Genomic DNA, 72,089 nt, shown 5'->3' with positions numbered 1-72,089 from the left:
CTTGATTGCATGTACATATATACATTTGATAAGGTGATTGGTACAACACCTAACTTCACAAAGAGATATCCTCCAAACCCTTTTTGTGTTAGATGATATATATAATTTTTTTTCTCACTATTTTGCACAGTATATAACCTGTTTTGACCATAGTATGTGTAAAGGCCAAAAACGCCTATGACCATACCTGCTGTTTGAGTTAAATTGACAAACATAAAACTATTCAATCTTATTTTTTTCTATTGAATGTTTATCCTAACAAGGTGAATAAATATTACCATGCTTCAAAACAGTTGGTCGAGCATGTTTGGTTGTCAATGGGACATCAACATTACAAATTTTGAAAAAAGATTTTGGGATTTTTTTGTCTTTTTGGGTCCAAAATGTGGATTATAATTGGTCAGTGAAGAAAACAAGAGTTTAGACATAAAGTTCAAGGTGTCATGAAAAAAGGGACCCAACTTGGCCATTGTAAACAATGTTTTCTTTGAAATATAAAGGCAACATCAAATGCATGCAAATTCGGCCAAAATAGGCTTAGGTGTTAAAGGGTTAAAATGAGTTCATGATATGTTAAAAAAAAATTATAATAATGGAGGGCTAAAATGCGACATTGCAGGATTTACACAATACATAATAAGCCTGAAATTCTAAATAGTTGTATTAACAGCTTGTTACATGACTATTATGAGTCTAATATTGGGTCTGCAAAGCTAGAAAGTATGGTCACAGGTAGGCATGTGCCGATCACCGGTATCAAGGTCTACCGTGGGATGAAAACGTAACGGTTTCAAAATCGCAAAAATTTTCCTTCATTCAGTCCTTACAATATTAGCTATTTTTTATGTCCCACAAACGCAGGAAAAAACTCCCTTGCTTGCAGCTGCAAGGCTCAAACGTCCCCCATCGGTTGTTGCTCGTGTCAGTGAGTCAGCTGTGTTACATGATGGCTGGAGGAGGTGAAACTCTTGAAATTTTTCCCCTCATCGAAGAAAACAAAATCGCTGGTATTGGAATACTTCGGCTACAGAAAAGTTGACGGCCACTGCTTAGAGGAGGAGGGCCGACCAACATGTAAAACATGTTTGCGAAAGGTAGCTGCCAAGGAGGCAATACCTCCAATATGATATTGATATCGCATTTATACACAATTAAAGCTTTATAAACACTGTAATGAACATTTCCCACAAGCTACATGAATTAACTCCAGCATGTTTCGTGTATCTAGTGGTGTAAAACGTTTTTTTTTCTCCCTCTGGCAATTGTCGATGTTGAGGAAGAAAGTGTATGTATAATGTAAACATGATACGTGTCATACACACGTCCTTTTTATGGAAAACAATTCAGTTGTTTTGTTCTGATGGTTGTAATTTTGAGCTGTGGCTTTGAGTTTAGGCTGCCCTCTCAGACTGCATTTATTTTAATTTTATTTAGAAATCTTAAAAAAAAAAAAAAATATATATATATATATATATATATATATATATATAATATATATTAGGGGTGTCAAACAATTACAATTTTTAATCAAGTTAATTACAGCTTAAAAATTAATCGTAATTAATCGCAATTAATCGCAATTCAGACCATCTATAAAATATGCCCTATTTTTCTGTAAATTATTGTTGGAATGGAAAGATAAGACACAAGATGGATACATCCATTCAACATACGGTACATAAGTACTGTATTTCTTTATTATTACAATAAATCAACAAGATGGCATTACCATTATTAATATTCTGTTAAAGCGATCCATGGATAGAAAGACTTGTAGTTCTTAAAAGATAACAGTTAGTACAAGTTATAGAAATTTTATATTAAAACCCCTCTTCATGTTTTCGTTTTAATAAAATTTGTAAAATTTTCAATCAAAAAATAAACTAGTAGCCCGCCATTGTTGATGTCAATAATTACTTACACAATGCTCATGGTTGCTGTAGCCTAAAAAAAAAGTCACACCCAAGCGCCAGCAGAGGGAGCCAAAACTCCGAAAAACACAAGTACACGTTTCACTGTGCTGTCATTGTAATATGTTTGATCGGGGCATTTGTGCGTTAATTGCGTCAAATATTTTAACGTGATTAATTTAAAAAATTAATTAACGCCCGTTAACGCGATAATTTTGACAGCCCTAATATATATTATTTTAACTTAACATTATACTATATCAATTTGCTAATTTGTTTTGAAAAATAAAAATCCTGTTCAATGGAAAAAAAACATTTTTTTAAAACCCAGATATCTCAGTAACCCATTTTAGAGCTGTAATTGCAATACCGTGATACCGTGAAATTTTTGCTTGAGGTTATCATACTGTCAGAATCTCATACCGGCACATGCCTAGTTACAGGCTTGTTATGATGCTCATAAGCCTGTAATTGTAAATATAAGTGTCATAATCTTATTATGAGACATTTTGTCAGTCTCATAATAAGCCTGAAATACTGATTTTAAGCATTACTGGCTCGTTATAGGGCTTAAAATTAGCCGGGAGTACTATTTATAAGGCTTATTGTAAGCCAAAAGACTTCTTAAAACTCGAAACTTGAAATAACTAATTTCAAAATCTCGTTCATCCTGAATGGATGTCTCATTTTAAGAATTCATACCAAGATAAAAATTGTTTGTTCCATTAGCAGAATTTTCTTACTTGTTATAAGCAAATCTTAAGTATTTTTTTTACCCGTTTTAGAAGTGCCATTTTTCTATGCATCACATTAATAGGCGTACCGTATTATACATCATATTAATAAAATAAATTTAAAAATTGGATGGATGGATGGATGGATGGATGGATGGATGGACGGACGGATGGACGGACGGACGGACGGACGGACGGACGGATGGATAAATTCCCTCTGGTAACACCGATCATACCATAGTTGTTCTTACAAGTGACATTAATTTGCCACCGTCAAACTATGAAGACACAATTAGAAAATATAATACAATAATGACAAAGAGCATATGCATGCACGCATAGACGCCAAGTGGTGCTAAGGCACTGGCCCTTGCCCCTACCTGCAGCCCCTACGCAGAGGTAACACACAGTGTCTTGAGTTGGATCTCAAGTGTATGTGTGTCCCCGCTAAACCTGAAGTAGCCTTTGTCTCTGTGCAATTCTCTAAATTAGCCTGCTGCCCAGTCCCACCTATTACACAAGCTAGGCTAGCCGCTCGCCATAATTCAATTAATTGTGACATGGCGACCAGCACACAACCAGTGTCGGTTGAAAAAATAAATGAAATTATATATTATAGCTCAATATTTAGTAATGTGTTTGCATGTTTAATACTAGTACTGCTACTTCAGAAGAATGTTGCTGCTAAACAAAAACTAATCAGAATCAATTTAAACACACACAAAAAATATTTACAGGTATTTGGAACTCACCTGAAGAAAGTGAGACTCAGTGTGTGTTCCAAGAACTGTATAGTCTGCCTCGTTTGACTGTTATAAAAACAGGTTTAAAGTAGGCTATAACCATCATTGATATGCTAAATGCCAAACATAAAATCAGCTGTGGAGTGTTTGCCCTGTTCTAACGTCACCTAACAGGCGTATTCATTTTGTTGTTGGTTTTTGTTTTATACTTACCACTTGCAGCAGCAGTCATGCCTCTAAAGGAAATAGTAAGAAAATTAAAGTGTTTTGTTGACCCTTGCTAGTTTGAAATAGGTTTCTATTTAAATATAAATATGTAATTACGTAATACATCTACAATGTTTTTTCTTTGTATTATCAATTCACATTGGTCCAAGAGGCAGCCGGGCTGGCGGTTACATAGCTGTAAAAGGTGCCCTTTTTTTTCTCCCTCTGAGCGCCTTCCCCCCTAAATTGTCTGTTCTCGCCACTGACAAAGAGCGTACAATAATGCTATAAAGTAAATCAATAAAGACATATTTGCTTACAAAAACATACTTCATTGGCTGCACAATAATAACAACGGGTCAAAAAAGGTCCATATTCAACAAGGAAAACGGTAGCTTTTAGTGGCATCGCTCCAGCGGTGAAAATGAACGCTACTCAATAAGCTAGCTGGCTAATAGCGAGCTAACTGGAGGAGGGGGGGTGTGTCATCCCCGAGCCCGTGTCGTTTACCGTTTCTTTGTCTTCTTGAAATGTTAACTGGTGTTCACAGCCATTTCCCAACGTGAAAGCAATGCTCGAAACTAACAGAAAATAGCGCTGGCGTGACATCAAACATGTCCGGAAAGCGAACCGCACTTATACTGTAGTATAATAAAATACCAGATATGCATTGCAATTACTGCTGATATCAACCATTTAGATTAATTAGACCTAATAATAAATAACAAAATGTAATGACAAATAATATAGAGTGGTGCCTCTACATACGAAGTTAATTCATTCCAGGACCTTGTTTGTAAGTAGAAATAGTCGTATGTCGAGTAAGATTTTCCCATTACAATACATTATAATTCCATTAATTCGTTCCACAGCCTGAAAACCTACACTAAAACCTTAATAAATGCTGCTGGTAAGATTGCAAATAGTAATTACACAGAGCAAAACAAATAAATTATGAATAGAAATCATAACAATAATATAATAATAGTAATAATAATAATATTACCTGTAATAAGGTAACGAATCGGGTTCTAATATGGCGGATGTGTTTTGCGTGGTGTACTTGAACGCACCGTGTGGCTGAGTTGACAGAGTGAGAGAGGGATTTTGTTCAGCTGCGGTGGACAATAGCCATGTTGTGTTGCACAAGTTCTGAAATTATTAAATACCTGACAAAACTGGCCATTTTTGGGCGACGTTACCACAATAATAATTGTCACCTTAACTTATAAAGACTGGCGAACGCAGGTCAGAGGGGGACCGTCGAGATCGTAGACATTCTACGGCCGTATTATCGAGCCAGTTCAGGGACGCCAGCACAACGCTCATATTTTTCTATCATTTCCATCTCCATTTCAATGGTAAGCCTAATCTTTTTCCTTTTTTCACCATGTACACTTTCTCGGAACCCATGTTGATTTCTCTCACAAGAAAATCCGCTGCACGTCCATCTTGTGGGAAAACAAAGAAAACTGCGGCGCTGTCCTAAATCGTCGTATTTCAAGCACGTCATTGGATGTAGAAACAAATGGCGAGTCAAATTTTACGTCGGATGCCGAAAAGATTGTGTGTCAAAGCGATCGTATGTCAGGGTACCACTGTACTATACTTACCATCAATGCTGAGAGGCGGGGGACGAGACACTGTTAAACGACTAAAAAAAACGACTGGAGAAAAGAACAGTGGAGGAAGCACGCATCATAAAGTCAAAATCACTTAAGTGGTGTAAGTCGGGGACTACCTGTATTTTAATTTTACCCCTGCAAGTCCAATGCCACATAGCAGTTAATTTATGGATTTCAAATTAAATACGCATAAAAATAATTAATTGCGAAAATACACAGATGTTCTGAACATCTTATTTACTGTATTTTTCGGACTATAAGTCGCAGTTTTTTCATAGTTTGGCAGAGGGTGCAGCAACTTATGTGTGATTATTTACGGTCGGGTCGGGCCAACTTCTCTCTCGCTAACTTAAAAAAAATATATATATATATATATTCATATATTTATACTAAAACAATGTATTGTGTTAAATAAAATAAATAATTTGGATAAAACAGAGAAAGCGCTGTGCGTGTCTGTGCACGTGAAGGCAGTGGCTCTCTTTTCAATCTTCCCCTCCCGCGAGCATCCTGGTATTTCCTTTTCGATATGGAGCAGCTATAGGAGTGAAAAACAAACTAAAGACAGGGGAATTGAAAAGCACACAACTGCGGTAGGAGGGGGATACGGAAAAGATTCAAATTGATTGTCGAAGATGCTATACGGAAACCTGTGTCGGCTTCGCTGAATGTAAATGAATGTGACGCTTTGGTCTCGTGTGAGAAATATATTTAACAAAATTTTCCAGCGTTATTTCGTTGTGTAAATGCATTTATAATGATCATAAAATATGCTGACTATTTAAAGCGTTTTTTTTTCTGCCAAATCGAGGGGTTTAAAATGTCAAATACACTATGCGCCTGTTAGAACAGACACATAAATATAAAAGATAGAAATGTTTATTGAATATCCATCTTACAGTCTTGTTTAACTGGGAGAATTTGTTACAAGAGACAGGCTTTAATTTGTTATCATTATGCATATATGCACCGGCATCGTCACAAACGTGATCACACAAAACGCAACCACGCGTCGCATCCCCGCATTTTCTCCTTCGCCTGAGTCCCCTCAGATAAAACATAAAATTTATTTTTTTTCGGGCTCGTGCCTACAAATAAAACATAAAATTTGGGGGGGGTTTCGGGCTCGGGCAAGCAAATCAAGTTAATTGATTGGGCTCGGGCCACGTCGGGGATTTAATACCCGGATTTTTTAGGCCGGATCTAACTTATAGCGTCATGTGATGTTAGCAGACCGTACACCTATTCGGCTTGTTGTTCTCTATTGTATTTTAAATGACATGTCTGTTCTTAGTGCTGGATTCTATCAAATAATTTTCCCCCCAAAAATGCGACTTATACTCCGGTGTGACTTGTATATGTTTTTTTCCTTTTCATTGCACATTTTTTGGCTGGTGAGACTTGTACTCAGGTGCGACGTATAGTCCGAAAAATACAGTAACTTTGCGAATTGACTTTGGGTCAGTTTCTAGCCTTGCCGTCCACATATCATTATATCTGTGATTACTGAGTTTTCCTTTCATTTAAAGAGGGATAGCAAGTTCTGAGCATGTGTCCGTAGAAACAACGTTAAACATAATTGACACTAATGTATAAGTGTTTGCGTGACTGAGGCAAGGAGCGGAGAAATAGCCCTGAAGTGAAATTATACGCTCGTCTTGTGCTGCGTCTTTACACAACAAACCTTAGGACAATTGCCTCCAATCAATCTAGAGCTGCTCGTCGGCCTGATTACAAATTAATAACTTGACTCGGATATCAGGTATCAGAGTTCACCATCCCAAAAGGGTTAGGGTTATGTCAAATTAGTCTCCTACACATATTATGTTTGACATTGAACTCAAAATGTCCTTATAAATGATGTCGACCCAACATCCTGGTGCAGTCTTATGACGCTGTTATCCTGTGAGCTTGTGTATGCATGACAATCTTTGAGACATCGTGGTCGTAGTCACAGGGGGACCTCATTTTGAAATGCTTGCTTTCAGCCAAGAGAGGTAACCTATCATCCATTGATTGTTGTATGTAACCAGTTCTAAAAGCATTTTTGGGAAGAATTTACATTAGGAATAACTTAATCTTCGGGATAGATTTTGTCACTTCTGGCCTTAGCCTTTAAATAGTATTGGAAGAATGAAAATGAATGTTTCGGAGAGGAATACAACTTGGATATGCAAAGGGATTCCAAATTCTTGCTAAATTCTCAAGAAGTCTTTGTGATGTTACGAAAGATTACGATGGCAGTACTATGAGGTACTTGAAATGGGTTGAGTTTGTGGATAAGCATGCATGGTCTTAGTTACAGAATTGCAAATAAAAGTCAGAGGTGGAATGTAACAAAATAAAAGTACTTCATTATTAGGGTTGCGCATCGAACATCGATGGAATCCGGTTCTAAGGCTAGGTTCATACTACAGCTCTTAATGCACAAATCCAATTTTTTCGTCCCTTTCCAGCTCGAGTCAGGCATTAACTTGACGGTCTGAATGGGACATGTCGCGCAGAAGTGGACCATTTTAAAATCGGATCTGGGTCACTTTCGTATGTGGTTCAAATCCGACCTGGGCCACATTTTTTCAGAACGTGACTGGCGGTCTGAACTGTCAAGACTACGAAATCGGAATTCATGCAGCAATTACGTCAGCAAAGAAAAAGAAGCACGGAGGACGGCAGCCATGGAGGCATTAGCGCCTAGCTTGAACTCTGCTTTTAGGCACGAAGTGGGCTTGATCACAGTCATAAAAAAGTAAAATGAAGAATAAGCCTTACAATTTTCGATTTTCATTTTGTGCGCCGAATGAGCAATATTTCATTATTGCACGCATGGCCGAGTCGGGGCAAACTGACGCACCCACGTGATTTCACGCACACACGTCAAGGCTCGTGTGTGCGTGTATGCGTTCTATGAGTCCATATAAACTTTGAACACAAGACTAAATGGGGATTATTCATGTCTGTTATTTGTGTCCTCTTTTTGGAAATCCAAATATGATCACTCTGGAATGACATAAAGCTAGCATCTGTAATTTGTTTTGATGCTTCTGTGCATGCGGGTCTCTTTGCTCAGCCCATCTCGGACTGCAAATTAGTGCGCATGCGTGAGACTTGAACTGTCTCAATGGACAAAGGCAGTCTGAACGGGCACGCCAAAAAAACAGATATGGAAAAAAATCGTATTTGTGCATTAAGACCTGTAGTATGAATCTAGCCTAAGATTCCGATGCTCCCGGAACCGTTCGAATTTTAAAATTTCGATTCCATGTTTCGATGCCCTGACCGCCAAGCAGGAAGAAAATGCTGCTGAAAACCACGAAGAAGAAGCCACATGAAGCGTGTGTTTGTGCATTGTAACTTGATCACAACCATGGAGACGGTGCGGCACGGCGGTGCTCAAAAGTTTGGCTCAACTTTACCAAAAAAACAAAAAACAAACCTGTCAGCTCAGTGCAACATTTGCAACACAACTACATACCTGTCAAGTTTCACGGTTTCGGCGTAATTTCTACAAGTGAGCAATGAGTTTTAAATGTGTAAGCCGTACGTTCAAAAGCTGTACATTTTTCGTGCATTACTTTTATTTTTCTCCGTTCGGATTTTGTCACCGTTTCGGTAACAAGACAATGTGCGTTACTATGCGTTACTACGTTGGTATGTAATACCTGGCTGTAGCCGATAGCCTACTATCTATGCCCACATGATGCTACACTAGATTTCTCATGCATATAGAGCTACATGCGAAATGACAGACTCGGTGGCGTTAGTAAACAGCCGACATTTTAAAGCAGTAGACTTCTCAGAAAGGCTCTATGAACCTTCCTAGCGAACCTAAGTAACTTTTTATCTAAAATACTCCTAAATCAGCAAAATCTTGACTTGAGTCTATCTTTAAATGATGAAACAGTTTTAAAACTTTCACATGTCGAAAGTAGACAGAAGGGAACTAATGCAAAAACGGGAGCAATTTTAACCACTTTAACAGTTGATTCACAACATTAAATGACTGCCAAACATAGCAAAGGTTACTAGTAATTTATTATTTTTTTTAAATGAAAAAAACATGAAAGGTAACACCAGTTACTTTGCCAAGTAACTAATTACTCTTACATTGAGGTAACAGAGTTACTAACTCAATTACTTTTTGGGAGAAGTAATTTGTAACTGTAAGTAATTACTTTTTCAAAAGTAAGATTAACAACACTGGTCATTAAGATGAAGTCTGTAGAATGAAAAGTGACGAAAGCGGAGATTTTATTCTGCCAATTTGTTGCCGAACACAATTTGCCCGCAACTATTGCTGATTACTTCTCAGAATTAGCAAAAGAAATGCTCCCTGACTCAAAGATTGCTTCGGTAAGTTAATTTTATCAATTGACCTTTTTAATTTATAACCGGTCACACTAACAAACTACCTTCAAGTCAAACTGAATTGCGAGCTGAAGTGCCATGAAGTGCAGCCATCAAAAGACATGATAGAAATTGCCAAAAGTGCTACATACAATTATAACAAAAGTCACTGTTAAATTTTAGTAATCATGATGTAGCTGAAGATATTGATTGTTCTTTGATTGCACCAGGTTATATGTGACAATATTACTGGACCAATATTACCAATAAATTCATATTATTTGAAAAATTTAGTTTTATTTTTGTTTCATATTGCACGCTATATAAAACGTGAGATTAGTCATCAATTTTTAAGGGCATACGTAACTATTTGTAAGATTGCCTACGGCCTCGGGTTGACAGGTATGCAACTATATCATGCAAAGGTTGCGCGACCAATATGATTAAACACCTCCAGATTAAGCGGTGGGTGGGTGGGCGGATGAGTGGATGGATGGATGGATGGATTGGGTTGGATGGATGGATGGAATAGTACGAGAATACGTCGTATTAATATATCGGGCTAATGTAGCTATATTAGCATCTACAGTACGTACTTTACGTTGTGCGTTGCCGCCTTTGTGAAAATCAACAGTATTAAAAGCATCTTTTGTTTGAGAATCTGTTGTGTTGCTTGTTTAAAAAGAAGTAGCCATATGAAGGAGCATTCGATAACTTTTTCAATGAACTCGTAACAGTGAGCACATGCAGACATTACAAAGCTTGCCTGGCACGGCCAGACTGTTCTCCCTGTATTTTTCAAACACTGTGAGAATAGTCAAGGACCCAGCCCATTAACGGCCTCTCGAGCAAGAACAAAATCAACCGTCCAATCAGATTTGTTTATTTGCGTGACGTTTTCTTAACGAGCAACGTCACTCTTCCGCGTCGGAAGTCGTCTCCACAACAACAAAGATGGCGAACAGGAGAGCCGTGAATATGTTCCAATCCACGGTAAAATCCGTTTTAAATTACCAAAAACACATCGACACAAGTCATTGACAACAGTCTGTCTCACGCTAGCCATGTTGAATAAACTCCGCTCTCCTCGTATGTTTATTTCTGCGTGCAAGTTCCTCGTCGCTTTATTAACGTCACGTCCGCCTGTCGCTGATTGGTCCACTCCGCTGTCTGTTTGCTGTGGCTCGCTCCGCCCTGTAAATTTAATCCGCTGAATGGTGGCCAGACTCAATAGCTGGAACAGCGGTGAGTCTGGTGTAACAGGCTATCACATAGCATCATAGCCAGACTCTCTCATCTCTTTTTATACGCATTATACGTACACACTCATACGGCGCCACTCACTGGGCCTTACTGGTATTGTCACAGCATAAACATTGAACGTGTCCGTAAACACAATAGAATCGGTTTTACAAATTAGGAAACACTATTTTGCCTCATCGTGAACGTTAAAGACGCCACATGATTGAACAGGCTGGCATGATCATAGAACGGCAAGTTTGCATCTGATTAGTGTAATGGAGTCTTGTGATTATTGTTGTGACATTGTTGCATTGGTGAAATTAGTAGAGCTACTCTTGGCATTGCTAGCAAAAAAAAAAAAAATCTTATATGTAAAATAAAAAGGAATAATGTAACGACTCTTGTGTAGCCCAAAGTAGCGGAGTAAGAGTAGCATTTTATCTTCACAAATCTACTTAAGTAAAAATAAAAAGTATGGCTTAGTAAAACTACTCTTCGAAGTACATTTTTCTCAAAAAGTTACTCTAGGAAACGTAACAGAGTACATGTAATGCGTTAATACCCACCTCTGGCTAACGCTCCGAGCCATTTAGCATCGCGTTTGCAACGGCGTCACCACCTCTTTCCCTCCGCCTCCCTCCCAGGCAGCTGTGACAAAATCAAACAACTCGCGGTTCATTGAATCAAATAGTAACGCTGCTAACGCACCCCTTCACATCCTCAGTAACGGTTTTGCAAAGATGGGAAAAGTAATTAATTACATTACTCACGACTGGAAAAAAAAAAACGCCGTTAGTAACGCCGTTACACTCAAACCCCGTTATTAACAACACTGGTGATCGGATCCGGACATCCCAAGAAAACCAACAGTGAGAGCAGCGTGCCTTCTGATGGGTGCTGCACACTCTTGTCCAGTAGATGGGGGTATGCACCTGATAGTGGCTTGCAATCTGCCATTAAAGTGCCTGCAACAGCATAAAAACATCTTAAAAAGCCTTATTATGTGAATTAGAATCATATTTTGAGACGATTCGACTATATACAACAATTTGGCAAAGCGCAGATGTTGAGAAATTAGTCTTTTAATCCGCCATTTAGCCACGCCTTTCATTATAACGCTCTAGCGTCCCCAGCTGGGGGATGACGTTGGCAGGGTCACGATTTCAGCTGATTTAGAATTCAGCCCATTGAGAGGAAGGAATCAGAACGAGGAAAATACGACACAGAGCAGCAAAATGTCATCATTGTTTCAATCTGTCTACTCCAATATTTTTACAGGATATTCTTTTTATCTAAGCATTTTTCCCCAATTGCTAAATTAATGGTATGGTCATGACAACTAACAGTCTTATGCCAAATGGAATATGAAATATTTAAAAATGCATTTATTCAATATGACCGGGTGAAATTACTGCAGAATGGTCAAAACTGTTGACTTCTTTCACTTCCCGAATGGTATTTTATGCCACTGGAGTTAGTAGGCTTTTGTCATTTCCCTGCCCCGGCTTCGTAGACGGAGGAAAGAGCGTAAACAAAGCAGGAGGCATGACAGCTAGCCAACACGCTAACCCGAAACGAGCGGTTTTGGTTTCGGTTTCCAAGTCTTGTTCACACCTTTCAAAAACGAAAAGCACACAAAAGTACCCCGGCGCATATCACACGGCGGCAGGGTTGACTGTCTTCACCAACAACTTGCGGCGAGCAAGTTACAGCTCGCCGTTCCCCTGCTGCGTGCAGGAGTGCTCGTTTAGGGGGACGCAGCTGGAGAATGACCCATTCTTCCCCAATCCAGGAAGTCACTCATTTTCAGGGCGGCGGATTCAAATTTTTCAAAATTAAATACCGTATTTTTCGGACTATAAGTCACAGTTTTTTCATAGTTTGGCTGTGGGTGCAACGTATTCTCTGGAGCAACTTATGTGTGAAATTATTAACATATTATTATATCATTTTACATGTTATATTGGTGTTTTGGAGTGACACTGATGGTTTGGTAAACTTGTTAGCATGTTCTTTATGCTATAGCTATCTGAATAACTCTTAATAGCTATGTTACGTTAACATATCGGTCGTGTTCGCATTTCGTTGTTCATGCATCATGTAACATTATCATACTGAACACTTATTCAGCATGTTGTTCTCTATTGTATTTTTATTTTAAATTGCCTTTCATGATGACATATCTGTTCTATGTGTTGGATGTCATCAAGTAAATTTCCCCCAAAAATGCGACTTATATATGTTTTTTTCATCTTCGTTGGGCATTTTTTGGCTGGTGCGACTTATACTCAGATGTGACTTATAGTCCGAAAAATACGGTATATAAATCGATCGCTTCCACACACATCCAAGAGGTTGATTTCATTCAGGAGCATAAAATACAGCGTGAAATATGAAATAAACATGCTTTTTCCTGTCCAGTCAATTTTATTGCTTGTTGTTTTTCCATTCTAGAGTATTAAAAAAAAAATTGAGCAGTTGAATTTTCTGGGTCTTTCTTTGAATACTGGTTCAGATCTCAGTAAAAATAAAACTGCATTGGGAGAAAATACATTTTCTTTTTACTTGTAAAGTGAATTTTAAAGAAAGTACTTTTATAGTTTTACTTGTATTATATAATACAAGTAAGTATTTTTTTGCCCCTGTATTTGTACTTTTACTTTAGTTCAAAAATACTTTTTCATCCCCCACTGATAAATGGTCACACTTGTCATCCTGAGATTCCTGCAGCCTATCACTGGGAGTCACTCGTCTCGGCTAATTTGCGAACCTTTTAAAAACGCACCCTGCATGGGTGTTTATGCCCCTCCAAGACTCATCTACCATGAACGTCACTTCTCAGCTCCTTCCTTCAGCTCTGCTCCTCCTCTTCATCTTTCATCCCGTCAACTCAGGCAAATGGCCAGAATGCAGAGTTATCTGGTGACTTATACACTGTATATACAGTATATATGCACATCAGATTCTGATATTTACTTTTTGACGGTTGTGTTTTCTGTGTCTGCAGGCTCTTCAAGCTTTCCTGTGCCGAACCTTTGGCCGCTCTGAAGGACCAGGTAAAGGCCTGGAGCATCAAGACATGCAAGGACAGCCAGGAGGAATGCATGTATGAGGTAAAAATAGCCTTTTTTTTTTTTAAACTAGAAAGTGATAGTAAAATCTGCTAATGGATGATTTCATTACTTTTGGAGGGAGATTAGTCTGTTTTCCCCCTTTTTAAACAAATCACCTCAATTACGGATTTTGGAATTCAAGGTGAGTGCCTAAATTTACTTGAGTCACTTTTTAATGTATCTGTTTCTCTCTACAGGCTGCTTGTATGCTTAAAATATACTTTTAAGATTCTTTTCAACAGTGTTATTTTTGTCAGACCTTTTAATTTTCGTCTTTGTCTTGGTCTTTTGGACGATAATACTTATCCATCTTAGTCATGTTTTAGTCATCTCTGTCTTCGTCTAGTTTTCATAGACAAAAACTCAAGACTAATTTAAAAAAATACAACTTCTGAAAAAATAATAAAGCCTAGATCAGGTATTTGCGCCGGCGCCAAATCACGTTTTTAGCTCGTTATTGTCTCGTCATGTCATAAAAAAAGTGTTCATTGACGAAAGAATTTTGTTATTCTCATCGTTGACGAAAACAACACTGCTTTTCAAAGCTCTAAATCAGGGGTGTCAAACTAATTGTTATTGTTGGCCAAGTTAATTTGTTCTACCACTACCCAACAGTTCAGCTAACCAAATAGCCATACAGGGTGACCCAAAAAAAAGTTTACACTCAGTTGACTGCTTGTTTAAAAGCCATTGAAACATATCTAAATTGGTTGTCATGCTTAAGTGATTCATTATGGTCACTCAATGCAGCTGGTAATCTCTCGTCTCTACAATTCCTGTGCTTCTGCTGAAAATGAAGAAAACTTTAGCTGTACCTGAATTGCTGCATGCCGGTCTGACACCTACTGAGATTGCAGCAAATCTGAGAATATCCAGATGTGCAGTCTACAAAGTTAAAAAGAAGCTGAAAGATACTGGAACAGCCTCACGAAAACCTGGGTCTGGAAGTGCCGATCTGTGCGGACGAAAAAGTTGATTGACAAGGTGATATGTGGCCACCCCAGAGTCCAGATCTCAATCCCCTGGATTATAGCATTTGGGCAACTGTGGAGGACAGTGCCTGTAAGAAGCCACAAACTTCTGTGGCAGCCTTGAGAGGTCCATTGTTAGATCTTGGGAAAAGATGACAGCATCCTGCATAAAGAAGACCTGTCAAGCGTTCCGCAGGCGCCTGAAGGCTGTTGTGACACTTAAGGGAGGACACATTGAAAAATAGAGTGTACTGTACATGTTCTTTACAATAATGTATAATTTGTGATTAAATTCTAATTCTAAGATGAATAAACATGGCATTTAAGTTGTATTATGGCAGTGTAAACTTTTTTTTGGGTCACCCTGTATATTGAATTGTTTCACATTTGTTTCCTGAATAACATTCTGATTTTACACTGTATATATATATAGTTTTAATATGTTTAGTTGGTTGAACACGGGTTTTTTTTTTAACAGCTGGTAAAGGACTCTGCTTCATTCCTTCAAATTAAGCACACATCTTCCAGTACCCACTCGACCAGCGAACTCGTCTTTGAGTTCAACCCACCGTCAGCGCCCAGCTTCTGTTCCGTGAAGGTCGGTGCCACTTTCCACCTGTCTAAATTGTTTAAGAACTACCATGTGAGAAGATTCTTACTTTACAGCGTCATTCTAATGATTATGTCACAGGCAACTTCTGTCTCAAAGTCCTCCAACTCAACCAGCAACAACTACTGTCTCCTCTACAATCTAATGGACGGTGAGTAATTACATACGGACAAAGAACTATGATTCTTAATTGGATTATTCATCATTGTTGAACGATTTCATGCTTCCAACTGTTTTTTTAGGAGAAGCAAGGGCGTAGGTTTGGTTCGAACATTGGTAGGGATGATATAACAGCATAACCTGCATGTACACTTTTTGCTTCCGACGGGACATTAAGACCAGATTACTGAACGGGGTTCAGGGCTAAATTTCTCAGGAATACGAACGTAATTAATTAATAGGCTAAATGATCAATGCAAAATAAATCTGTATTGATTTATACGAACTTTCATGTGTATTGGTTCAGGTGATACACCGTTCAATTCAAACCTGTTTAAAAAAAACTACTAAGATATAGTAGAAGAAATGTTTTATTAGCAAATTTAAACTGCAACAGTTGAACGTAACTTGAATTATATAAGCATACACAATAAATACAAAGCTGTCAATAATCTCTTAACTAATCAGGAATGTAAAACATGAACATTTGTCTTAAGACCACTCAACATTGTCTGTCTAAATAAAGAAATGAAATATAAATGACAAAACTACATAGGGAATAACAAAAATAAATTAAAAAATTGAGCCTTCCTTCAGGTAAAACATGACTGCTTTTGTCCACAAGCACAGCCAAACTCAACAAAAAAATGAAAGTTCCATTTTTCACCTTTAAAACCACATAAATAAAATAAAAATAAAAACAAAAGTTGGGGAGTAGGGGGTAAACCTCGGTTCACTACATTTCTCACAGTTTAATTATTATTAAAAGTAGAAAACACATTGATGAGGAAGGACACTTCTCTGTGAGCAGTTTCCTACTCGAGTTTTGCAGGTTAGCAAATTCACACAGTTTAATTTTTTGTTGAATTCTCACAGTTTAATGTTATGCTAATTCTGATGCAGGTCAGACTTTCAGTAGCAAGATTCATGGTGTGTTCCCCAACTCCACAACACTGACATCTTTTTACATTAATTATAGTTGCTGCCACTGGCTGAAAAAGAAATCTAATATCCCTCCTTTTCGAAGGGGGGCGGAGGAGGCGGCATATTGTCGACAAGTGTCTTTGTGGGGGCTCTACAAAATATGGGAAGACCATCTAAATTACCCACAGTATATGACTGAAATCATTAAATAATGCAAAAAAGGTTGCATAAAAGTTGACGGGGACAGTTTGAGCATCCTGAAAAGTTGGTAGTGTTATGTCCCTACCGTCCCGATGCAAACCTACGCCCTTAGGGAGAAGTTCCTTCTCGGATAAAGTAATGTAGTAGAGGTACAAGCCCCACAAACACACTTGGAATGAAACGGAATGGAAATTATAGCTCAACAACAATCTGTGGGAAATGCTCATTTTGTTTGCTATTGGGGCTGGGGAAAAAAAGAATCCTATACACCCATCCTACCCCTGTGCCCAGAATACTGTAAAATGTTCAAAAGAAGCTTGCAACAATGCACCAAAGTGAGACACAAGTATGGGAGTTTTTTAACAAGCACTTTTAAGGTACAATTGTACACTGAGCAGTTTTACCTTGACTTATGAAGGAGCAAACTGACATATTTTCATAGTTATGACCTGTCACTTGGTTCATGCTATATACATTTGCTTTAACCTGAAAACTAAGCTTTTTTGCAATGCATTATTCATTTCTCTTTGCTATTTTAAATCTCATATCCTCACATGAGTATGCAGGGTTTCAGGAGGATATGTTTAAAGTGAAAAATTGCACAATAAGGGTGACTTAATGCCCATGCATGTGGGCAAAATGAGTCACTATTTCCAATGCACTTTCATCTGTTTATTGATAGGAACTGTCACATACACAAAACAAAAGATGAACATTAACAAAAAGATGCTGTAGGCAATAAATTCTAGTTAAGAATCATTTCTTCCAGTTTCCGATGCTGCATTTGTGTTTCCCCCAAACAGCTAGCGGGCTGACTCAGAAGCCGGACGTCAGGGAGATCTGCAGGGATAGCATGTGCTCTGCGAAGAAGACGGCCACATGCCGCCATGAACAGATGTGGATGCGCTGATGTTTCCTCTATGTTGGTGTCAAGCCATCTTAGTTCAAGTTTATGCAGATCACTCCAAATGTTTAGATATTACTTGTTTACACAATCAACTATGATGTTTTGAACTGAACTGGGTTTAAAATAGTTCCATCATGTAAATTTATGTTGCATTGTTGGGACATTTTGCTCTATAAATTAATTTTGTTTCTGTGGGAAATACGCTTATTTTTTGTGTGGATCCAGTGTGGGATTGCTTGGTTTACAAAGTTAAAATTTGGAGTGTTAAATTGAGTTTTTTTCCCATTCCATCACAGAATTGATCATGTTAAAATCTAACAGTGTTTTTGTGAACAAATGCTGGTCTTCTGCAACTTAGCAAAAACATGGTTACTTACAGTACTGTATAAGTAGATACTGTGTGTATATCCAGTACAATATATGTCTTAACAGTATAAGCGGTGGCATTATAGAGCGAAGTTCCCTGAGCGAAACATGGGTGGCGCCATCTTTAACATTTTCTGCTACGGACTTCAGTTTAGGCAGAACACCATGAATTGTGGTTAAGGTAGCAAAGTTTTAAACTGCCAAATAAAATCAGAGGAACCCACAGAATCTCCACAAATGGATTCAGTATGACGTAGATGAGAGTCCGGGATTTTCTGTGCTGTGCTTGGTTATGTGAACTCCTGGGAGCGCCTATATACAGTGGTGCAAATAAGTATTTAGTCAACCACTAATTGTGCAAATTCTCCCACTTGAAAATATTAGAGAGGCCTGTAATTGTCAACATGGGTAAACCTCAACCATAAGAGACAGAATGTGGGAAAAAAACAGAAAATCACATTGTTTGATTTTTAAAGAATTTATTTGCAAATCGTGGTGGAAAATAAGTATTTGGTCAATACCAAAAGTACATCTCAATACTTTGTTATGTACCCTTTGTTGGCAATAACGGAGGCCAAACGTTTTCTGTAACTCTTCACAAACTTTTCACACACTGTTGCTGGTATTTTGGCCCATTCCTCCATGCAGATCTCCTCTAGAGCAGTGATGTTTTGGGGCTGTCGTTGGGCAACACGGACTTTCAACTCCCTCCACAGATTTTCTATGGGGTTGAGATCTGGAGACTGGCTAGGCCACTCCAGGACATTGAAATGCTTCTTTGGAAGCCACTCCTTTGTTGCCCTGGCTGTGTGTTTGGAATCATTGTCATGCTGAAAGACCCAGGCACGTCTCATCTTCAATGCCCTTGCTAATGGAAGGAGATTTTCACCCAAAATCTCTCGATACATGGCCCCATTCATTCTTTCCTTTACACAGATCAGTCGTCCTGGTCCCTTTGCAGAAAAACAGCCCCAAAGCATGATGTTTCCACCTCCATGCTTCACAGTGGGTATGGTGTTCTTCGGATGCAATTTAGTATTCTTTCTCCTCCGAACACGAAAACCTGTGTTTCCACCAAAAGTTCTCTTTTGGTTTCATCTGACCATAACACATGCTCTCAGTCCTCTTCTGGATCATCCAAATGCTCTCTAGCAAACCGCAGACGGGCATGGATGTGTACTGGCTTCAGCAGGGGGACACGTCTGGCAGTGCAGGATTTGAGTCCCTGGCGGCGCATTGTGTTACTCATAGTAGCCTTTGTTACTGTGGTCCCAGCTCTCTGTAGGTCATTCACTAGGTCCCTCCGTTTGGTTATGGGATTTTTGATCATCTTGCATGGAGCCCCAGATCGAGGGAGATTATCAGTGGTTTTCTGTGTCTTCCATATTCTAATAATTGCTCCCACAGTTGATTTCTTTACACCAAGTGTTTTACCTATTGCAGATTCAGACTTCCCAGCCTGGTGCAGGTCTACAATTTTGTGTCTGGTGTCCTTCAACAGCTCTTTGGTCTTGGCCATAGTGGAGTTTGGAGTGTGACTGACTGAGGTTGTGGACAGGTGTCTTTTATACCGATAATGAGTTTAAACAGGTGTCATTAATACAGGTAACGAGTGGAGCCTCGTTAGAAGTTGACAGCCAGAAATCTAGCTTATTTGTAGGTGACCAAATACTTATTTTCCACTCTAATTTGGAAATAAATTCTTTAAAAATCAAACAATGAGATTTTTTTTTCCACATTTCTGTCTCTCATGGTTGAGGTTTACCTATGTTGACAATTACAGGCCTCTCTAATCTTTTCAAGTAGGAGAACATGCACAATTGGTGGTTGACTAAATACTTTTCTGCCTCACTGTATATAAGGTTATAGACAAGTTTCTGAGGTACTTCCGCTTTACTGCACGCAACTTCCGTTTTACACTTTCGCTAACAAAAAAAAAAAGCAGTGGAGCTTGATTGGCATCACTCATCAAAATCCCTCAAAAAAGACCATTTGGAAACACCGCATCCATCTGCCATTATCATGTCGTGGGGGGACAACATGTTCATGATGGCAGATGTGGAACCAAGCCCGTGCTACCACAACGACCGGGTGTTTATGTAGCCATGTTGCCGCTCTCTTATGGAAGGCTCAGGTATTTTAATTTTCCTTATCCGATTATTCGAACTAAACTAGTTCATCGATTAATCGACTACGAAAATAATCAATAGCTGCAGGCCTAAAACATTGTTCAATCATCTTGTTCGTTTAAAGTTATATATGGCGGAAAACACACAAGGTGACTTGAAGTTGCGCTCTGAGACCCCCAATTTAGCCAACTTTCAAAATTGTCCGATATGCACGTGTGGTACATAATTGGAAAGCTCAAAATCTCAATTGTCTGGGGGAAGAAAAATTTTGAACAGGAGGGCATTTTAAAAGAATTTTTTTTTTTTTTAAACAGCAAAACCCTATCTGGAGGTGAGAGCACGCGAGAGCAGAATTACAGACACCATGGCTTTAACGAGATATTATCGCATAGCTACCTTGTTTCAATCCAAAAACTCCATGTAGCAGGTATCACTGGGTGTCAAGACACAGCTGTGAATGGCCACAGCTGGATTTTGGGGGGATTTTATGGGTGAAACATGGTAATATAACAAGGGTCGCGATGTAGAAATTGCAGACATCAAGGAGTGGTTGAGATGTTCTTTTTCATATATTTATCTTTTTTACCAATTTTTCTTTGTTTGGATAAATTATTTATCATCTAACCTATCGGACAAAATGCGACAAACAAACAAAAAAAAAATACAATTAAGCGATAGTTATGAGGTAAACATCCGTGATTTTTACAGACGCCATTTTTTTCCATTGTGACGTAATTTGTTTAAAAGTTTACAATATGCGAATGTATAATTTTTTTTAAGTCGTTTTTTTTTGTAAGCGAAATATTAGACATCAATTAATGATTCTAAGCTAAAAATGACAGACATTTTGAATAATAAATATATTTTATTACCTTCGTTTTATGGCTGGGTTCAAACAAAAGTGGTTGTGCGACGTCTGTAAACGGGGGTTTTCAGGGTAAAATGGGCTAATTAAAAATAGTTCGGGGGCAACACCCCATTGTGGCTCGCTGACGAAAACAACTCTGTTAAACCGGTGACATTAAAATCCTTAGTGTTTTCACCACTTCTGTCATCCACCTCTCCATATTTACAAAATTCTGTGGTATTCTCGTGTCTCAGAATTTGGAACCAATTCAGGGGATACTTTGGGCTACCGGCGTTTTCCTGTCAGGCTCCAATTTCGCCTAACCATGCCTTCCCCCCCCTCTCTCTTGGATAATACATTCACTACATGGTCTAGGCTGGGCATAGAAACACTTAAGGATTTACAGTGCCTTGCAAAAGTATTCGGCCCCCTTGAATCTTGCAACCTTTCGCCACATTTCAGGCTTCAAACATAAAGATATGAAATTTAATTTTTTTGTCAAGAATCAACAACAAGTGGGACACAATCATGAAGTGGAACAACATTTATTGGATAATTTAAACTTTTTTAACAAATAAAAAACTGAAAAGTGGGGCGTGCAATATTATTCGCCCCCCTAGCGTTAATACTTTGTAGCGCCACCTTTTGCTCCAATTACAGCTGCAAGTCGCTTGGGGTATGTTTCTATCAGTTTTGCACATCGAGAGACTGACATTCTTGCCCATTCTTCCTTGCAAAACAGCTCGAGCTCAGTGAGGTTGGATGGAGAGTTTTTGTGAACAGCAGTCTTCAGCTCTTTCCACAGATTCTCGATTGGATTCAGGTCTGGACTTTGACTTGGCCATTCTAACACCTGGATACGTTTATTTTTTAACCATTCCATTGTAGATTTGGCTTTATGTTTTGGATCATTGTCCTGTTGGAAGATAAATCTCCGTCCCAGTCTCAGGTCTTGTGCAGATACCAACAGGTTATCTTCCAGAATGTTCCTGTATTTGGCTGCATCCATCTTCCCGTCAATTTTAACCATCTTCCCTGTCCCTGCTGAAGAAAAGCAGGCCCAAACCATGACGCTGCCACCACCATGTTTGACAGTGGGGATGGTGTGTTCAGGGTGATGAGCTGTGTTGCTTTTACGCCAAACATATCGTTTTGCATTGTGGCCAAAAAATTCAATTTTGGTTTCATCTGACCAGAGCACCTTCTTCCACATGTTTGGTGTGTCTCCCAGGTGGCTTGTGGCAAACTTTAAACAAGACTTTTTATGGATATCTTTGAGAAATGGCTTTCTTCTTGCCACTCTTCCATAAAGGCCAGATTTGTGCAGTGTACGACTGATTGTTGTCGTATGGACAGACTCTCCCACCTCAGCTGTAGATCTCTGCAGTTCATCCAGAGTGATCATGGGCCTCTTGGCTACACATCTGATCAGTTTTCTCCTTGTTTGAGAAGAAAGTTTGGAAGGACGGCCGGGTCTTGGTAGATTTGCAGTGGTCTGATGCTCCTTCCATTTCAATATGATGGCTTGCACAGTGCTCCTTGAGATGTTTAAAGCTTGGGAAATCTTTTTGTATCCAAATCCGGCTTTAAACTTCTCCACAACAGTATCTCAGACCTGCCTGGTGTGTGTTCCTTGGTTTTCATAATGCTCTCTGCACTTTAAACAGAACCCTGAGACTATCACAGAGCAGGTGCATTTATACGGAGACTTGATTACACACAGGTGGATTCTATTTATCATCATCGGTCATTTAGGACAACATTGGATCATTCAGAGATCCTCACTGAACTTCTGGAGTGAGTTTGCTGCACTGAAAGTAAAGGGGCCGAATAATATTGCACGCCCCACTTTTCAGTTTTTTATTTGTTAAAAAAGTTTAAATTATCCAATAAATGTTGTTCCACTTCACGATCGTGTCCCACTTGTTGTTGATTCTTGACAAAAAAATTAAATTTCATATCTTTATGTTTGAAGCCTGAAATGTGGCGAAAGGTTGCAAGATTCAAGGGGGCTGAATACTTTTGCAAGGCACTGTATATCTGGATTCAACGTTTGCTTCATTTCAACAGCTAGTTGGAAAGTATTCATTGCCCAATGGCCATTTTTTTAGATATCTTCAAATTCGCAGTTATGTCCGCTCACTTTGGCCAAACTTCCCAACTCTCCCTGCCGCCTCTGCCTTAGACACCTTTGCCATCATTAAAGGGTGCAATAACGACAGTCTATTCCAACATTTATAAAATCAGTTCAGACTGCACCTTAAACACCCTGAAGGCGGTCTGGGAGTCGAGTTTGGGAATGAATATATCTGAGGAGGTCTGGAGAGAAGTCTTACATAGGACACACAGATCCTCAATTTGTGCAAAACATAGTTTTACTCAGTGCAGGATTCTACATAGGGCCCATTACACTAAAGCTTGGCTGGCCAAATTATTTGACACAGTCTCATCCACTTGCGATCGTTGTAAGCAGGCTCCAGCCGATTATGTTCACATGTTCTGGTCATGCACTTCATTAACTTCATATTGGTCTGACATCTTTTTGGTTCTATCCAAAGTCACTGAGCTAGATATTGTTGCAAATCCCTTGACTGCTTTGTTTGGTGTAGCTCCATCCGCACGTTCTCTACCACTTCTGAAAAGGGACCTCATTGCCTTTTCCACCTTTTTGGCCTGGAGGCTAATCCTCTTGCGATGGAAATCTTCAGTACCCCCTACGCAAGGCTATTGGATCAAAGAGATGCTGTACTTTCTCAAATTAGAGAAAATTAGAGTGACACTCGGTGGATCATCTGGGTCCTTTGAGAACATTTGGAGCCCGTTTTTGTTATACGTTAGGAGCACAGATTATCATCTTGATGTAGATTTTTGAAATATGCCTGAAAACCCTCATAATAGATGTGTACACTTTTGTTATGTAGCCTTTGTACTTTTCCCCTTCAATGGGGAACAATAACAATAATACATGTTTTAGGAGATTTGTGCCGGGGGTCTTGGGGGATGGGGGTGTGGGTTTCGTCATGTTTTTTTTTTTGTTGTTGCTGTTTTTTTTTTTTTTTTTCCGGGTTGGTTGCTCTGTTTTGTTTGTTATACAAAATAGAAATTACGGGGGATTTGATGAATGAATCATGGGCACATCTACTGCTGATTGCCTCCTTAATGTGGATTGCCCCACTTGCTTCTGATCCCCGTTGGAAAAAAAAAAAAAAAAAATTGTTCGGGGGCTTAATGCACCATGAATCTACTATGGCAGCATATAGACATATTGTTCTATCAAATACAACAGTTGTTTTGGCTTAAAATACAGCAGTTTCTTTTAAATAGGAGTGCAAGTGCAGAAACTGCTTTTTCAGTCTTGTCTGTGTTTTCCGCCAAATGTATTTTTTCTATCTGGTTTCTCTATGTGGCAGATTTTAACTATTTTCATTAATGCATCTTCTGTATTTTATGTTGGTTCTCTGAACAACGAACTTAAATATTTGGGCTTACCTTTAACAGGAGCGGATATTTTGTCATTCTCTGTATTGGTTTAATTAGGAAAGATTGTACCGAGAATGCCAGTCCGTGGTTCTGCTGAATTTTCTGTTGAGCCCATGGAAACAAAGAGAAGACTGTAAGACAATGAAGCATTATAACCTGTAATTTTACGTTGATAACCTTGACATTGAACTTGCATTGGAATGGTTGACAGTATGCTCCATGATGAGCCGAGTGGACTTGTCACTGTTCTTGCAGTAGTCCACATATAACTGGAACTTCTCAGCCAATAAAAACAAAACCAACAACATGCTCAGAATTCGTATGGGTCAATTATCAGTATGATTATGATTGCTGTAGTGACAAAGCGATAAATACCCATTTGACAAAGCAATGCCCGACATCTTCAGGGACGTGTGCATGTTTTTTCAGTTCCTTGAGAAAGATCCTGAAGATAGAACACGGGAAAAAATTAATTCATTCCAAAGAGTGAGTGGTAGTGTCAAAGCTTCGCATAAGTACATCTCATTTGATTACCTGAAAATGTGCATATAAACAAACTTGTGTCAATGTCTGTAATTTTAAGGTGATGTGTTAAATATGAGAAATGACTAAGAGTAGCCTATTTGTTAAGCTTGGTCCCCTCTGTGTCAAAATATCAGTCATTTTCGAGAAAAGTCACTTATGCTTACTTATGATGGAATTCATACAGCTCCAGCAAGTTCCCGAAGATGACGTGCTCCATGTTGTTTAGCCCTGCAGGAATCTTCTTCTCTTGGGTCATCATCTCCCTCATGCAAGTCTGCACGATCCAACACAAAGATTAGCTTAAAGTTTGTCTTACAAGAACTGCACATGAGCAGAAAGGAAACTCACATCAATGCCCTCACGCAGGTCTCGCACGTAAGCCTTTTCCGTTTCAATCAGCTCAGCCAAAATGAACCTAAATGAAGGCAAAATAGGCACAAGTTAGTATTTTAAAATTAAGAATTAGCAAATGGTATAAGAGTCACATACGTTTCCCTGCTTGCAGACTCTGTTCTCTCCTCGTTGACCTTGAGGATGTCTGATGTGGCTGGAAAGATGCCCATTTGGACCTCCTGCGTGTTGGGTACCGTTATCTTGGAACCGTCGCTCACCATATCCAAATCTGGTAAACCCAGAGGGTGCTCCATTAAGTGTTCTGCGGAAAAGAAGTAAAACAAATAATGAATGAGGAAACATTGATGGATGCATGAAATGGTTTGAAAGACAAGCGATTCCCAACCGCTGTGCCATCAGATATCAACGTGCGTCTTGCAGAAAATCACCCACTTTTTAAAAATTCATCTATCAATATGTCCCTGAAGAGTATTTAGACAGGCCAAACAACCAAATTTTCGCCCACAAAATGGTAAGTCCTACCTGGTTGAGTTGCAGCATAACAACCTGTTCCATTGTGCATCGTCCTCGAATTCAGCTCCAAAACTGACCATGTTACTTGCCATACCTCCGGTCAGTTTCTTTTCCTCGGGAGCCGATCGAGATACCCACCTCGATGACATGTTTTTGGCCGTTAGTATTAACGTTGATTAAATTTAGAGTTAAAAACAAAAACTTTGTCCACTTGCAGCCACATTAAAATTTCATTACACTCTGCTGACGTTTTTATTGTCAATCACAATAAAACATTGGCATAAAGGATGAAGATTTTCATAGTCCCTGCATTGTGCACGCTACATTCATAGGCGGAGTTTGACTTTTGGGGAAGGGGGGGCACAACATATTGATTACCCTGAAACGCAGTGTCAGCAATTAAATTAACTTACAAGAATATTTATAATAATAAAATGACAAAGAGCGTTTTTTGTTTCCCATCATTCTTGAGGGGAATCCTAAATCAGGGTGCTTAGGCAATACTTTTCGCCAAGATCATCAACCATTGAATATGGTATGCCCGCCGGTGTCGTGCCAATGTAGTTACCCCAGTCAAAAATTGTATCCCCTGGGCGGAGCCATATGGAGGTAGATTTGTGTCTTTATTATTCAATCCCCCAAAAAAGTTGCTTCAATCCAAAAAAAGTCGCTTAAATTAAAAAAAATAATGTGTTTGAAAGTAAAAATAAATTTAAAACTCAAAAAAATACACGTGAAAGCTATTTTTCTTTGATTGAATTTTTTTTTTTTTTGATTGGATTCAAGTTATTTTTTTTTTTTTTAATTGATTTTTTACGTTTTTGATCGAAGTAATTGAAGTAGTTGATTTGTGTTTGGGCCACATTTTGGCTAGGACGTTTTTGTTTTTATTATTAAATCAAAAAATAAGTTGCTTAAAAATATATGGATTTGTATACTTAATTTTTCATTGAAAATGTTTGTGTCTTTGATATGTCTTTGATTGAAGCAATCATTTTTGTGTTTGGGCCATATTATGGGTAGAACATTTGTGTCTAAATCATTCAATCCCAAATAAAGTTGCTTCAATCAAAAAAAAAAAAAAAGAAATTCTATCAAAGAAAAAAATCATTTGAAAAATTAAATTGCCCTGACTTAATTTTGTGTGTGTGTGTGTGTGTGTGTGTGTGTGTGTGCGTGTGTGTGTGAAAATTATATGCGAAGCAAGGTGCTAGTCACATGATCTGTTCAAAAAATAATTTTGACCCATTATAAAAAAAATTTCTTTGTTCATTTCATTCGTGTTGCAGTTTTAGATCAACTTTTATATATATATATATATATAGAGGAAAGCCAATTTCATGCAATGACACTTTTCGGCCACCAGGAGGGGCCTGCCCCCCCCCCCCCCCTTAAAATCCGCTTATGGCTACATGTGGATAATGAGTTAATATTAACATGGATGATTTTTCCACGTTTCAGCTACTAGAGTTTGAATTTTATCCGTTGCCTGCGATGCGTTTAGCATAACGCGATATTCCAAATGTTTTTGGACTCGACGAACAAAAGTCAGTTAAATATTAAAATTGTCGTTAAGTGGAAATCATTTTGAGTATTTTTTTTTTTGTTTGTTTAAACGGGTTGCAAATCCTGATATTCTGTGTCAACTTCATGAATAAAACGCTGTATTCACAAATACTTGACTTTCCACATTTTAACTCCTAAAGTTTGAATTTTTGCCGTTACACCTGCGATGCGTTTAGAATAACGCGATATCCCAAATGTTGTTTTTGACTCGACAAACATAAATCGGTGAAATGTTAAAATTGTCGTAAAGTGGAAAACATTTTAAATTTTGAAAACGGGCTCCAAATCCTGATGTTCTGTTTCAACGTCATGAATAAAACGCTGTAGTCATAAATACTTGATTTTTCACATTTTAGCTCAAGTCTGAATTTTATTAGCCGTTACCTGCGATGCGTTTAGCATAACGCGATATACCAAATGTTGTTTTCGACTCGACAAACATAAATCGGCTGAATGTTAAGATAGTCTTAAGGTGGAAATATTTTTGAATAATGTTGAAAACGGGCCGCAAATCACCGCAGTAATCGTCGTGATATTGTGTGTCAAACACTGTGACGAATAAAACGCTGTAGTCATAAATACTTGACTTTAAGCATTTCAGCTGGTCTGAATTTTAGCCGTTAACTGCGATGCGTTTAGCACAACGCGATATCCCAAATGTTGTTTATGAGTCGACAAACATAAGTCGGCTAAATGTTAAAATTGTCTTAAGGTGGAAATCTTTTTGAATAATGTTGAAAACGGGCTGCAAATCGTGACATTGTGTGTCAAACACTGTCACGAATAAAACGCTGTAGTCATAAATATTTATTAATGGCCCCAACACGACGCAAAACGAACATGGCATGCAAACACAAAGTTTTGTGATTAAAGTTTTTAAACGAATAATATATGTTTAATTTAGACTAATTAACTTACCTCCCAGCCTTTCGAAGCTTGCAAGAATTTCTGATGCAAGATGTTCCATGGTCGAAGTCTTTCGTCCAGATAGTGTCGTCAGTTGAGTCTTGTGCACTTGACTCCACTGCAGCATCTGACGGAATGTCACTCGCGGGTTTTGTTTTATACTGTGATTTGACATCAAAGATCAAAGATCGTTCTTTGGCGACGTCAAGCGAGCTCTTTAGAGCGTCACGAGATGTTCTTTTAAACGTCACGCTCTTTGATCACGATTTCAGTTTTTAGCGACATGCCCCCCCCCCCATTGGCATAGGATAAATCGGCTGCCACCTAGTGGAGGGCGTCCGAAATTTCGAGAGGGAGAGGAAATTTCAGTATTTATTATTTTTATTTTTTACGATTTTAATACTCAAAACTACGGAGCCCCCTGGGGGCCAGGGTTAAAAAAAAATCATAGCTAATCTGTACCCATAGTTTAGTAATCTCTGGGTACAGTTTATTAATCTGTACCCAGAGATTACTAAACTGTACCCATAGTTTAGCAGTCTGTACCCACAGATTGCTAAACTGTGGGTACAGCTAAGTAATCTGTACCCACAGTTTAGCAATGACGCGGAAACAGTAGTCACCAAAGTTTGGCGGGGACCCCAAACGCCGCGGGACCGACCGAGCAAGCACCTGCACGTTTTGCCCTCGGCGAACAAAGGGGTTTTAATGATATGGAGGTAGATTTGTGTCTTTATTATTCAATCAAAAAAAAAAAGTTGCTTCAATCAAATAAAAAGTTGCTTCAATCAAAATATATATTTTCAATCGAAGAAAACGTCTCTTCGATCAAAAAAAATGTGTTTGAATGCAAAAATAAATTTGAAACTCAAAAAAATATATTTGAAAACTATTTTTCTTTGATTGAATTTTTTTTTTTTTTATTTAAGTCAAGTTTTTTTTTTAATTGAAACACCATTTTTGATTGAAGTCATGTCATTTTGCGTTTGGACCACATTTTGGCTAGGACATTTGTGTCTTTATTATTCAATCAAAAATTAAGTCGCTTCAAACAAAAAAAGATATATTTTCAAAAGAAAACCACTTCAATCAAAAATTTAAAAAATATTCAATCGTAGAAAAAAACGTTTGAATGTGAAAAAATATTTGAGACTCAGAAATTCGCATTTGAACACTTTATTTTTCATTCAAACCATTTTCTTTGATTGAAGCAATCCTTTTTGTGTTTGAGTCATATTAGGGGTAGGACATTTGTGTCAAAATCATTCAATCGCAATAAAAGTTGCTTTAATCAAAAAACTATTTTTAATCAAAGAAAAAAATCATTTGCAAAAATATTTTTTTTTGAAAATATATTTTTTTATTTGAAATATATATTTTTTAAATTGAAGTATCACTTTTTTTGAAAAGCAAAAGGTTTTAAACTCTTTTTTTTTCAAAGTGGAAAAAGTTTTGACCACACTTTTTTTTTTAAGTGGGAAAAGTTTTGAAGGCACTTTTTTTTCTCGATTGAATCATTTTGACACAAAGATTCAACTTCAACGCTAGTTCCGGTGTGTTTGAGTGGCAGCTGATTGCGCCAATGGCATAAAAGTATGAAGCAAGAATAATGGCCACCAGGGCTCCATCCAGCCATCGGAGTCTCCTGGAGTCCAAGCCGAATATAGGGCACCGGTACGGGGGTGTGATATCGGCATTTCACCGGAGTACGGTGCCCTGCTGCTTAATGTGATTCAACACGGCGAACTTCACCCGCTGCCCTGACGTGACGGTTGGCAATTGGTACGCGCCGGTACAAGAGTGGTCGGCGAGGGGCCCGACACTAACCTGCCCAGTAAGAGAGTGGACTACCGGCGAGTCGCTGGCGTCCACGCCTGGAGCCCCATCGCTTCAACTTTGAATGAGTGTCGTGTCATTCGCGGACCGTCCACTCGACAGCCGGCCTCCGCGCCTGGGGGGTGATATCGGGGTCCGACCAGTGTGCCGCGACAGGGCAACGTGCCGTTGCGGGTACTCCGGTGAAATGCCGATGTTACACCCCCGTACCGGTGCCCTATATTCGGCTTGGACTCCAGGAGACTCCGATGGCTGGATGGAGACCAGGTGGCCATTATTCTTGCTTCATACTTTTATGCCATTGGCGCAATCAGCTGCCACTCAAACACACCAGAACTAGCGTTGAAGTTGAATCTTTGTGTCAAAATGATTCAATCGAAAAAAAGAGCCTTCAAAACTTTTCCCACTTAAAAAAAAAAGTGTTCAAAACTTTTTCCACTTTGAAAAAAAAAAAGAGTTTAAAACTTTTTGCTTTTCAAAAAAAGTGATACTTCAATAAAAAAAAAAAAAATTTTCGAATAAAAAAATTAGGGCTGTCAAACGATTAAAATTTTTAAGCGAGTTAATTACAGCTTAAAAATTAATTAATCGTAATTAATCGCAATTAATCGCAATTCAAACCATCTATAAAATATGCCATATTTTTCTGTATATTATTGTTGGAATGGAAAGATAAGACACAAGATGGATATATACATTCAACATACGGCACACAAGTACTGTATTTGTTTACAATAAATCAACAAGATGGCAATAACATTATTCTGTTAAAGTGGTCCATGGATAGAAAGACTTGTTCTTAAAGATGAATATTAGTATAGTATAGTATAGTTATAGAAATTTTATATTAAAACCCCTCTTAATGTTTTCGTTTTAATAAAATTGGTAACATTTTCAATCCAAAAATAAACTAGTAGCCCGCCATTGTTGATGTCAATAACTACTTACACAATGGTAATGGATGCTGAAGCCTATAAAAGCAGTCGCACCCGAGAGCCACCAGAGGGCGGAAAAACTCCATAAAACACAATTAACAAGTTGGCCTTTCACTATACTGACATTTAAATCTGTCTGAGCGGGGCTAGTGCGTTAATTGCGTCAAATATATTAATGTGATTAATTTAAAAAATTAATTACCGCCCGTTAACGCGATAATTTTGACAGCCCTAAAAAAAATATATTTTCAAAAAAAAAATATTTTTGCAAATGATTTTTTTCTTTGATTAAAAATAGTTTTTTGATTAAAGCAACTTTTATTGCGATTGAATGATTTTGACACAAATGTCCTACACCTAATATGGCTTGAACACAAAAAGGATTGCTTCAATCAAAGAAAACGGTTTGAATGAAAAATAAAGTGTTCAAATGCGAATTTTTGAGTCTCAAATATTTTTTCACATTCAAACCTTTTTTTCTACGATTGAAGTGATTTTTCTTTTGAAAAAATATATTTTTTTGTTTGAAGCGTCTTAATTTTTGATTGAATAATAAAGACACAAATGTCCTAGCCAAACTGTGGTCCAAACGCAAAATGACATGACTTCAATCAAAAATGGTGTTTCAACCAAAAAAAAAACTTGACTTAAATTAAAAAAAAAAATTTCAATCAAAGAAAAATAGTTTTCAAATATATTTTTTTTGAGTTTCAAATTTATTTTTGCATTCAAACATTTTTTTTTTATTGAAGAGACGTTTTCTTCGATTGAATATATATATTTTGATTGAAGCAACTTTTTATTTGATTGAAGCAACTTTTTTTTGATTGAATAATAAAGGCACAAATCTACCTCCATATTTTAAAAGGTAGTTATTGCACTTTTCTTTGGTAGCCGTCTAAAATTTCACTTTCAGGTGTCATCAATCAATATGGCATGTTGTGTTTGCACATTTTCTGTGCTGCTGTCATGTCCGTGCGTGCTTAATTCAACTAGTATTCATTTGTCAGTTAGCTATTTTTAGTAGCCGCATTAGCAGCAACTAAATAAAAGTATCCTGTATTTCTATACACCATCCATGCTAACCTGTGGGTACAGATTAGTAATCTGTGGGTACAGATTAGTAATCTGTGGGTACAGATTAGTAAACTGTAAATACATATTAGTAAACTGTACCCAGATTACTAAATGTGGTGGTCCTAGCCCACACTCCCCTCTACTGGCTTTTATTGTTGTTACACTTCCTGTTTTATGTGGCATGAGCTCAACCTTGGCAGACCTGGGAGTGCACCTGCAGCTCATCACAATCAACTCTGCTTTTAAGGAGCGGCCTGGGCAGCAAGCAGGTGCCAGATGATTCTGCCAGTCACCATTGGTACATTGGCCAACTAAGCTTGTAGTTTGTGACTCTGGTCTTTGAACTTTTTACTAATTCTGTTTTTTGCCATCAGGACACCCACCCATCAAAGCCCTCGCAGCCGTAGCCACAGCCATTGATCATTCAACCCACCAGCCGCTCAACACTTTGACCTTGTACAATAAATACTACTTCACACTTCATCTGTTTCCGGCTCGCATTTTGGTCCAAATCAACTTTGCCTACCTTGCCGTAACACTAAACTGTGGGTACAGATTAGCTATGATTTTTTTTTTCTACCCTAGCACCTGGGGGGCTCCGTACCGTACAAAAGCAACACGAGGGAGCAAAACCGTGTCTCTCTCACTGACATATATGGCGGAAAACAAGTGACTTGAGGTTCCGCTCTGAGACCCCCAATTTGGCCAAATTTCAAAATTGTCCGATATGCAGGTGTGACACATCATTGGAAAGCTTAAAATCTCAATTTTCTGGGGGAAGAAAATTTTTGAACAGGAGGGCATTTAAAAAAAAAAAAAAAAAAAAAAACCTACCTGGAGGCGAGAGCAGAATTAAAGACGCCATAATCAAGAGAGTCTGGCTGCAGCCCGCCTCTCTCAGTACCCTGCGCCGCTCGTCTCAGTACCCATCCCGCAGACAGGAAGTGACGCAATATCGCAGCTCTCAGACCGGAAATGACAACATGAAACAGCGCTCGAGCTCCGAGCTTCCGGTTTTATCGTAATAGTTAGCGTCCATTCGAACGTAAATACTAGTTTACTTTTCTTTTCGCACGTCTTTTATTTTCGGTTTCAGCATCACTCATTATTATTTAAATAATAATTTATTTCCATGCTCCTTAAATTGATTTGGTGAAATCGGGAGATTAACTCTTTAAGCGCGGTCAGTTTGTTAAAGCCTGGTGATTTTACCAAAATGAAAAACATGGTTACAGTACATCAAAATTAAAATACACACTACTGTAATAAAGGTTTAATTGGTGACTGAAAGATCGCATGTGACCTATCACAGTGTGTACTTTAGTTTGTCAATTGTAAAATATACTCCAATTGAGAATTATTAGAAATTGCTGTCATCCTTACATTTTTATGAACGGACACATTAATATAGCTTCATTACAATTTAATGTATCAAAAACGTAATATTCTCTCCATGTTGCAACCAAACCAATTTTGTCTTTCATTTTGCTACTTAAATTCATTCATGTGAGTGAAGATCCTAATTAACTAATTCAGAAACTATATTAAACTTTCTGCTCCAGGAAAGGCACCTTTATTTCAAACAGAAATGACAAAATAGTTGTCATGTGTTAGTTGTTTTTTTCTTTTATCCCAGACAATAGTTGTAGGTTGTTTTAATTACCTGACATTTTTCGGCAAGCACTCCCGCCTTCATCACAGGTAATTAAAACTACCTACAACTAACATCTGGGATAAAAGAAAAAAAACAACTAATTTATAAGTGTAGAAAAATGAACTCAATACAACCAGTTCTAATGTGGTAAACTTTATTTTTTTAGTTTTTTTTTTTTTTTTTTTTTTTTAATTATTATTGAGAGAATACCAGATATTTTCTTTGGTCAACAATCTCCTCAAAAAAGGTAAATCCATCTTCCAGATGGTTGAAACAGAACTTGAATGGCTCCAAGACATTGTAGTTCGTGCTCATCCTCTTCCATCTGCAGGATGCTTGGGAACTCCTACTGCATTAATCCCCCCCCCCAGCCCTGTCTGAGGCTTTTGTGCAGTCTTGCACAGTCCTTTTACCAAAACTGTTCATTGGAAAAGAGAAAGAAAAGAGCTATTTGAATATTACATAAGTAAAATAAAAATGATGCTTTGTTAATTTTATACTTGATTTTTCTTTTCAGGAATTGCATTAAACTAGGTATATAAACAATCTTACCATTTTTTTCCCGTCATATCTTTTTGGAGTGGGCCACCACTAACTTGAAGGAGCTGTGGTTGCACCTCTTCCTAAAAATAAATCAGTGAATAAAGGGGGACATGTTCAAAAGTGCGTCAGATTAATGGACACTAAAAAGTCTTTAAAAGCTGACCTCAGCAATTATATTCAAATTTCACTTCTGTAGCTGATAGACTGGTGGCACTTCACCCTGCAGTAATGCTTTTGCCTTATCTGTCCAATGGGCAAACTCTTTCCTGTGGCTCACCTAAGTTGAAAAAATACAAAAATAAGTATTCCACATTTTCCAACAAAGAATTAAGGTACTGTGCACCTACTTTCCTATGAATGCCATATCAACAGTTTCAAAGACTTACCATGCACCCAAGTTTGAAATTGTCCGCTAGCAATATACACCACCACTTCCTCAGAGTTGGCATATCAGTCTAACAAAAATTAAAAACAAGTGTAAATAGAGAATAACGACAAGGATATTTTGTAGCCCAATTTGAATGATTCGGTGAACTTCATTTTACAATGGTTAAACTCAAAGAGAGCATCCAGAACAGTGCAAAGAGCATACTACAAATGGATAAATGAATACAAATATAACAGAGGACAAAATTGGACAGTTAAACTCACCTACCATCAACATGAAGATGCCACAGTCCTTCCGCTATGGCTGTCCCGAAAAACCCTAACGTAAGAATTTAACCGAGTCACTTCCTTCAAGTTTTGAATCAATGAATATACACACTTTTACAAATACCTCTATTTCACTTCCAATCCTCTCTTTCCATGTCCCCCTGTTGATTGACTGTCAACGTTTTCTGCAATTGAAAATATAGGTTTATATTAAATACAGTAGTTAAACAATTACAAACGTGTTTCCATGCATAAGAACACCAACCAGTCAGGTTTAAATGATTCATGCAAACAAAACAAGGGCGTAGGTTTGCATAGGGACGGTAGGGACATAACACGACCAACTTTTCAGGATGCTAAAGTTGTCCCCACCAACTTTTGAGCAACCTTATTTGCATTATATTCGTCCCTACCAATGTTGAGACCGGGCCAACGCCCTTGAAACAAAACATTCGCAATTTTGGAGTGGCATTTTAGAATTTTGCTTCAAATGATTGGATGAATCATCTGGAGTGCAATTCTGCTTTAATTGAAGGGGCAACATAAAAGGATCGACTGGAACATACCTTCAAAACCAAACAAGGCTATTCTGGATCATCATGGAAACGCCATGCCAATATGAATGGTTACTGAATTTCATTAGAGATAACAATAGTTCTCTGATCTCAAGATTGGATCTGTTTTTCTTCCCACAAATAATTGGAATTTGGATCATTTAATTTGTTATGATTTGACTGTTCTTTGAAAATGAACCAATGCTCCAAGTTGTAGTTGTTACTAATCAGCCTTACAGGCAAATGCATGTGTGGGTCACATCCTGTAGGCTTTCACCATGTTGCAACAACATAGGGGTCAGCCACAAATATGGTCCTTCCCTGAAAAATACATAATCTATACCCACGGACATATGTTATATAAATACAAACGTACGCAGACACCTACATGAGCCCATACAAGCATTCTGTAGGCTACATAGTTAAAATAATACCCTACACACGCCAAAAAATACATTTTTATACCTTTGAATGAGCTACTTGTTAGACAAGTTATAAATATGCATTTCATATCTGCAAAAAAACAAACACAAAAAGTTACATTTTACTTAATTGTACAAGTGACATTATGTTCTTTAGAGAAACTAAATCCTAAAAATTCACAGTTGATTCCATTTCATTGTTCAGGCCAACGTTCCAAAAGTCAGCACGTGTCAATCAAACTTTCTTTTTTTAGACAATCAACACCATTTCTGGCCTCTTTATATTCAAGATTTGCATAAGCTATTGAGAATGTTGATTGGTTAAATAAACAAAGAGTAAATAATCAATTATGTCCAATTGTTAACTAATATAAGGAATAATAAGCCTATCCAGATTTCCACTGAGCACAACATTTGTCTCAGACATAAAAACATACCAGCCGTTCCTGGGCAGGATGAGTTTGAACCGTCCATGAAGCTCGGCATGGTCTTATATTGTCACCATTGGTCCTGTCTGCACAGTGGGTTTTACAGTGTTCGATGTCTATCAAAAAAAAAGTGTTCAGCACAGTCCAAAATCTAAAGTACATTACTACTTATGCTACTTACTTCCATTTGGATCTGTGTGACATCCCTGTATCTGCATGGGAAGACTACCATTTGGGGGTCGTGATTTAGTTTCTTCCCAATGGGGTGGTGATCAAGGAGCTAGTAAAAAATAATAATAATAATGAAAAAATATATAGCTAAGCAGAGTAACAATATCAAGAAAAAATTACAACCTTGTCCTATTTGGATCATGTGACAACATTCAAACTACAAAGGACCAGACAAAACAAATGAAGGCAAAACAACAATACCATACAACAACAAAAACAGCGAGCTGCGAATTGCAGGCATGTACATAATGAAAAATAAGAGTGCAATATAATGAAAACTACACAAAGAAGACTGTTCATTGTGAAAAAAAAATGTAAAAAGCATTAGCAGCATTAGCTAATTCGCTGCTGAATTCATCAGTACGTATTAAACAATATAAGTAGAGCAAAGTCGCATGCAGTTAGTAAAGGAAGACATTATTTAAATTGCATTAAGAATACTAGATATAAGTACGGTCTTTTCAACTCAGAATAAACACTTCATATTTTCACCGCAAGTGTTGTTTAACTATTTAACATTTTTAAACATGCATACGCTTTTAAAAACTTTTTTTCAGTGCGGCCACTTACCGTGTTTTTTTCGCGAGAGGTGAAATAACGTAACTTGTTTTCGTCGCAAGGGTTGACGACATTTCCGGTCTGAGGGGACTGAGAGCTGCGGTGTTGCGTCATTTCCTGTCTGCGGGATGGGTACTGAGAAGAGCGGCGCAGGGTACTGAGAGAGGCGGGCTGCAGCCAGACTCCTCTCTAATTTTAACGAGATATTATCCCGTACTTACCTTGTTTTGATGCAAAAACTTCATGTAGCATGTATCATCGACAGGGCCGTTCCTGACCAATTTGGTACCCTAGGCAACATATTTTTTGCCCCCCCCCCCACTTTCACCACATATATTTAAACACTCACACTGAAAAAGCACATTATCTCTTTGTAATGTATTACATAAAAAAAGACAACAACGAACAAGTGCAGAAATTAAAAGAAAAATGCTCTAATAACTATTCAAAAGCACCAATAAAAAACACTTAAAAACAAATGAATAAAATAAGTTACAATTGTTATTACAATATGATTAACCCCCCTACTTTAAAATGCAACTTTTTTTCACATTGACCTATAACCTTACTCATCTTGTCTTCACTGATGCAAAAGCATCTATTGCACTTTAATAAGACAGTTGTTTTGGAAGGTGCACTTCTTTCCTGGACTCAGTGGGCTTGGACTTGGTGCTGATGTGGATAAGTTCGCTGTAAAAGATGGCCCAGGATGTACAGAGGTAGAAGGAAAATATTTCAGAAGAGCATCTACAAAGAGAGGAAAGTGGAATAAACCAGGATGACATAACTGTAATAGCGCCTAAATTCTTGCAGCCTACTGTACCTGTCTAAAATAAATTATTGAAGCACTGCAACTACACAGGACTATCCAATAATAATGAATTAAATAATATATGATAGCAAAAAAAAAAAAATTGAATTTTTTTACATGAACGTGATCGCCATTTTAACGAATTAATGACACATTTAATAACACGTTTGCATTTAAATCCGTGGCACTTTTAGTCCCCCCTACCACAGAACTTTGAAGTTATTAATTGCATATTTAATTGTGTATTTATTCAACTAACCTTGGCACTTTTAGGCAAGGCAAATTTATTTGAAAAGCACAATTTAACACCAGGTAAAAGTGGTTCACATCACATGAAAATAAGCAAGACAATTTTAGTCCCCGATTGACTTTGTCCAAATTTCTCTAAATTTTGGAGGGGGAGTAAATTTAACTGAAACTAATCCACAGCTGGCTGAATACTGAAAATATATCAAAAACAAAAGCCTGGCTAATACAGTATAATTTTGCTTTAGCAGTAAGTCATGTAAACTCTATGTAAATAACCGTTAGCTTGCAGTTGCGCTAGGTATACGTGCTTAAGCTGTTGAAAAAAAATCATCACAACAAACCAGTTTTTCTTTACGTTCCTTTTTTTTCTGACCCGGAGGGCTTTTGTCTTTTCATGAAGTCGACTTGACAACGTAACGTTGCTCAATTGCGGAGGCTAAAAATACCACCTTCAGGTAGCTTGCTGGTCTGCTGGGTGGTGAGACTAGGGTCTGTGGTGAAATTATCGCATCACAGGAAGAAGTGAAACTGGCATAAGGCACACTACAAAAATGATTTCATTATTATTTAAAGACTTATTACGAACGGTTTTGTTGTTGTTTTTGTTTTATTGTTTTGTATGATTTTTTTGAATACTGCTATCATCAAATATTATTTGAATATTTTTCCCGACGCGCTTTTGGATGCTGCTGCGCCCTTAAGCAGTTGCCTAGCTCGCCTGCCTTATGGGTGGCACGGGTCTGAGAGTGTCAAGACACAGATGTGTATGGCCACAGCCGGATTTTTTGGGAATTTAATGGGTGAAACATGGTAATATAATAAGGGTTGTGATGCAGAAACCGCAGAAATCAAGATCGAGGCCGAGATGTTCTTTTCAATATTTTTACCCTTTTAAATGTTTTTTTCTCCCAATTTTTCTTTGTTTGGATCGATTATTTAACATCTATCATATTGGGGAAAATGCGTTAGTAACGAAAAAAATAAAATTAATCGATAGTTATGAGGTAGACATCATGACTTTTTTACAGACGTAATTTTTTTCATTGTGACGCAATTTGTTTAAAATTTTGAAATATGCGAGTGAATAATTTTTTAGTCATTGTTTTTTTCAAACGAAATATTAGACATCAATTAATGATTCGAAGTGAAAAATGACATATTTTGATGAATAAATATAACTACTTACCCTCTTTTTATGACTGGGTTGAAACAAAAGCGGTTGTGCGACATCTGTAAACGGGGTTTCCAGGGTAAAAGGGACAAATTAAAAATAGTTAAAGGGCTTAATGCACAATGAATCTGCTATGGCAGCATATAGACATATTGTTCTATCAAACACAACAGTTCTTTTGGCTTAAAATACTGTAGTTTATTTTAAAGAGGAGTGCAAGAGCACAAACTTCTTTCTCAGTCTTGTCTATGTTTTCCGCCACATATATTAGTTTTAGTCATTTTTTCTTCTAGTGCTTTTATTGCATTGAATACCAAAAAAAATGTAACACATCCTCACTCATACTATTTCAAATGTTCAAGATTTTGAGCTTTCAAATAAAATACATTTTTTTACCATTTTAAATATTGTTAATCACTGCAAAATGCAGTTCACAGAATTAGCCTGAACAATTATTTCTCAGAGCGTTTTACCTCACATAATCTTATGTCTTTTATTTATTATTTTTATATATACTGCGTAATTGTATGAATATAAATTATTCATGTATACATACCTGTCAAGTTGCACGGTTTTGGCATAATTTGTACAAGTGAGCACTGATTTTTAAATGTGTATGCCGTACGTTCAAAATCTGTAAAAAAAAAAAAAAAAAAAGAGAAAAAATCTTTTTTTTTCTCCGTTCGGATTTTGTCACCGTTTCGGCATCGAGACAATGTGCGTTACTATGTTGGTTGAATGACGCGAGAAAAGTCAGAGACTCGGAGAAAGAAGAGCGGGAGTGGGAAGGAGGGAAGAGTGTTGTGACGCTGTTGCAAACGCGATGCTAAGCTAGCTGTCTCCAATATTTCCTGACTGTAGCCGACAGCCTACAATCTACGCCCACTTGATGCTACACTAGATATCATATGCATATAGAACTTGATGCGAAATGACAGACTCGGCGGCGTTAGCAAACAACCGCCATCTTAAAGCAGTAGACTTCTCATACAGGCTCTGTAGTAGTGAACCTTCCTAGCGAACCTAAGTAACTTTTTATCTAAAATACTCCTAAATCGGCAAAATCTTGAGATGAATCTATCTTCAAATGATGAAACAGTTTTAAAACGTTCACATGTCGAATGTAGACAGAAGGGAACTAATGCAAAAACGGGAGCAATTTTAACAACTTTAAAGGTTTATTCACAACATTAAATGACTTCCATACATAGCAAAGGAAAACAACATGTTGTTGTTGTTTTTTTTGTTTTTTTTAAATGGAAGAAAAAAAAAACTGTGAAAGGTAACACCAGTGACTTTGCCAAGTAACTAATTACTCTTACATTCAGGTACCTGAGTTATTACCAATAAATTCATATTATTTTAAAAATGTTGTTTTATTTTTGTTTCATATTTCATGCTATATACGACGTTGTAAGAATAGTCACCAAATTGTAAGGGCATACGTCACTATTTGTAAGATTGCCAACGGCCTCGGGTTGACAGGTATGCACTTCCTTCACCACTTGAAAACATACATCTTTGCAGTATTTGAACTTTTCTCCCTCAGTTTTTTAGTTCCATCACTATTATATATTATTTCTGAGGTATGATTGACAGCATTGTGCGCTTTTGCGTCATCACAGCACTAAAGACGCCAAATGTACATGTCATGCTGGTCTTGTGCTGTGTCTTGCCACAACAAAGGTCACATGGTTTAGACTTGTTTAATCAGCTCTGGTCGGTTGTCAAAACAATTAAATATGCAGGCTCAATGGATTACAGATGAATGGTTTGATGATGGTGAACAACATTGTTTTAAGCAAACCAAATGAATTATGTCTTATGAGCTCAACAATCAAAACAACCTCAAGTCTCCTATTCAGGAGGTAAAATGCATGTTCCATTGGATTAATGGTCTGATTAAAAGTTCAATTCTAGAGCGTTTTACTCAGCCTTCCACTTTTTCTCTCTGATGAAGTTCTTTCTTGTGTTGGCAGTGTGGTTTAGGTCAGTGTCTTTTTGCACAATGAAGCGTCTCCAGCTGAGTTCTGATGCATTTTTCTGTGATTTTATTTTTACTTTTTTAAAGCGTAAATTTAAGAAATTTTCTAAAACACTGTTGGGCCAGAACACATAGGGCAGTGCTTCATGTATTAGGTTACCCCCCCACCACGAAGACGTAAATGTTTCGCACCCGCCAACTCTCTGCCACAACTGTAACTAGTACCATTTGTCTTGAAAATGATTTTGATAAGTACGCCTCCTCATAACATTGTCCTTTTATATTAAAGGAAAAAAGTACCGTATTGGCCCGAATGTAAGACAGTGTTTTTTGCATTGTAATAAGATTGAAACAGAGGGGGTCGTTTTATATTCGCAGTCTAGACATTATACCCATTCACTACGCTAGATGACGCCAGATATAATTGAAGCAGGCCTGGATCTAGGTTTACCCACCAGAGTGGACACTAATACCCCTTTCCCACTGGCCAAAAAACCTGTGTCAACCCACTAACAATCGGCTCTTGGTGGCAGTGGGAAAGGTGCAGCGACCCGCCTCGACCCGTGTCAATCAACCCGCCAAGTGACCCGCGTTAAAATCACCTCGGCTCTGATCGTCATGCAGTGTGAAAGCAAAACCCCAGGTCAACAGTCAATACCCTAATCTACGTGGTGACGTCGGCTCTTACGTGATGCGTCATAACAACATGCCAGTCACCTCCCATTTAACACGCCCCACAAAAAAAAAAAAATTAACACGCCCCACAACCGTAGTTACGTCGATGCTAACAACAAAGCTAGTAGAAGAAGAAGAATTCACGTCGCCTCAGCACAAGCAGAGTGTTGATCCTTTGCCGCATTTCGACCATTTTGAGGGCATTAAAAAGCATGAAAACAGAGAACACAAACGGAAAGGAGGCTTCCATAATGCTCTGCATTGTTTACTTCCTTGAACTGTATGAATTCGGTCGCACTTGTCGACGTTGATCTTAGCGTGGTGACATCACGTAACCTTACGCACGGCTGAGGAGGGGTGGGGGGTTAGACGGGTGAAAAAAAAAAAAAGACACGGCTTTTTCTGTCAATGGGAAAAGTGCCAAATGCCAATTGCTAGTGGGTTGCATCGGCTTGGAAAAACGCGCGTTGACCCACTAGTTTCAGTAGGAAAGGGGCATAAGAAATGTAGAGGGGGCACCCCCAATGCAGGCTTTTTTTTTTACCCTCTGCATTTCTCCGGGCTTGGGACCGGCGCCAGTAAGACACTGGCTTGTGTCCCGTTGAGGCTGCATTAATTTATTTTTTTGGTGGTTTATTTGTTTGTTTTTTATTTTTTATTTTTTTCATTCATCTATGTACGAGTCACTGCCGACAGACGCGAGGAGGCGATGCAATTTACAATTAGCGTGTATTGGCCTGCTAATCTGCCCATTCAAAGTCGCATCTGATAGCTGGATAAACGATCCAAACGAATTGCCTGCAGTGGAGTTCGGAAACATCTACAACTACCTCATAAAGTCACCCAGTAAGTTGACCTTTATCAATTACGTGGAATATGTACTGTGTGGAACTAAGAAAACTGGTAGTATATATGGAGTGATTATTTCTGCCGTAACCAGTAATTCGCCTCCAAGCGTCTTTTAGCCGTGAACACGTCACGGCAAAATAACCAATTCCCACCAGGCCAATAATATACCGATTGACCGATCAGAGCAGTTCACGGCAAAAGAAAAATAACGCTTTGCGAGTTGTCGGTTCCGGTAATAATAACCACTGCCTAGTCTATTGAATCCTAGCAGCTGATTGGGGCAAAAAAAAATCGATTAAAGTTTACTCACCAGTAATAAAATGTCGGCCGCAAACGTAAATGTGCCTGGATTTAGGTTCCCACTGGCGAGAATGGTCTACGGAACCGTCTTCTTTTACTGTTCCTCGATTGATTGCTTTCAGCCATTCGCTTGCCCTTTTCTTCTCACCAGGAAGAATGAAGAACTTCAAATGCGGCTCCGAACTCTTCCTTGTGTTACAACCCGCAACACGGCAACCTTTAGTCATTCCGACGGAAAAAAAAGACCGCAAATAAGACAAAAGTTCAACGCGTTTGTACTACAATGCACGACAAAGCAACTGCTTGTGACTCGTGTTTTGCCCCCATTTCAATATGGCGATGCTTTGTTGTGGCTGGTGACGTCATTAATGCCCAGATGTCCAACTGCGAGAATATTTCTGGAGGAGAGAAGAAGCGTGTGGATAACAAACGAGGTTGGAAAAACAGCTTGTTTTGGTGATTACTTGTTCGACGTGGTTGCGGCCAACAGTAACCGTTAATCCTGCAATAAAAAAGTAGGTGAGACCAACTCTCCGTGCGTTCTCTATATACAGTGCGACACTGCAATAGATATTCCCGACATTTTGATTGGGTGGGCACGACTCACGTCTGGGTGGGCTGTGCCCACCCCGGCCCCCCCATACATCCGGCACCGCATTGAAGCGATGTTCTCATATGACAGATCTCAGCTACTCTCCCCATTCACGACGCTAGATGGCGCCAGATATCATTGTAGCGATGTTCTGTCATGATAGATCTCGGCTACTAGTTTAACCAGTTTGCATTATTTTATTGGAATGTTTTTCCTTATTCAGATTTATTTCAAGACTACAGTTGCAATTAGACTTCACTGTGATGGTTAATGCAGTTATTGCAATTTTGTTGTTTTGTCACAATAGATTGGTTTATTTACATTTCAAAAACCAGAAGCCATTCATTTATGAATGTGATTGCACTTTAGTTTACGTATTTAAATGTTCAGATTCAAAATAACATGCTTTTTCTCAGAAATATATTGTTATAATCATTTGTTTCAGATATACTGTAATTATTTCTGTATACAAATTAATTTGGTGTTCAAAAAGTCTTTTTTTCAAACTTCAGTCTTGAAAAAGAGGAGGTCGTCTTATAATCTGGGCCATCTTATATTTGGGCCAATACGGTAATATAAATCAACTTACAATAAAGTATACCTTTTTAGGGCCCGAGCACTAGGCGTGCGAAGGCCCTATTGTTTTGCAAAGGATTTTTTTTTTTTTTTTTTTCAGGGCAAATGAAAACGGCCAATTTGGAGGCCTGAACATGCACGAAAAGTCACCAAAATTTGCACATACGTGCGGAAAATTGTAAATTTCGATAATTTTGCAACGTTGAAAAAAAATATAACAAAATGGCTCAGTGGCGCCCCCTTGAAATTTTAAAATTGGCCTATATATTAGGGTCTGTCAGCGTAGAGCAATGAAATTTGGGGAGTCTATACCTTGTCCAAAACCGCTCCAAAAAAGCATTTACACCCATATTCCAAACCCAACAGGAAATCGGTTATTTTGGATCGAATATGAAATTTTTATCGATTTACAGGGTGCACATTTGAGGCCTTTTCGCCGAGGGGGTTAGTTGGATCATCTTCAAAATTGGTAAGACTATTCAGGAGACATATGAGGTCTTAAGTTTTTAAAATGGTGCGTTTTCATTCACGGGTCTGACCTGGGCGTAGTGCCAAAGTCGGCCATTTTTTTGGCAAAATGACAAATTCAGTAAATGACTAACAGTTCCTTCACACAACGTTCAATCTTTTTCATATCTGGCATGTATGTGCGACATCCCACCCTTAACACGAGTGCATTGAAATATTACCCATTAGGCCTAGCGCCCCCTAGTGAGAACAGGAAATGCCTTTTTTTACGAGACAGGTTCCTCCTCCAAGGAAAAAAAATCTGTTGACCTCAAACCTGCATCAGGGGAGCCTTAAGACCTGTGTTCAGGTGCCTGATGAAAAATATTGAGGTTTCGTTGAAGCGGAGGGGTCCAAACAGGAAAGTGAAAATGACCGTCAACAATTTGTCTCGCAAAAGACTTTGAACAGTCATAACTCGGCAGATATACAACGTATCTGCGCCAAACTTCCCGTGCTTGTTGAGAGTCATACTCTGAAGGGTCTGGTAGGGGTCATTTGTATCAACTCTACAGTGCCAACTAGTGGCGACAGAAAGGAGTTTTAAAAAAGGCCTTTCCTATTGGGTTTTTTCAACGTAGAGCGAGGAAATTTGGGGAGTAGATACCTTATGCAAAACTGCTCCAAAAAGTCTCTTGCACCCATATTCCAAATCCAACAGGAAATCGGGTATTTTGGATCGAATGTGAAATTTTTATCAGTTCACAGTAGGAGTTTACATTTGGAGGCTTGAACATGCACGAAAACTCACAAAAATTTGGACATAAATGTGGCTTTCCATAACCATAACGTTCAATAATCTTGCAACGTTACGAAAACATGTAACAAAATGGCTCAGTGGCGCCCCCTTGAAATTTTCAAAAAGGCCTCTCCATTTAGGTTTTTTCAATGTAGAGGGATGAAATTCGGAGAGTCGATACCTTGTACAAAACTGCTCCAAAAAGTCTCTTGCATGCGTATTCCAAACCCAACAGGAAATCGGGTATTTTGGATTGAATGTGAAATTTTTATCGATTTACAGTGTACACATTTTACACCTTGGCACCTAGGGAATTAGTTTGATCATTCTCAAAATTGGCGAGACTGTTCATGAGGCATATGAAATCTTAAGTTATCAAAATGGTGTGTTTTCATTCACGAGCCTGACATGGGCGGGGTGCCAAAGTCGGCCATTTTTTCGTCAAAACACCGAATTCGGAAAATGACTGATAACTCCCTCATACAACGTTCAATCTATTTTAAATCTGGCATGTGTGTGAGGTATACCAGCCTGAGCAGGACTGGATTGAAAATTTACCATTTGTGCCTGGCGCCTCCTAGTGGGAACAGGAAATGCCCTTTTTTACGGGACACACTCCTCCTCTAAAGGGAAAAAAATCAATCTACCTCAAACCTGCATAAGGGAAGCCTTAAGACCTGTCTTCAGGTGCCTGATGAAAAATATTGAAGTTTCGTTGAAGCGGAGGGGTCCAAACAGGAAAGTGAAAATGACTGTCAACAATTTTTCTCTCCAAAAACTTTGAACAGTCATAACTCGGCAGATATACAACATATCTGCGCCAAACTTCCCGTGCTTGTTGAGAGTCATACCCTGAAGGGCCTTGTAGGGGTCATTTGCATAAACCCTACAGCGCCAACTAGTGGCAATAGAAAGTCACTCGTTTTTCCAATACATGTCCAGTTCTTTTCAGGTTGGTCATTGTAGTTTCAAGACCTATTAAAATACTTATTTACGGCCCATGTCCACGTGTCTCTGTCTGTTGCCGTGACGACCCTTTGTTCGCCATTTAAAGGAAATATTTTTTTTCAGAGACTCAGGCAGCTTATAGAGCCACAATATTTGGCACACTTGGTCGAATTGGCCCAGTTAGAAGATTAATTTTAGTTTTGAATAAGGGCTTGGCTGCACAGCTCAGTAGTGGCTCCTTTTTTGTAGTACTCGCTCCAATAGGGGTTTTTATCTCTTGGGTGTGGGAATGTAAATAGGCGACTTTCGAGCATGTTAGGTTCTAATGAGATGATTAGAGAGGAGGATCTGCCACCACCTTGACCTGCACACAGTCCGAGTTGCGTGACATCCGAGTTGCGTTAGATTGCGAGGGCCCGTTCAGTCCTGCTTGCAGGCCTAGTTAACATTGTTTTGTCTGTAACAGAAAAGAGTTAAGGCGCATCAATTTGCCTGAATATAAAAGTCACATCCAAACTGTAAAAATACACTAAATGTACATTTTTGACCATTTGATACTGAAAAAAAAACTTTATAAAATCAATCAGTAATAACAATTCAAATTAAACGACAGTGTCATTAGACAGTGGGACAGTTTTTATTTTTGCTGCAGGCAGTACCAGCTCCTTTGCTATGGTGTTGGCTTTTTTGCACTGAGCATGCTAACAGTGCATGCTGGTTTACTGCTGTAACATTTACAAATAGGGATGATTGCTGGCAATATTCGGCACGTTTTCGCAGAAAAACAATTAAGCGGCTTATCAGTGTAATCGGGTTCTAATGTCTTTAAGTAACGTTTTAATTGATTTGACTTCCCGCTGTCCACTGCAAACATGTTTTACACAGAAAGCAGACTTGCCTTTACTCATTTCCTACCATATTCTTTTCTGTGTGCTCTTATTCTGTTCAAAAATATTGCGCACACTCTGAAAATGAGAGCGACACTACCACCTACTGAGTGGGTGAGGAAGTACACTTTATTCTAGTACGGCAAAAAAAGTAGGTTTTCACGAGTTCACATGCGCATGGGTGTGCGCCCCGCTGTTTGAGAAATACTGGCATAAGGAAACGTTCCAAACTCGCATCAGGACTCTTTGCATAGCCTATACTAGTCCTTCTAAAAAAATAGCATATTATGATAAAGTTCATTATTTTCTGTAATGTACTGATAAACATTAGACTTTCATATATTTTGGATTCATTACACACAACTGAAGTAGTTCAAGCCTTTTACTGTTTTAATATTGATTATTTTGGCAAAAAAGTCAAGAAAAAATAAAAATCACTATCTCAAAAAATTAGCATAACATGAAAAGGTACTCTAAAGGAGCTACTAACCTATTCATCTGAATCAACGAATTAACTCAAAACCCCTGCGAAAGATTCCTGAGGCTATTAAAAACTCCCACCCTGGTTTATTTCTCAAAACCGAAATCATGGGCAAGACTGCCGACCTGACTGCTGTCCAGAAGGCCATGATTAACACCCTCAAGCAATAGGCTCAGACACAAAAAGAAATTTCTGAGCAAATAGGCTGTTCCCAGAGTGCTGTATCAAGGCACCTCAGTAGGAAGTATGTGGGAAGGAAAAAGTGTGGCAGGAAATGCTGCACAACCAGAAGAGGTGACCGTGCTCTGGAAAGATTGTGAAGAAGGGCCGATTCCAGAACTTGGGGGACCAGTAGAAACCTGGAAATGGGCTACAGGTGCCGCATTCCCCAGGTCAAGCCACTTTTGAACCTGAAACAGCGGTAGAAGCGCCTGACCTGGGCTACAGAGAAGCAGCGCTGGACTATTGCTCAGTGGTCCAAAGTACTTTTTTCAGATGAAAGCAAAATTTTGCATGTCATTCGGAAATCAAGGTGCCAGAGTTTGGAGGAAGACTGGGGAGAAGGAAATGCCAAAATGCCAGTGTCAAGTACCCACAGTCAGTGATGGTCTGGAGTGCCATGTCAGCTGCTGGTGTTGGTCTACTGTGTTCTATCAAGGGCAGGGTCAATGCAGCTAGCTATCAGGAGATTGTTGAGCACTTCATGCTCCCATCTGCTGAAAAGCTTTATGGAAATTAAGATTTCCTTTTTCAGCACGACCTGGCACCTGCTCATAGTGCCAAAACCACTTGTAAATGGTTTACTGACCATGGCATTACTGTGCTCAATTGGCCTGCCACCTCTCCTGAACGGAACCCCACAGAGAATCTGTAGGATATTGTGAAGAGGAAGTTGAGAGACACCAGACCCAACACTGTGGATGAGCTTAAGGCCGCTATCAAAGCATCCTGGGCCTCCATAACACCTCAGCAGTGCCACAGGCTGATTGCATGCCGCACCGCATTGAGACAGTCATTTCTGCAAAAGGATTCCCTACCAAGTATTGAGTGCATAGCTGATATAATTAATTGAAGGTTGACTTTTTTTTTGTATTAAAAAACACTTTTTTATATCGGTTGGATGAAATACAGTATGCTAATTTTTTTAGATAGGGATTTTTGGGTTTTCTTGACTTTTTTGCCAAAATCATCAATATTAAAAGATTAAAAGGCTTGAACTACTTCCGTTGTGTGTAATGAATCAAATATATGAAAGTCTAATGTTTATCAATACATTACAGAAAATAATGAACTTTATCACAATATGCTAATTTTTTTAGAAGGACTTAGTATATGCCAAAAAGTGTACTTGTGGGGTGAGTCAATTTTTGGTTCTTTTGTAAGGTTTTGGGCTTACACTTTTTTTCAAAATTTCAAAAATTATCCAAAACCACTTTTGGGCCAGGGAGCCTCAGGCAATGTTCCAAACACTCATCAGGATTCTTTTACAGCTCAAATATGCCAAGAGGGGAGTCAATTTTTGGCCTTTAGGCGTACACTTTTTTTTCTTCAAAATTTGAAAAATGCTCAAAACCCACATCTGGGCTAGGGAGCTTTGGAAAGCGTTCCAAAAATGCATCAGGAAACATGACGCAGCCTAAATATGCCCCCCTCCCCTAAAAAAGTGTACTTTTCAGGAGAGTACATTATTGGCCATTTTGTATGAATCTTATAAACATAAATTTTTCAAGTAACGTTTGTTTATGCCCCCCCACCTCAAAAAATCCTCAAAGTCCCACTTAAATAAAAGCAAATCTTACAAGCCTAAAGCCAATTCTCATTTTTTTTGTTGATTTCTTATGAAATTTTTACTATGAAGGAAGTCATACCTTTTATTGTAACATTTGTTTTTGGGTTAAAACCAAACACCCCCTTGGCTATATTTTTCAGAATTGATGACGCATGAATTAATATGTCTATGACCCCCAAAAAAGGTGACTGTTAGAATTGGAGCAATCGTTGATCTTAAACTGACTGATCATTTTTGACTGCCATTGACAGCGAAAGACGTCCAATCCTTTTGAGGTTGGGTATTGGCAGCCAGCCAGGCCAGTTGTGAGTTTATAACGTTATAACCAGGGCCTTATAACAAACGTAATCCATTCCAGTACAGTAGTTGTCTTATTTTTGCCTCTAGATGGCAGCACACAACCAATAAAACATACTCAATCTTTCCCATAGTGAGGGATGGCTGGCATTGAATCAAGCATTGTTTCAGTGCCATTGCCAATCAGTTAATTTCATGAAATTAAGTTGTTGATGTTTTTCCGTAGGCCAAGTGATAATATGGCAAAATTACTGTGCGGTCAATGTAAAAACAGTTTATTTATAAGCGAGTGTATTTCGTCTATCACCGTCAAAGGCAGCCAGTGAGCTGAAGAACCCTCACCCCGCCCCCGTCCCCTCTCATAGTCTTTCCACAGCTGTGTGCTAAGGGTATACAAAGGATTATTTGCCGTGTTCTGATAACATATCGCTGAGTCAATTCCAAGCAGGTGAAATTCAAGTGACGCAAAGGTGTTTGCAAAATAACAAGAACATTCGTGCGTAATAGACAGTAAGAGGGGCCTCTTAAGTTTCGAGCAATCAGTGTACGCTGATGATGCTGTTATCTTCACTAGCGCAAAAAAATATTCAAGATGCAGCCTCTGCTCTCAAACTCAATTTTTATCAACCTGTTGTTCATACAGCAGCTCTTAATGCACGAATCTGATTTTTTCGTGTTTTTCCGACTCAAGTGAGACATTAACTTGATTGTCTGAATGGCAAAAGTCGGATAAAAGTGGATCATTTCAAATCCGATCTAGGTCAATTTCGTATGTGGTTAAAATCCGATCTGGGCCACATTTTTCCAGAATGGGGCTGCGGTCTGAACTGTCAAGTGTCCCAAATCTGAATTCATGCAGCAATTACGTCAACAAAGAGCGAGAGAGACAGGGCGCCATGGTCGCGGTGCAGCTGTGCATTAGCGTTAGCGCCTAGCTAGCCTTGAACACGGCTTTTGGTGAAGGGAAAATGGGTTGAGGATAAGCCTGAAAATGCTCGGTTTTCTCTCTGCTCTAAATGAGCAATATTTCAAGATTGCTTACACTGCCGAGAGTCGAGGCAAACTGTCCGTATGATTGTGTGTCATGCACGAACAGTGCGTGCATGCTATCGATCCATATAAACTTTGAATATAAGACTAAACGGCGATTTATTGCTGTCATTTGTGTCCTCTTTTTGGAAATCAAAATATGATCACCTTTGAATGACGTCGAGCCAGCATGTGTGGTCATTTGTTTTGATGCTCCTGCGCATGCATGCGGGTCAGTTTGCTCAGCGCATCTCAGACTGCCAATTAGTGCGCATTCGTGATACTTGAACGAGCCCAATGGACAAAGGCAGTCTGAACGAGCGCTCCAAAAAAAGAACAGATATGACAAAAAACTTAATTGTGCGTTAGGACCTGCCGTATGAACCTCGCCTAATTTTTAATAAGTATAAGTATAACATGCCTAACTTGATGTATCTCAGTTAAGTCAAAAAAAAAAAAAAAAAAAAAAAGTTTTGTACAGTTTTGTCTAGCTGTTTCGTGCTTTTCTGACACCAAAACATTCCTGCACAAATCCATGGTGATCCGTGCCATCAATCAGAGCTCTTTTCAACATCTTCACTTACTTTACTTACTTTACATTGATTTGTTTAGCAAATATTTTGCCATATAAAACATAACAATGCAACAATTGATAAAAGAGTCAAATATTGTAGCGATTGTTATTTATCTGTTCCGCCGCAATGGATGATGGGTAGTTGTAGCAACCCTGACTGAGAGTAGTGGTTGTTGTTGTTGTTGTGTCATGTGTGTTCTTTTCAATAAAGTGCGATGTTTCTTGTGTTAAAAACAAAAGCCTGTCTTTGTCATTTTTCTCTATGTCCCTCGCCACAATATTTACTTACCAGATCAATGTGAAATACTACTGATTGTTCATTTCACACCAAGCATAAATATATACTCGTAATTCAGCAGCTATATAGAGCCAATATCTATTGTGTCTCAAATGCATTGTTGAGCACTTTAAAATAAAGAGTTAATTCATTGAGTGTTCTCCCTTCATTTATTTGGGGGTAGGATCATTTCTGTTTGAAAATGTGTTTTTAATTAAATTAGTCATGCTGTTTATATTGTAGAATTATTTCAGGTTAAAAAAAAAAAAAGTTTACCTGCACATGATGAATGAGCAGCACTAAAGCTAACAAAGGTATCACTCCAGTACTGAAAACTCAAAATAGATTCATTACTGTAATCTAATTATTTTAAATTCATCTGAGTACTGCAATATCACAAGAAACAATTAACCATAATCCAATTATTACCGTTAATTTGAGTCTCTAAAACTTGGTATAATTAAGTAAATGGCATCTAATTAATGTAAGTACACATAAATGACATTTTCTAAGGCAGCAAGTTTGCATATTTTTTTTTAAGTGTTGTCAACTTATGATGTTTTACAGTGTACTGCTAACACAACTATAGCTGTTTGTATGATATTCTCAAAGCGACCTTTGGATATCAAACATTCAGGTTTTTGGGAGGACAGGAAGTACAGATTGTCTCTGAATTCAAGTACCTTGAAGTGACGCTTGAATGGTAAATGGTCTTATACTTGTATAGCGCTTTTCCACCTTTCAAGGCGCTCAAAGCGCTTTACACTACATTGCCATCTACCTACTGGTGACATAGCACCAGGAGCAATGTGGGGTTCAGTATCTTGCTCAAGGATACTTAGGTGAGTTCATCAGGGTAGAGAATCGAACCATCAACCTCTGGATTGGGAGACAACTACTCTACCACTAAGCAACGCCATCTCGAAGCCACACTGTCTTTTAAGAGCCACACTAAAACAATATGTAATACAGTGAAAATCAACCTGAACAGTTTTAAACATACGACCTTACATAACACTCGGGGCTGCTAGAATGTTTTTGCATTCAATGATCTTATCACACATAGACTATTGCATTACATGTTAGCAACTGGCAGGTGTAAATACATGCAATCCCATAAAATCGATATATTAAAAAAATCGTTAAAGGTCTTTGGCAGAAAATCAATGTCATTCCATGTCTGTAACATTTTTTAAAAAGTACAATTTATTTAACCTTGAGAAAATTAAAATGACTTGTCTGATAGACAAGGTATTACAGTGGTTGTAAGTACACCAATCCTGTAATCACTAAACTTTTAACTTCTTAGTAATTTATTGTACTGTACTGTGTTTTATTGTAACTTATTGTTCGTTCTTATGTTTTGTTGTGTCTTTCTGTTCCGTTACCTGCCTAAGAATTGCGGATGTAAATGATCATTTTTGCAATATTCCGGCATATTTAAATCTATTAGATGTGTCTAAATACAGGTAGTCCCTGGGTTACGAACAAGTTCCGTTCCTATGCTGGCGACGTAACCCGAGTTTACACGTAACTCGGAATTAACCCTTAAAAAATAACTATCCAAAAAGTCCAAAAGTATTTTACTTTGTTTAATGATGGAGGATAAACTGGCCTATGGTGGCTGCGTTGAGTGTGGCTGGTCTGTCGTCGTTGCTTCTATGACAGCTGCCCTCTCGTTTGGCCCACATAAGGCTCTAAATTGTTTCAGCTAATAAGTTTAGAGCTACAGTTTGTGGATTTGTGGAGTTATGAAAATTCTATGAAAATTGTAAATAAGTTAGCATTCATAGCATTTAAGATAGCAGACATTTGCTAGGCATATTAGGCTAATTTAATCTACTACATTTACATTTTGATCAAACGAGATGGACATTTGAACACCAATTGTTTTGTGTCAGGTGTTTTATTGGTAAAATGTGTGCTGTTCTGAACATTGGTGTACATATGTGTGCTACAGCTTTACAAATTGTCAAAAGTTAAGGAAGGAAAAAGCTTTAAAAAACCACAATTGCCTTGTTTGCTGTCTGTCAAGATGAACAACTTCACATTAGAGAGGAAAGAATACGTCAAATTAATACAGTTAAAAACAAGATACTGTGTGGTATAATAAGGTACTGTTTACGCAGATTGAAAAAAATAAAAAAAACAAAAAAATGACGGAGAAAATGGCGGACGAGACTTTCGCGTCGTAAAGTCCAAATCGCGTAAGTCGAGTCCGTCGTAACCCAGGGACCACCTGTAGATGTTCATTAATGTGCACTGTCCCTATCAAATAAATAAATAAATAAATACCATATTTTCCGCACTATAAGGCGTCCCTAAAAGCTTCTAATTTTCTCAAAAACCGACATTGCGTTTTATAATCCGACTCAGCTTACATATGGATCAGTATTGATTAATCATGGCATGCGCATCTCCATCTAGTGGATACATAACGCAACCCCAACCACTAGTACTAATACTGCACCTTATAACGTGGTGCATCCTATATACGAAAACAGTTTTAAAATAGGCCATTCAATGACAATGCGCCTCATACACCGATGTACCTTATAGTGTAAATGTGTGAATATATTGTGTGAATATTAAATAAATAAATATATAAATATATTTTTTATTTATTTATTTTTTTAATAATACGGAAGCGTATTGCTGCCATACCAAAAACAAAGTCCAGTATTGTGTTTTTTATGGATAATTATCATGTTTTTACATGATCGTTATCTCATTTTTACATGATAGTTATCTTGTTCTTAAATAATTAGACCAGTATTACTGAGTGTCTTATGTTATTTTAAATAAACAGATTGCATGTCAGTATCGCTCCAGTCACCAGTACTGTTTTTTTTCACATGCTGGTTTTCACATTTTTACATAATTATCACGTTTTTACATGATAGTTATCACATTTACACTTGATAACTATCCAGTTTTAACATGAGCTATCATATATTTAGCCTATTAACACATTTTAATGTGATAGTAATCACGTTTATATAAGATAGTAATCACAATTTTATATGCTAGAATCATGTAAAAAGTAGTGTTGCACCGATACCATTTTTTGGGCCCGATACCGATACAGATACCTGGCTGTGCAGTATCGGCCGATACCGATACCGCTCCGATACCACTCTGTTTGCAAAAAAAAAAAAAAAAATATATATATATATATATATATATATATATATATATATATATATATATATATATATATGTGTGTGTGTGTGTGTGTGTGTGTGTGTGTGTGTGTGTGTGTGTGTGTGTGTGTGTGTGTGTGTGTGTACATATTGCAAAAAAAATATATATATATATATGTGTGTACATATAAGGGATGCAACGATACAGTTAAGTCATGGTTCGGTACGATTTTCGATACAATTCAATACATTTAATGCTCTGAAACAGAAAATACAACTGTTATTATTATTATTATTATTATTTATTTTTTTTTTTTTTTTTTTGCTAACAAGCAAAAATAACAGTGCCATCATATAAACAAGCATTTTAGTGCATAATATATATGTGCTTACTTTTTACTGATCTGAAGAAATTTTGTATATACTGTAAGTGCTGAGAACAATCTTTACTGTTTGTAAAGTGGGACACACTGTTGATTGCTGCAGCTCTCTTAGCAGCTATATTTACCATATAATCAAAACATCCTATTTGTGGTCCGAGTCCATCTGTAACATGTGCTGAATTAACAGTATTTGCAGCATAATCTATATTCACTGGTATGGATTGATTTGGCCTGCTTAACTTCCATTCAGTCATGGCGGTTTCTAATTCATCAATGTAGTATATGGACTACGCGTCGCTCTGGGCTCACGCAGCTAATGGCATGGGATCTAATGAAGTACATCTAGGTTGCTATTTGATGATATCTAGTGTGTGCGCGCGAGAGTTGGCATGGGATCTACCATAGGACATCTAGGTTGCTATCTGATGATATCTAGTGTGCGCGCTGCGCCGTTTGAGTGTTTTCTGGCCACAGAAGTCACTTCTGCTCATTACTGCACAACACCAGAATAATATGACAATCGACTTTCATAAACAGGACGAGTTTGAAGTACGGCGCTCTTACTTTGCCACTCATTGTTCATCATGAAACCATGAGTTTGCTTAGTCTCTCACGGTCTTAACCTTTCTGATCCCATCGGCGATACTACAGCTAGCGTTAGTATAAGCATGATAATCGTTTGTGAATGCAATGTTAGAAAAGCATCGTAACATCGCGGATATGCGTTGTAATGAACATCCTTAATATTGAAGACGAAGGTGTTATTTTCATTTGGTAATTTTGAGACAAAGACATACAGATGTCATGCATCGGGATTTGGGAAATTGGCTCACGTGGGGAGGGACAGCTCATTTGCGCTAAAGTGATGCCAGTAGATGGTATCGGTGCCCTAAATGTTGGTACTCGTCGATACCGATACCACCAATTCGGGCCGGATCGGTGCCCCCTGCCGATACTGGTATCGGTATCGGTGCAACTTTAGTAAAAACCTGATCACTATCATGTCTTTACATACTAGTTATCACATTTTCACATAATTAGCACATTTTTACACAACCGCTATCATGTTTTTAGATAAATATCAGTTTTTTAAAATTAAAAAAAAAAATTTTTTTTAACATGATAGTTATCGCGTTTCTTTTTTTTTCATACTTATGATGTAGATTAGCCAAAATTTTTACTCAAGTAAGCGTAGCGCTACTTCGAAATAATATTACTCAAGTAAAAGTAGTAATCCAAAAACTGTACTCAAGTACATGTAAAAAAGTATGCAGTGAAAGAATACTCAAGTAATGAGTAACATTATGAGTAGCTGCTTAATATTTTTTTTTTTTTTTTTTTTCAAACAATAACATTTTTTTCTGAGCACAAAGTTATCTATATGGGCTATTGTATTGCAATTGAATGCTATTATAATGTTACTGTAAAATAACCCATTACATAACCACATTAAAGGAGAAGTTCAGAAATTTTTACATAAGCCTTAATCGTCGAGTTAGAGGGGTTTAATTAGTAGGTAGAGTTGATTTCAACAAATTCCGTACAGTTTGTCAGTTATTTGTTAGTTTCTGGGCTCTGGAGGTGCTATGATAGTTGCCTGGCACGGCCAGACTGTTCTCCCTGTATTTTTCAAACACTGAGAGAAAAGTCTGGGAACCAGCCCATTAACGGCCTCTCGAGCAGGTACAAAATCAATCGACAAATCATTTTATTTGCGTGACGTGTTCTTAACGAGCAACGTCACTCTTGCGCGTCGAAAGTCGTCTCCACAACAACACAGATGGTGAACGGGAGAGCCGAGAATATGTTCCAATCCACGGTAAAATCTGTTTTAAATTACCAAAAACACATCGACACGAGTCATTGACAACAGTCTGTCTCGTGCTAGCCATGTTGAATAAACTCCGCTCTCTTCGTATGTTTACTTCCGCGCGCAAGTCCCTCGTCATGCCCTCGTCATTTTACTAACGTCACGTCTGCCCGTCGCTGATTGGTCCACTCCGCTGTCTGTTTGCTGTGGCTTGCTCCGCCCTGGAAATTATATCCGCTGAATGGTGGCCAGACTCAATAGCTGGAACAGCGGTGAGTCTGGTGTACCAGGCAACTAAGATAGCACAAGTCAATGGTGCCTGCTTAGCATGCCAATAAAAAACGATATTAACAGATCCAACATAGTCAAATAAATTCAAAATGCAGCTTATTGTTCTAAATACCCATGCAGCCAAAACAATGGTTTTTTTAGATGCGTAATGCAAGAGGAGTGCTTAGGCCACTTGTGATTTTTCTGCTGGGGAGTCCTTTTAGTTCCCACCAAAAAAAAAAAAAAAAAAACCCAAAACATTTGTGGTGAAAAAAAACAATGTGATATCACTCCGCCATGCTCCCTGCAGAGCTGCTGGATTACAAATGTTACTGTTCATACTACAATTATTGACATGCAATGGTAAATTTATCCTGAAAATTTAGCTATTTTAGCTATTAATTTAGCTAACACTATTGATTGCATGGGCCGTCGGTGATTCTCATGTGTGCATGTGTTGTTTTTTAATGATATGCTAAGCAGGCACCAATGACTCGCAGTTGCTTAGCCACTCTGGAGCCCTGAAGCTAACAAATAACTAACAAACTGCACTGAGTTTGTTGAAAACAACACCAACTAATTAAACCCCTACTACAGTGGTTCCCAAACCGGTCCTCAAGGAGCCCTGTGGGTCCTGGTTTTTGTTCCTACCGATCGAGCACAGACCGTTTAACCAATGAGGTTTCTGCCAAAACAAGCAGCACCTGACTACAATTAACTGATTACTAGAGATGTCCCGATCACGTCATTTTCAAAGTATCGGAATCGGCAAAAAAATATCGGCCATGCCTTTTTTAATATATATATATATATATACTGTATATATATATTTTTAAATTAAATAGTTTTCTAATTGTATTTAACGTTACAGACATAAAATGTTACACTCATCCAGAGTCTTTAGGCTTAAGGTAGGGTTATCAAAAATAGCCCGATAACGGCGGCAATTAATTTATTAAAAAATGTGTCACGTTAAAATATTTAACGCAATTAATGTATGCGCTGCACGACCCTCTCACTCATTGTCGCGCTCAATCTGTAATGACGCCGTTTTACCTATATAGAGAGATATAAGGCAGCGCAATATGAGTAGAGTGAATTTTGGCAGTCTTTGGAGCCTTTTTTTAATTGGCTAAAGCCTTGCAATCCCTCTCCCTATGAATAGAAATATCATGGGAAGCAATGTGGGGAAGCAAGGTGGCAATTGATCTTTGTCTTAACACATTAAGTTATTTCCCAACACAGAGAAGATATATCAATTGCTAGCATGACGCGCAGTCATGGCTCCACTTCCCATCATGCATTTGGGATGGCCACAGTATCTTTTACTGAAAGCTCAACAAATACACTAGATGGCAATATTTAGTCACAATATACAAAGTCAAAAGTCTTTCTATCCGTGGATCCCTCTCACAGAAAGAATGTTAATAATGTAAATGCCATCTTGAGGATTTATTGTCATAATAAACAAATATAGTACTTATGTACTGTATGTTGAATGTATGTATTCGTCCGAGTTTTATTCATTTTTTTCTTAATGCATTGCCAAAATGTATATGATCGGGAAAAATTACCGGGAATGACTGGAATTGAATCGGGAGCAAAAAAAAGCAATCGGATTGGGAAATATCGGGATCGGCAGATACTCAAACTAAAACGATCGGAATCGGATCGGGAGAAAAAAAGCATGATCGGAACAACCCTACTGACTACACTTGTAAGACACAAGATTGGTACACATGTGTCGTCCTGTTTTGTTGGAAAGAAATCCAGCACCCACAGCGGCTGATGTGGAATATTTTGGAAACCCCTGCCCTACTAACTCGAAGATTAACCCTTATTCTGAACTTCCCCTTTAAACCAAAGAAATACAAAAAAATATATAAATTTATTGAATTCGACGATGCATTATTCGTCCAAAGAGCATGACTGCCTTCTGGTGGAGAAAATAGTTCCGAGTTTGAATAGTGAAGCGTTCCTTCATAATTACTATTTTGGAATTTAAAAGGATCATATCTCCAGTTTTCCGTTGTGATTCGGTGCTAAATAAAAACTGGGATAAAGGTTAAAATCCGCGCTTTTGAGAAATGTTGAGGGCAGCGTTCTATATCAGAAACTTCCATTTTTAGGGTGCGTAAAGACACCAAATGTTTGAACAGGCTGGTGTGAAGCTAGAACGTCAAGCTTGCGTCTGATCGGTATAATGGAGTTATGTGATTATTGTTGCGACATCTCATTGGTGAAATTGGTGAAGCTACACCGGTAATACAGCAGGCACGTCTCTACTCTTGGTATCGCTGAAAAAAATATAATAAATCTAATATGTAGAATAAAGAGGAAAAATGTAACGACTCTTGTGTATCCCAAAGTAGCAGAGTAAGAGTAGTGTTTTTTCTTCACAAATCTACTCAATTAAAAGTAAAAAGTATAGCTTAGTAAAACAACTTTTAGGAGTACATTTTTCTCAAAACGTTACTCAAGTAAATGTAACAGAGTACATGTAACATGTTACTACCCACTTCTGATAGGTACTAAGTTTTTTTTTTTTAATGCAAGATAGTGTAGAGGACGACGTTACTTGGTAACATTATCCTGTTTTTATAGAATATATATTTTATATGATAGTTATGGCGTTATTTTTTTCATATCTATGACATTTTTACATAATAGTTATTACATTTTGACTTGATAATTAGCCATTTTTACATGAGTTATCACGTGTTTAGCCTATTATCACATTTTTACATGATAGTTATGACGTTTTTATATGATGGCAATCACAATATTTTATGACAGAATCGTGTAAAAACATGATCATTATCATGTCTTTACATGATAGTGATCCTAATTTTACATATTTCTCTGTCATGTTTTGCATGCATTGTCTGGATTTTACATGAAAATCATCCGTTTTTACATGATAGTTATTGTGGTTTTTTTTTGTTTTTTTTTCATATTTATGACGTTTTTACATACCAGTTATCATTTTACCTGATAATTATTTTTTTGCACAATTAACACGTTTTTTATTTTTTTGCAAGATAGTGTAGAGGACCACATTACTTGGTTACATTATCCTGTTTTTACATGATACTATCACATCAAAATTTGATAGCTGTCATGTAAAACGTGATACCACTTTTTTACTACATTTTAACCTTCCGTGCAATTTATTAAACCGTCAAAACATAATCGTTCAACGCTAGCCCTCCCGCCCCTTTGCCTTGTTTTATCCAGGCTGAATGTGAAAATTCCTCCTGTACGACAATTTCCTCTCATTATAAATCTTTTGGCAGAACGGCCGACATTGTTCACTTTGCAAAATGTTTCCCCTCCTGCCTGTGCTCACACTCGTGATGAATGAAGCAGGATGTCGAATTAAAAGAGCCTCTCCATCAGCCCTCCCCTCGCCGTATGCCATACAATGCTGAGTGTTGATGTCAGCGATGATGTCAGTCGCGTGAACCGTTAAATTTCAATCTGTGATGTGTAAAGCCAACATAGTAAATGCTACTGTTACGAATGTAGGTTGAGTAGGGTTGGAATTCAAACGACAGCTGCTTGACTTGAAAGTCCGCAGTGATGTCATGCATATGATGGCCTGACCTTGTATGTAGAGGACGATGTGACTCACTAACAGATTGACAGACACGCTAGCATATCTCATTCAAAGTACTCCTTAGGCAAGGCTATGTCGTCCAGTGAATGAGTTACCATAGTTTTCGGATTAAAAATAGCTTCTTCTTTTTTTCTTGTTCTCGATATTTTTGTAAAATAAACAGTTTCACCTGCAACTCTGCGCTTGCAGAGCAGAACAACAAGAACAAATTGTCCTCTGTTTGAGTTTACTGTGTGTGAATATTAGTCGTCCTTTAGAATTAAGTTAGTTTATACCGTCACGGCATGTGTAAAATAGTTAAAAAGTAGTCATTAACTGTCATTACAATCAATAAGCCTACAGTTTACAAACTTTTGAGTGGCTTAAAGCCAATGCTGAGAAGAATCCACCCACAAAGGAATGTTCAAGAATGAAAAGCTCGAGGCTATTGGTGTTCTTTCCTTCTGTCTTTTCATCGCTAAGCAAGATGGCTACGTTCCCCCAAACTATTTGCAAGATTTGCCTCAGCCCCCCCCACCCCCACCGGCGTGTTTGAGATGACGCAGCGAGGAACATGTGCCCCGCCGTTTGCGATCGCGCGCGGCCGCAGACAGGAAGCGCGCTCGGCTGCCACATTGTCTTGCCATCTGTTGTTCGACTCGCGTCCTGTATTTCAGCACCTTCATTTTCCTTTTTCCGCAGTGAACTGTCGTCATCAAATGACGCTGTATCAAACGCCGATGTGCAAAACAGGTCAGGATATACATTGAACCCCAAGGTCGTTGAAATGCAGCGCAATCAGACCGCAGGACGTTTGGGGGAGGGGCTGAAGCTTTAGGGTTGACATCAATCGCCTCTGACGCCAGCACAGCACTAACGCTTACGCCAAGAGATTATGATTAATCACCCCCCCCCCCCACCCCCACCAGCACCAGCCACCGCCATAGAGTTTGTTAGGGTGCCATTTTCCTTTCTTTTCAGTTAATGAGTTTTACATATACTGTCTGAGGGAGTCGTACGGGTCTAATGTTACGCTCACGGTCCTGTTTCTGCACCTTAGATATAAGGTCACAGTTCTGTTCACGTTTGGAATAAAAAAAATAAAAAAAAACGAAAAAATGTTCAATGTTCCTCCCAAAACTAGCATTTTTCGACGAAAAAGTCATTCATTCCAATGGCACATTAACATTGCTCATTCAATTTTCATTGTCACTGATTAACACCTACAAGAAATCATCCATTCACTCGCACTGACTTTTAGCTGTGGCCCACAAAAAAAAAAAACGCATTGTTGGACCTACAAAAAAAACAAAAACTAGTTTGGTTGTCATTTTTATACCAAAAACTCTACAAGAAGTGACACGGAAACATCCAAAATCAATAGGAAGTGATTCGATATTAATAGGAAGTTACCTAAAAATAACCATATACTGTAAGCCCCAAAATTAACTCATTCACTGCCTTTGACAGTTACAGACATCAAATCCATTTTGACGATTGCTGCCAGCCCACCAATCAAAATTGATTGAACGTTTATCGCTGTCAATGGCAGCCAATAATAGAAAGAAACTTGAAATCTACAGCAAGTGATCCGGAATGCTGCCAAAATCACCAGGGAGTGACCTGAAATCAACAGGAAGTGAACCAAAATCACTCCAAAGTGAAGTGGAAGTGATATAAAATGAACAGGAAATGGCCACAAATACACAGGAAGTGAGCTGTATATGCCTAAAAATCAACAGAAAGTGAACCAGAATCGCTTCAAAGTCAACATGAAGTAACCCAAAAATCAAGCGGTTTACCAACCAGCCAAAGGCGGAAATGTTCCTATCAATAAATTTTAAGGGAAAGTTCAGAATTTTTTTACATAAGGCCTAATCTTCAAGTTAGTGGAGGTTTAATTAGTCGGTGGAGTTAATTTCAACAAATTCCGTGCAGTTCATTAGTTATTTGTTAGTTGCAGGGCTCCGGAGTGGCTAAGCCAACGGTACCTGCTTTGCATACCAATAAAAAACAGTATATCCACCAGTGTTGTTTTCGTGAACGAAGACTATATTGAAAATATTTCGTCGACAAACAAATTTTTCATGACGATGACGAGACGATAAAGATAACTTGTCTTGGGAGACTAAAACACAACGAGATGAATGCCAGTTTTCGTCTGACGAGACGAAAATGCGCCATAGTTTTTGTCACATGTTCACCGTGTACAACATTCAGCATGGCCGAGAATCAAAAATGGTATTTCAGCCCTAACCCTAAATCCATGTGACAAAATGGATTTTGCCATGTGGCAAATTTTTTGCTGTGAAAATTTGGATGTACATAGCCGTCAATGGCATATGTCTTGGTTGTTAGTTGAATGTCAGTGCGCTCTAATGTAAAGTGGATGGCCAAAAATCACAGCCACATATGTTTTTCTGCCATTTAAAATGAATGGAAAATTTGGACCTGCATAGCCGTCAATGGCATGGACGTGCATGGCCTGCAAAACTGCCATATACCCAAAAAAATGCCACACACCCCACCCCCAAAAAATATCACAAACCAAAATGCATTTTGCCATGTACAAAAAAAATGCTATATGGCAAAAAAATGCCACATGGTAAAATCAGTTTTGCCACATGGCAAAAACTTTTTGCCACGTGGCAATAAAAATTGTGACATGGCAAATACCACTTTTGGTTCTCGCTCTTTCTCCATTTTTATGTGTAGTTAGTTTTAGTCCACATCCCAGCAGTGTCTAATTGTGTCACTTATGTGATGTGCTGCTACTCCCCAAACTCACCAGTGTCCTCTCCGGGCTTGCTTGCTTTGAAACACACACGGTAAGATTTGTTTGCTTATCTTGGCAAGAGAAAATATGCAATGCTGCTTTAGCCTTTCAAAGTCTGTGCTGAGTAATCATCACACACTTAATATAACTCGTAGTGTTAGCATAACATTTACGTTCGCATTAGCATCAGTCTAATGCTTACGGCGAGCGTTTTCCTAAACTCTCGGACAACTTTTTTTCACATTGGTGTTGAGGTGGGCATAATTCATTGAAAATAATGTACTGTTTTCCTGCTGAATGTTTATTATTACCAATTTGGCGTTGTCCTTGTAGATGCTGCAATATGTACTCATCTGTCAATGTTTATATCATTTTTGGACAAAAACATTTGAATTTTACAGACGAAAACATTTTGAGTAAACGTAAACTAAAACGAGATAAAATTGGTCCAAGTTTTCGTCAACAAAAACAAGACGAGGACAAAAACATTTTGAAATGATTAAAATATGACTAATACTAATAAGTATTATTGTCCAAAAGACTAAGACTAAAATTAAAAGGGCTGCCAAAAACAACACTAATATGCACGCATGAGAATCACCGATAACCCATGCAATCAATAGTGTTGGCTTTTTTCAGGATAGTTATTAAAACTTACCAGTGCATGTCAATAATTGTAGTATGAACAGCAACACTTGTAATCCAGCACCTCTGCAGGGAGCAGGCTGTCTAAGCAAGCAGGGAGGAGTGATGTCACATCATTTTTTTCACTGCTGATTTATTTTTGTGGAAGCGTAAGGGCCTGAGCACGAGTGGCCGAAGCATTCCTCTCTATTGTAGTCGCATTATGCATCTAAAAAAGTAGTCCCACAAAATGAAATGAATTACGGGAGTTTGGTGTGACATTGTTTTGGCCGCATGGGTATTTCGAACAATGATCTGCATTTTGAATTTATTTGACTATGTTAGATATGTTAATATCGTTTTTTATTATCACGCTAAGCAGGCACTCACGCTAGCTTAGCCACTCCGGAGCGCTGAAATTAACAAATGACTAACAAACTGCACGGAATTTGTTTGAATCAACTTCAATGATTAATATATACCACTATCAATACCAATGAAAAATAAAATAGTACTTATTGAGGCACCTATAAGGCCAACAATGTACGGAACAAGAATACATTACAATTCAGAGGTGGGTAGTAACTCATTACATTAATTCCGTTGCATTTATTTACTTTTTAAGAAAAATGTACTTCTAAGAGTAGTTTTATTAAGCCATACTTTTTACTTTTACTTGAGTAGATTTATGAAGAAGAACGCTACTCTTACTCCGCTACCTTGGGCTGTGCTAGTCGTAACATTTTTCCTCTTTATTCTACATATTAGTTTACTTTTTCTTTTTTTCTCTTTTTTTTGCCAGAGGCGCCAACAGTGGCGCTACTAGTTTCACCAATGAGACATCACAACAATAATCCATAGGATTCACTATCAGTTGACGAGACAGCTCCTGCAGACATTGCGCCACAGCTTCCCGTAGGTGGCCTGGCCAGGCAGAGCATCATGGAAGCTTTCACTGCAACAAATTCAAATACAGTGCATTCTAACGCTAGGTTTGGATGGAAACAGGACAAAAGTTTTCGTGGATACATGCAGGAAGGAGTGTCTTAAGAGTGATTTGGTCAAAGATTCAAGGTAATTGTTATTTATATAAAATAGCACCATGCATGTACTTTGAAACGTGAAAAAAATGAAATGAATGGAAAAAATTGCATAACTTTAGCTTGAAATATTTACATAAAATGAATGATAACTGCCCGATTTTTTGCTTTTAACCAAGAATCTAGACTGTTTTACGGTCATATCTATAGAAATTCCGGGATTTACACATTTATTTACAAGAATTTTCAATTTAAAAAGTTGTTTGTTTTATGATGGCCGCCATGTTGGATTTTGTATCCATACACAATAGCGTAACATTACATACAAATAATCAGGTAATTTTCGGCCAATTGCCAGTTTTAGGCGAAAAAAATTGTAATTCAGACATTTGCGCGTCCATACAAAAAAAAATTCGGCTTTGAGATGTTTTATTTTGGATATATTTGTTTATTGTCATCATCATCGGTATCATTGACAGTTACAAGATGTGATATGATTAACCTGAAGAAAAAAAGAAATGAAGAAAAAAGACAAGGGCTGTCGGGAGAAGCATATACTTATCAAGTCCCGTCCCCTGCAACCAAGGACGCACAATCAATACATGGTACAGTAGCCAGTTTCCCTTCAACTGATAGTGAAGTCTATGAATATGAATTTTAACCTCTTTCCCAGTTTTTATTTGGTATCGATTGACCACGGAAAGCCAGAGATAAGATCATTTTAGTTTCATAAGAGGAATCATGTTTTCGCCACTAGAGGGCACTTATGGTCTTTGGACAAATGATGTTTCATTTGTCTATTTTTTTCACACGTCGAAATTCAATGCTTTTTTTTTTTTTTCTTTGGTTTAATGTGTTTATGTAGTCTTGTACTTCTTCAGAGTATAATAATAACAGTTCATATAGATAACTGTTAAGCAGTTACTCACAATGTTACTCAGTACTTGAGTACTCTTTTCACCAAATACTTTTTTTACTAGTAGTTGAATACATTTTTTGGATGACTACTTTTACTTTTACTTGAATAATATTATTTTTGAACTCATGCTACTCTTATTCGAGTAAAATTTTTGGCTACTCTACTCACCTCTGTTACAATCGCATCCTGAGAACTAGAAACTGCAATTTCGGGAGAAATTACACCTTGTTCTTTCCTCTGTGGAGATACAGATCTTAGCCCCACTCAGGTCTATCAATAGAATGGACCATAATGCCAGTCAATGGCACTAAACAAAGTAAAAGCCATTAGAAATGATTGGGAGAATTGGACGTCCATGGACGTCAATGGCGGCACCACTCATGAGCCTCAATAGAATTGGAGAAGTTTGGGGGGACACGTCCTATTGATATCTGGTCATTTTTGTTGATTTGGGAAAAAAAAAAAAAATCCCATTGAAAATGAATGGGAAAATTTTTGGACGTCCATGGACGTCAATGGTATCAACTTACATAAGCGTCAATGGAATCCAAGTACATTGGCATCAATAGAATGAACAAACATGAAGAAATGCCATTGAAAATGAATGGGAAGTTTGGACGTCCCTGGACGTCAATGGCATCACCCTCCATAAGCAGCAATGCAATCGGGGACATTTGGGGGACACGTCCTATTGATATCTCGTCATTTTCTGTTGATATGGGGAAAAAAAAAATTCCCATTGAAAATGAATGGGAAAAATTTTGGACGTCCATGGACGTCAATGGCAGCACCCTCCATAAGCGTCAATGGAGTTGGGGACGTTTGGGGTATACGTCCTATTGATATCTGGTCATTTTCTGTTGATTTAGAGAAATTTAGTTTTTTCCCCATTGAAAATGAATGGGAAAAATTTTGGACGTCTATGGAAGTCAATGGCGGCACCCTTCATAAGCGTCAATAGAATTGGGGAAGTTTGGGGGACACGTCCTATTGATATCTGGTCATTTAGTGTTGATTTGGGGAAATTTTGTTTTTTCCCCATTGAAAATGAATGGGAAAAATTTTGGACGTCCATGGCCGTCAATGGCATCGACATTCATATAGTCAATTGAATCCAAGTACATTGGCATCAGTAGATTCGACATGCATGGCCGTCAATGGCATCAATGCAATGTAAATTCCATTGGAAATCCCATTGGAAGTGAATGGGAACTTTTCCCATTCGAAATGAATGGGATAGTTTTGGGCAAATTTCCGAAGAAGCGTAATTTTTTTTCCAAATTCTGTATACAACTTTTATGCCCCTCACCGTCCCGGAATTTTTGATGCCCAAATTATGTGATTTGGTCAAAAATTGTAGGACTAGATACATTTTGAAAGTTTTTTTTTTTTCACGGAAAATTGCCGTTTACGGACGAACGGAAAAATTTTCGGGGCCATTTGTAAAGTTTCCTGTGTCACGCTAAAATTCCGGTCGTGCCGATACTTGAACGGTGCCGATCGGTCTAACGGTTCGGGCTGTGAAGCGCGCGTTTTTTTTTCATTCAAAATGAATAGGAAAGTTTTTGGCAAATTTCCGGGGAACCGTAAATTTTTGCCAAATTCTGTATACAGCTTTTATGCCCCTCACCGTCCCGGAATTTTTGATACCCAAATTACGTGATTTGGTCAAAAATTGTAGGACTAGATACATTTTTAAAGGTTTTTTTTTTTTCGGAAAATTGCCGTTTACGGGCGAACGGAAAATTTTTCTGGGCCGTTTGAAAAATTCCCATCGTCACGCGAAAATTCCGGTCGTGCCGATACTTGAACGGTACCGATCGGAGGTACGGTTCGGGCTGCACGGCGCGCCGAAAAAAACGTCGACAATTATTGAATAATAATAATAACTAGAAACTGCAATTTCGGGAGAAATTACACCTTGGTCTTTCATCTGTGGAGATACAGATCTTAGCCCTACTCAGGTCTATCAATAGAATGGACCATAATGCCAGTCAATGGCACGAAACAAAGTAAAAGCCATTAGAAATGAATGGGGGAATTGGACGTCCATGGACGTCAATGGCGGCACCCTTCATAATTGTTAATGCAATCGGGGACATTTGGGGGACACGTCCTATTGATATCTAATCATTTTCTGTTGATTTGGGGAAAAAAAAAAATTCCCATTGAAAATGAATGGGAAAAATTTTGGACGTCCATGGACGTCAATGGTATCAACTTACATAAGCGTCAATGGAATCCAAGTACATTGGCATCAATAGAATGAACAAACATAAAGAAATGACATTGGAAATGAATGGGAAGTTTGGACGTCCATGGACATCAATGGCATCACCCTCCATAAGCGGCAATGCGATCGGGGACATTTGGGGGACACGTCCTAATGATATCTAGTCATTTTCTGTTGATTTGGGGGAGAAAAAAAAAATTCCCATTGAAAATGAATGGGAAAATTTTTGGACGTCCATGGACGTCAATGGTATCAACTTACATAAGCGTCAATGGAATCCAAGTACATTGGCATCAATAGAATGAACAAACATGAAGAAACGCCATTGGAAATTAATGGGAAGTTTGGACGTCCGTGGACATCAATGGCATCACCCTCCATAAGCAGCTATGCAATCGGGGACATTTGGGGGACACGTCCTATTGATATCTAGTCATTTTCTGTTGATTTGGGGAAATTTATTTTTTTCCCCATTGAAAATGAATGGGAAAAATTTTGGACGTCCATGGACGTCAATGGCAGCACCCCCCATAAGCGTCAATGGAGTTGGGGACGTTTGGGGTATACGTCCTATTGATATCTGGTCATTTTCTGTTGATTTGGAGAAATTTAGTTTTTTCCCCATTGAAAATGAATGGGAAAAATTTTGGACGTCCATGGAAGTCAATGGCGGCACCCTTCATAAGCGTCAATGGAATTGGGGAAGTTTGGGGGACACGTCCTGTTGATATCTGGTCATTTTCTGTTGATTTGGGGAAATTTTATTTTTTTCCCCATTGAAAATGAATGGGAAAATTTTTGGACGTCCATGGCCGTCAATGGCATCGACATCCATACAGTCAATTGAATCCAAGTACATTGGCATCAGTCGATTCGACATGCCTGGCCGTCAATGGCATCAATGCAATGTAAATTCCATTGGAAATCCCATTGGAAGTGAATGGGAACTTTTCCCATTCGAAATGAATGGGATAGTTTTTGGCAAATAGCCGGGGAACCGTACATTTTTTCCAAATTCTGTATACAATCTTTATGGCCCCCACCGTCCCGGAATTTTTGATGTCCAAATTATGTGATTTGGTCAAAAATTGTAGGACAAGTAGCGTTTTGAAAAATTTTTTAAAAATCAGAAAATCGCCGTTTACGGGCGAACGGAAAATTTTTCGGGGTCGTTTGAAAAATTCCCATCGTCGCGCAAAAATTTCGGTCGTGTCGATACTTGAACGGTGCCGATCGGTGGTATGGTTTGGACTGCGCGGCGCGCCGAAAAAACGCGGAGAAACCATTGCATAATAATAAAGTTGTAGAATAACATAACCTTGGTCTTTCCAAAGGAAAGAATTAATGGCCAATGGCAACTTTTACAAGAAGAGACCATCCATTGAAATCAGTCACAGCCATGTAGCAAAGCCTCAATTCTGTACCAGACACGGTAAAGGAAAATTTGTTTACACTACTGCACGCTTACGTCATTTAACCCTCGATGACTTTTGTATAACATACACTACACAATGGGGCCTTTGTAAGGACCATGGAAATGATCATCCAGTTCAGTCTCCATGATAGCTAACAAGTTTTGCCATTGTAGCTGTAGTGTGATGTAACTTATTCCTATGAACATACTTTAGGAACGCTTATGCTTTGAGGCGGCTTCCATTGACGCCGATGGTATTTGCCTGCGACCCCATGCCTTTGCAGCTATAGTGCTTTAATCAGCTCAGCTGTCTGGTTCTTATAAGGTCCTTTAATGCCATACCCGTTGAAGTATGCTTTTATGGACATTCATTGTAAAAATAAAAACACCCTGACATCATAAAAAATTGAGAAAGATCTGTGTTAAATTCACAAAAAAATTACCAAAAAGGATTTTTTTAAAACATTTTTTTCACAGCAAAACACTGTAAAAGTAGGGATGTCCAATTCGCATATTTTTGGCACCTTTGTGCCTTTGATCGTTGAGCTACCGAGCCGTCCGTAGCCAGATAAAAAAAAAAAATTCTAATTAAAAACCCGATCCTTTTCACCGATTCCGATCCTCCGAAAAATGGCGCGATCGGCCCGATTTCCGATCACGTGATCGGATCGGGACATCCCTAGTAAAACGCTATATCACTAGTTGTATTTTTTTACAAATAAGAGTATCATAAATTACAATACATATTATTTTCTGATATGATATTCACTAAATAATAATAATAATACAATTTTATTGTTTACTCTAAGTTTAAAGGGTATCATGGACTTAAAGTCTTGTAGGCTTTAATGAACCACAATTGTTTGTTTGTTTTTTTGACTAAAATATGTTTTTAGAAAGTAGAGACATGTTAAATATTGTCATTGATTAAAAAATCTAAAATATTTAGTATATGTTTTGACCTACGGAGGGCGTCATATTTTATGCGCACAATGCACGCTGGGGGTGAGGACGTGGTTGGGCTGTACTGGGAATATAGTTGTGCTCTATACTAGCAAAGCTAGTATGACAACTGGCATGATTTGGTCATATTCTGCTGCTGGTCAGATTGTTTTGTTACAGAGCTGTAGGATGATGTCGTACCGCCATCCAATTCCAGCAGTGTCTTTAAACCGATCCTAGGCAAGTTGCCGAGATATTGACTTGCTGCCATTTGAGTTTTTTTTTATCTCAAATGTCATGGCCCTTTTTTGTCTCAATTTTTGCAATCACATGTTTTTTGTTTGTTCAATAAACCCATGTACGCAATCCCTCTCTTATTGTTGTCTGCTTTTTTTTGGGGTCCTACCTTGGTTCCGCATTCGCGGACCGTAAGAAATTTGTTGGTTTTCACCTGAGGACTTGAGTGACTGATTGCAGCTAATAGATCAACAAAATACACATACTATCAATGTAGAAAAAAATAACATGGTCCTTATGGTGTTAGTTAATGTTACTAAACAGCGTGGTCTTGAACGCTTCCAGCATGAAGCGACAGTGCGGACTCCGCAGCTGTCACTGTCACTAGACAAACTTGTCACATGAACACTACCGGTGTTTTGCAATTCCTTCTACGTGGCAAGACATCCTACACATGCGCACATCGGTTAAAAGTGGTGAGTACTAACTATTTTTTATTGAGTCTTTTATTACCATTTCTCCTCAAAATACTTTTTGTATGTCTTTCCCTCTCATACTTTTAAGCATTGTGTTTTATTGTGGTAGCTATAAAGCAGATTGTTGATCTGTTGACCACGTCAGGTATTTAAACCACCATTATATGATATTACTACATTTAAGTATTTTATTAAGGCATTTTTAGTACGTTATGCCTATA

General features: G+C 38.2%; 1 protein-coding gene across 12 annotated transcripts; it reads right to left on the bottom strand.

The window, feature by feature from the left end:
* Positions 1-16,054: 16,054 nt before the first annotated feature.
* On the bottom strand, positions 16,055-37,448 carry LOC130926938 (triple functional domain protein-like). 12 transcript variants are annotated; one of them, XM_057852285.1, is made up of 18 exons: positions 36,834-37,448; positions 36,661-36,759; positions 36,489-36,595; positions 35,200-35,966; positions 35,077-35,127; positions 34,808-34,876; positions 34,585-34,698; positions 34,431-34,501; positions 33,059-34,296; positions 28,389-28,537; positions 25,914-26,042; positions 25,527-25,692; positions 25,386-25,452; positions 25,202-25,311; positions 24,889-24,957; positions 24,707-24,797; positions 24,522-24,614; positions 16,055-17,701 (listed from the first exon to the last, which is right to left on the bottom strand). In XM_057852285.1, the coding sequence occupies exons 11-18, from the start codon at positions 25,951-25,953 to the stop codon at positions 17,600-17,602; spliced, it is 738 nt and encodes a 245-aa protein (XP_057708268.1). In that variant the 5' UTR covers positions 25,954-26,042; positions 28,389-28,537; positions 33,059-34,296; positions 34,431-34,501; positions 34,585-34,698; positions 34,808-34,876; positions 35,077-35,127; positions 35,200-35,966; positions 36,489-36,595; positions 36,661-36,759; positions 36,834-37,448; the 3' UTR covers positions 16,055-17,599. The 12 variants fall into 12 exon arrangements, with proteins under 12 accessions (XP_057708268.1, XP_057708266.1, XP_057708275.1 ...); XM_057852283.1 differs by having other exon boundaries at positions 35,073-35,127; positions 35,200-35,260; XM_057852292.1 differs by having other exon boundaries at positions 24,707-24,787; positions 24,888-24,957; positions 35,200-35,260.
* Positions 37,449-72,089: the final 34,641 nt, after the last annotated feature.

Source organism: Corythoichthys intestinalis, chromosome 12, assembly GCF_030265065.1.
Source record: "Corythoichthys intestinalis isolate RoL2023-P3 chromosome 12, ASM3026506v1, whole genome shotgun sequence".
NCBI classification, from domain to species: Eukaryota; Metazoa; Chordata; class Actinopteri; order Syngnathiformes; family Syngnathidae; genus Corythoichthys; species Corythoichthys intestinalis.
The sequence above is the reverse complement of the archived record's forward strand: the minus strand, read 5'-3'. Positions and strand labels throughout refer to the sequence as shown.

Excerpts from the sequence above, each read along its gene's own strand:
- LOC130926938 (XM_057852285.1), bottom strand. The coding sequence starts at position 25,953 with ATGCACAATGGAACAGGTTGTTATGCTGCAACTCAACCAG. Across the intron at positions 25,453-25,526 it reads GAGTCTGCAAGCAGGGAAAC|GTTCATTTTGGCTGAGCTGA; the intron begins GTATGTGACTCT and ends GCCTTCATTTAG. Across the intron at positions 25,312-25,385 it reads ACCTGCGTGAGGGCATTGAT|ACTTGCATGAGGGAGATGAT; the intron begins GTGAGTTTCCTT and ends TGGATCGTGCAG.